The sequence below is a fragment of the Podarcis tiliguerta genome (assembly GCF_965153285.1).
Source record: "Podarcis tiliguerta genome assembly, chromosome: 13".
Classification (NCBI taxonomy): Eukaryota; Metazoa; Chordata; class Lepidosauria; order Squamata; family Lacertidae; genus Podarcis; species Podarcis tiliguerta.
Genome location: NC_139546.1, coordinates 52,935,149 through 53,004,318, shown reverse-complemented (window position 1 = coordinate 53,004,318; position 69,170 = coordinate 52,935,149). Strand labels below are relative to the sequence as shown.

Sequence of the window (69,170 nt, the reverse complement as noted above, 5' to 3'; positions counted from 1 at the left end):
CCCCAGAGTCGTCTGCGACTGGACCTAATGGTCAGGGGTCCCTTTACCTTTACCTAAGTTAGCAAAAATGTATAGAAGTTCAAATATCTGCTGGAAACGTAAAGAAAAAGAAGGTACCTTTTTATCTCATGTGGTGGAACTGTAACATAACAAAAGCTTTCTGGCAGATGATGTATAATTGTCAGGGCTGGCTCCGGGTCCCAGCTCACCAAGGACCAACGCTAGCCGATAGTACAGTATCAAAGTCTTTATTGAAGAATAGTCTCCATTTACAAGTATCAGCGTCCCAGCCCTACGTCTGGACTTTAGACCGGCGAAGCTCTGTCTGGATCTCCACCCCCCGTGCACCAGTTCAAGACTCTAATCTTACTCCACCTCTTCCTTCTTTCTCTCTTCCTCTGGGTCTTACTACCCCCCGGGGTCTCATTCCTCCTGGACTCTTCCGACGCGGAGCTAGACCCCTCTGACTCCTCCCCCTCTCTTCGGCGGGCTTTAGGACCTGGCTCCTTACCCGGGCTGCCCACCTTGCCGCCCTCCTGTACATTTGAACTTGGCGCGCGCGCGCGTTTTACTTTCCGGATGACCGTTTCCTCGCTCCCTGACGAGGGTGTGGCCACTCCTGCCTCACGTTCTCCCTCTGCCTGCGCGCTCCCTGATCCCGATGCCTTAGACTCCTCCCCCCTACTGCTCTCTGGGGGGGACGCTGGTCCGGATTTCCAGCTGCTACTCTCTGAGTCCCCTTCTTCCCGAGGTGTCCCCCTGGGCACTCCCCTTGCCCTGACCATGGGGGCCCCTTTCTGTGAATCCTCCGAGTCACTGGAGAGACTCAGAGATCTTGGACTACTGTCGCCGCTGACATTTCCTTCCGACTCCTCCCCCTCGCTCTCTGTTTCTTCCCTCTCCAGTGACTCTGCTCCTGAACCCCTGACAATAATGAAATGAAGAAAATGTTTAAAATAACTTTTGTTAAAAAACCAGAAGCTTTTCTATTAGAAATTGTAGGTACCGACACCCCAAAGGATCAGAAAAGACTTTTTATGTATGGAACAAGAGCAGCACGGATGCTACTAGCCCAGAGATGGAAAGAAGGTTAAGTCTCTACCAGAGAGTAATGGCAAATAAAGCTGTTGGACTATGCCAAAATGGCAAAACGGACCGGAAAGCTCAGGAACCAAGAATGGGGGGAAATTGTAATTTATTTAGGAGAGCACTGCAAGCCGATGAAAACATTAGCAGGGTTTTAATCTCACTTATAATGCAACAAACAATATGTCTAATATGGATGGATACAAAATATAGATTATGGAATAATATGCAGTTGTCAATGTTGACAATAGGACCTATGGAGGCGATGGGAAGTCTCGAGATTCAGAGTAATCTCTATATAAGGATATGCATTTGGATTGTTGGAAGTTTATATTTGTAAAACCAAATAGAAATGATTTCAATAGCAAAGAAATGAATGAGGTGGGGGGAGCCAGGCAAGGACGCCCCCTTGGACCCCACGGGGAGAAAAAGGTGGGGTGCAAATGGGATAAGAAGGAAGGGGGAGGCGGAACAGGCAGGAACCCGAGGGATAAGCTGGGGTTGGACTGGATGACCTCTGGAGGTATGAAGAGAGACAAGAGTCTTAAGATTGCTTGGGAAGGAATCAGGGAAGAAGGTGGGGACTGAGAGAGCTGGGGCAAGGCAGGTGACCTATAGGAAGAGTCGCTCGGCTTCCCAGGCCTGAGCTGTTCTGCTTCTTTCCATAAAGAGAATTTCACCAGCCTTCTGCGATTTATTGTTGGCAGCGGGGAGGTGGGTGTCTGGTGGGCTGATATAACAGTGGGAGGGCAGGGGAGGCCTGAGGGGGTCACCAGCCCCTGTGCAAACCTAGCTCTCCAAGAAGGGAAAGAGCAACCAGCCGCTTGGACTTTGGCGCCTTCTCTCCTCCGGCAAAACGAGACGCACCGGAAACCGACGGGGCAAAGTCCTGGCGAAGAGAGGTCTGTTTTGTGCCTGCCAAGCAGCCCTCTCCGAATCGGCTGCGGCAAGAAGCAAAACGCCTCTCCAAGGGCGGGAGAAGGGAGGCCGGCACTGGCCCCCACCACTGGCGGAGGAGCGAAGAACAGAAGTGAAATCCTGCAGGATCCGACCCAGCGTCTGGTTCCCACTGTGGCTGACCAGATGCCCCCAAGGGAAATCCAGAAGCAGGACCAGAGTGCAGGAGCAACCCTCTCCCCACCTGCCAGCGGACTGTCTGGCCAGAGTGGTGCATGCTCTGGTTATCTCCCACTTGGACTACTGCAATGCGCTCTACGTGGGGCTACCTTTGAATGTGACCCGGAAACTACAACTAATCCAGAATGCGGCAGCCAGACTAGTGACTGGGAGCGGCTGCCGAGACCATATAACACCGGTCTTGAAAGACCTACATTGGCTCCCAGTACGTTTCCGAGCACAATTCAAAGTGTTGGTGCTGACCTTGAAAGCCCTAAATGGCCTCGGTCTTGTATCCCTGAAGGAGCGTCTCCATCCCAGACACTGAGGTCCAGCTCCGAGGGCATTCTGGCGGTTCCCTCCCTGCAAGAAGCCAAGTAAATAGATCCCCAAGCCAAACGGAGGACATAGATGATGCCTTCCTGGAACAGATGGCCAAGCATGCAAAAGGAAGGGAGATAGTAGTAATGGGGGACTTCAATTACCCAGATATTTGTTGGATGTCAAACTCAGCCAAGAGCATAAGGTCAAACAGATTCCTCACTGGCCTTGCAGACAACTTCATTGTCCAGAAAGTGGGAGAAGCAACAAGAGGAACAGCCATTTTAGATCTGGTCCTAACCAATGTCGATGACCTGGTTAATGGGGTAGAAGTGGAAGGATCATTAGGCGCAAGTGATCATGCTCTTCTGAAGTTTACTATACAACGGAAAGGAGCAGCCAAGCATACTAGGACTCAATTTCTTGACTTTAAGAAAGCCGACTTCATAAAACTTAGGGAAGTGCTGGGTGAGATCCCATGGACAGTAATACTAAAAGGAAAGGGAGTTTGTGATGGCTGGGAGTTTGTTAAGAGGGAGATAGTAAAAGCACAACTTCAGGCAATACCAATGAGACGGAAACATGGAAGGTGCCTAAAGAAGCCAGGGTGGCTATCTAAAGAACTTTTAACTGAGTTAAGATTAAAAAAGGATGTGTACAAAAAATGGAAAAGGGGGGAAACCACCAAAGAGGAATTCAAACAAATAGCCAGCACGTGTAGACACAAAGTCAGAAAAGCTAAAGCACAGAATGAACTCAGGCTTGCTAGAGAGGTTAAAAGCAACAAAAAAGGCTTCTATGGGTATGTTCGTAGCAAAAGGAAGAACAAAGAAACAGTGGGGTCACTCAGAGGAGAAGATGGTGAAATGCAAACAGGGGACACAGAAAGGGCTGAACTCCTCAATACCTTCTTTGCCTCAGTCTTCTCCGATAAAGAAAACAATGCCCGACCTGAAGAATTTGGAGCAAAAGATTCAGCAGAGGAAACACAGCCCAGAATAACTAAGGAGATAGTACAAGAATACTTGGCTAGTTTAGATGTATTCAAGTCTCCAGGGCCAGATGAACTGCATCCAAGAGTATTAAAAGAACTGGCAGATGTGATCTCAGAACCACTGGCAGTCATCTTTGAGAATTCCTGGAGAACAGGCGAAGTCCCGGCGGACTGGAGGAGGGCAAATGTTGTCCCTATTTTCAAAAAGGGGAAAAGAGAGGACCCAAATAATTACCGCCCAGTCAGTCTAACATCAATACCAGGGAAGATTCTGGAGCAGATCATTAAGCAAACAATCTGTGAGCACCTAGAAAGGAATGCTGTGATCACCAATAGTCAGCATGGATTTCTGAAAAATAAGTCATGTCAGACTAACCTGATCTCATTTTTTGACAGAATTACAAGCCTGGTAGATGAAGGGAACGCAGTGGATGTAGTCTACCTTGATTTCAGCAAGGCATTTGACAAGGTGCCCCATGATATTCTTGTAAAGAAGCTGGTAAAATGCGGTCTTGACTATGCTACCACTCAGTGGATTTGTAACTGGCTGACTGACCGGACCCAAAGGGTGCTCATCAATGGTTCCTCTTCATCCTGGAGAAGAGTGACTAGTGGGGTGCCACAGGGTTCTGTCTTGGGCCCGGTCTTATTCAACATCTTTATCAACGACTTGGATGATGGACTCAAGGGCATCCTGATCAAATTTGCAGATGACACCAAACTGGGAGGGGTGGCTAACACCCCAGAAGACAGGATCACACTTCAAAACGACCTTGACAGATTAGAGAACTGGGCCAAAACAAACAAGATGAATTTTAACAGGGAGAAATGTAAAGTATTGCACTTGGGCAAAAAAAATGAGAGGCACAAATACAAGATGGGTGACACCTGGCTTGAGAGCAGTACATGTGAAAAGGATCTAGGAGTCTTGGTTGACCACAAACTTAACATGAGCCAACAGTGTGACGCGGCAGCTAAAAAAGCCAATGCAATTCTGGGCTGCATCAATAGGAGTATAGCATCTAGATCAAGGGAAGTTATAGTGCCACTGTATTCTGCTCTGGTCAGACCTCACCTGGAGTACTGTGTCCAGTTCTGGGCACCACAGTTCAAGAAGGACACTGACAAACTAGAACGTGTACAGAGGAGGGCAACCAAAATGGTCAAAGGCCTGGAAACAATGCCTTATGAGGATCGGCTAAGGGAGCTGGGCATGTTTAGCCTGGAGAAGAGGAGGTTAAGGGGTGATATGATAGCCATGTTCAAATATATAAAAGGATGTCACATAGAGGAGGGAGAAAGGTTGTTTTCTGCTGCTCCAGAGAAGCGGACACGGAGCAATGGATACAAACTACAAGAAAGAAGATTCCACCTAAACATTAGGAAGAACTTCCTGACAGTAAGAGCTGTTCGACAGTGGAATTTGCTGCCAAGGAGTGTGGTGGAGTCTCCTTCTTTGGAGGTCTTTAAGCAGAGGCTTGACAACCATATGTCAGGAGTGCTCTGATGGTGTTTCCTGCTTGGCAGGGGGTTGGACTCGATGACCCTTGTGGTCTCTTCCAACTCTATGATTCTATGATTCTATGATTCTATGATTCTAAGTTACAGGGAACCAGGCAGAGGGCCTTCTCGGTGGTGGCACCCGCCCTGTGGAAGGCCCTCCCACCAGATGTCAAGGAAATAAACACCTACCTGACATTTAGAAGACAGCTGAAGGCAGCCCAGTTTAGGGAAGCTTTTAATGTTTGATGTTTTATTGTGTGGCTGGGGAAACCTAGCCAGATGGGTGGGGTATGTATGTAAAGGTCAAGTGCCCAGCATGACCAAGCCGCTTCTGGCAAACCAGAGCAGCACACGGAAACGCCGTTTACCTTCCCGCCAGAGTGGTACCTGTTTATCTACTTGCACTGGTGTGCTTTCAAACTGCTAGGTTGGCAGGAGCAGGGACCGAGCAACGGGAGCTCACCCCGTCGCGGGGATTCGAACCGCCGACCTTCTAATCGGCAAGCCCTAGGCTCTGTGGTTTAACCCACAGCGCCACACACATCCCTTGGGTGGGTATGTATGTATGTATGTATGTATAAATAAATAATTATTATTTCCAGCAAATGGTGTTCGGAAACATTGCTGGCTCCAGCTGAGAATGGAGAGCAAGGGTTAGGAGCTCTCCGTGTTTTCCTACCCAGGGGCACAAGCGAGGGGGGGGGGTGGAGGACAGCTTCTCTTGCTCTGAATACCGTGGGCTCCGTGATCCGTCTCCAGAGCCCTTGGCTGGGAGGGCGAAGTCCTCCTCCGAAGGGAGAGGGGCCGGGGTCCAAAGTCTTCCACCCCCTTCCAGGAGAGAAGGAGCAGGAAGCAGCTTCCCCCTGCCAGCCAGAGAGAGAGGTGGCCCTTTGAACTGCAGGCCCTGGGCTTGGCTCTGGTGTGGGGCATGAGGCAAGCTGTGGGGAGAGGCAGGGGGGGTGGGAGTGTGAACCCAGTCTCCCCTCTTCCCCAACAACCGCAAGGCATCCTGAGCAGCCCACTTCAGTCAATTCCAGCTGCTGCTGCTAACTAATAATAATAATAATAATAATAATAATAATTTTATTTATACCCCACCCATCTGGCTGGGCTTCCCCAGGCAGTCTGGGCGGTTTCCAAAAAAATATTAAAATACTGTAATACTTCAAACATTAAAAACTTCTCTGAACAGGGCTGCCTTAAGATGTCTTCTGAATGTCAGGTAGTTGTTTATCTCTTTGACATCTGCTGGGAGGGCATTCCACAGGTGGGTGCCACTACCGAGAAGGCCCTGTGCCTGGTTCCCTGTAACTTGGCTTCTCGCAGCAAGGGAACCACCAGAAGACCCTCAGCGCTGGACCTCAGTGTCTGGGCAGAACAATGGAGGTGGAGACGCTCCTTCAGGTCTACTGGGCCTTTGAGGCCGTTTAGGGCTTTCAAGGTCAGCACCAACACTTTGAATTGTGCTCACAAATGTACTGGGAGCCAATGTAGGTCTTTCAAGACCAGTGTTATATGGTCTCGGCGGCCGCTCCCAGTCCCCAGTCTAGCTGCCGCATTCTGGATTAATTGTAGTTTCCGGGTCACCTTCAAAGGCAGCCCCACATAGAGCGCATGGCAGTAGTCCAAGCGGGAGATAACTAGAGCATGCACCACTCTGGCCAGACAGTCCGCGGGTCTCATCCTGTGTACCAGATGGAACTGGTAGACAGCCGCCCTGGACACAGAATTGACCTGCGCCTCCATGGACAGCGGTGAGTCCAGAACGACTCCCCGGCTGCGCACCTGGTCCTTCAGGGGCACAGTTACCCTATTCAGGACCAGGGAGTCCCCCACACCTGCCCACCCCCTGTCCCCCAAAAACAGTACTTCTGTCTTGCCAGGATTCAACCTCAATCTGTTAGCTGCCATCCATCCTCCAACCCCATGGTGGCTTCCGTGCTTCCCTGACTGGGGTGGGGAAGAGAGGAAGGATCCCCCCCCCCAAAAGAGCCCGGTCCACACTCACCAGCCCGTTCCGGTACTCCGGCTTTCCGTCAATCATCCGCATGTTCTGGATCCTGGAGGGGGAAATGCAAGAAAAAGGGGGGTGTAAAGATGTGCACCCTCTGCTGCTGAAGCCGCTTCCGGCCAGTGCGGCACAGTTGTGGGAGTGTTGGACTAGGAGCTGGGAGAGGCTAGGGTTTGAATCCTCCACTCAGGCATGGAGCTCGCTTGGGTAAGACCTTGGGGGCCAGCCACTGAGGTCTCTCAGCCTGGCCTACCTTACAAGGTCGTTGTGGGGATTAAACGAGGAATCAGCTTGAGCTCCTGGGAGGAAAAGGCGGTTTAAACACCCTAAATAAATCAGGAACAAATTGCCTGTTTGGCACCTGCCTCCTGCATTATTTCTCTTCTTGCCTTTTGTCTCCCTGCCCTGCACCTGATCGTGCTCAATTGTTCGTTTCTCTTGTTGAAATTTGGGGGTGTTCTGCTTGTGATGTATTTAAGAAGGTCCACATATGACAACATTTTGGAGGTCCTGAGTCGCAAGGTGGTTAGACTGATCTCAGCTAGGGCCGGGGCCTTTTCAGTACTGGCCCCGACTTGGTGGAACGCTCTGTCCCAAGAGACCAGGGCCCTGCGGGACTTGACATCTTTCCGCAGGGCCTGCAAGACAGAGCTGTTCCGCCTGGCCTTTGGTTTGGACTCAGTCTGACCCTTATGTTTCCCTCCCCATATGGTTTTGACTTTTAAAATGAGGCTGCATTTTAACCTATATTTTAAATTGGTGTGTTTTTTTCCTATTATGTTTTTACTGTAATTTTACTGGTGTTAGCCACCCTAAGCCAGGGTATAAATATAATTTATTATTATTATTAAATAGCATTATTTTTTTACAAAGAAGAGGGTCAATCCCAGGCTGCCCTCTCCCTCCCTGACCTCATTATCCACCCCCAAAGGCTGCTCTTCCTTCCTTCCACCCCCCAGCACCCCCCACTTCCTGACCTGGTCTTGGCAATATCCACCGGCATGGAGGCTGCAGTCGTCACCAAACCACTGATCATGCTGGCACAGAAGTGGCACAAGATGTTGTCCCGGAAGTAACCTGCGGACGAGGCGGAGGAAGTTTCGGCTCCTGCTGCTGCTGCCGCCATCGCCTCTGGGACCCCTGAACCCCCCTTCCCCTCTGGGAGCCCTCAGGCCCTACAGGAAAGAGGGCGGCAGAGCTTGCAGGGGCCTGGCTGGGCCGGCAGAGAGGACAGAGACCCCTCCGGGCCTTCCTCGCCCCTCTGCCCCCAACTGGGACGCCGCTTACCCGAATCAAGGAGGAACTGCTTGGACTGGGAGTAGGAGGCCAACTGGGCTGCGTTGACGACGACGGCTCTGGCCATGGTGGGGACGCAGCCCTGGGGGATGGAGGAGAAAAGCCATTAGGGGCTGGGGGGGCACCGGAAGCTCCCCTCAAGAAGGGGAGAGGGGCTCTCGCCTTGCGGCGAAGGAGCAGCTGCTCAGATCAGCAGCCACGAAGGGCAGACCAGCCAGACCACTGGGTCCGTCTAGATTAGTGCTGTCTACACTGACCAGCCGGGACGCGGGTGGCACTGTGGGTTAAACCACAGAGCCTAGGGCTTGCTGATCAGAAGGTCGGTGGTTCGAATCCCCGCGACGGGGTGAGCTCCCATTGCTCGGTCCCTGCTCCTGCCAACCTAGCAGTTTGAAAGCACACCAGTGCAAGTAGATAAATAGGTCCCACTCTGGCGGGAAGGTAGACGCGTTTCCGTGCGCTGCTCTGGTTCGCCAGAAGCGGCTTAGTCCTGCTGGCCACATGACCCGGAGGCTGTACCCCAGCTCCCTCGGCCAGTAAAGCGAGATGAGCGCTGCAACCCCAGAGTTGGTCACAAACTGGACCTAATGGTCAGGGGTCCCTTTATGTTTTTACAGCAGCAGCAGAGGCTCTCCAGGGTTTCAGGGAATAAACATCTCTGTCAGCAGGTGCCGTTAAGAGGTTGAACCCGGAGCCGGCTGAGCTGCGGCTCTTCCCCTCCTGGGTTGGCAGCCCCGAGAAGGGGCAAAAGGTGGAGGCTGGGTGGCTGAGGCCAGCCTTGTGTCCAGGGCCAGGCCAGAGGGTGGGAACCCAGAATGGAGTCTAAGGTGCCGCAGGACCCTCTTTGATGGTTTATCTTTTTGCAGAGAGACTATCCTGGCTGCAGAGACCTCAAACCCGCCCAGAGCTGCTCTCTTAAAATGGACGCTGGAGATCAGCAGGATGAAACCCCTTGCCCTGGCAGAGGCTGGGCTCTGTTTCATCCAGAGGCACAAAACACAGATCTGTGTTTTGGGGCGAGGAGAGCACTTAGCAGAGCCTAGAATTAAGGCGAGAGCAAGCTGTTTCTCCAGGCCCGACAGGGAGATCCTCCTTATTTTGCCCCCAAGTAAGTTTCGCTAAGGGAGAAAGACACTTGGAAAATGCAATGGCGCAGATGAGAGGCAGCAGGAACAGGCCCCTCGGAAGTCGAACTTAATCTGTTCCGGAAGGACGTTCGACTTCCGAAACATTCGAATTCCGAGGCTTCTTTGGCAGCTAGGCTTTTTGCAGAACAGAAGCCGTGTCGGACGTTCGGGTTCCGAGGGACGTTCGAAAACCGGAACATTTGCTTCCAGGTTTTCGATGTTCAGGAGCCAAAACGTTCGGGATCTGAGCAGTTCAAGAACAGAGGTCGCCCTGTACCTGCCCAAGGCAGGTGAGCAAGCAAGCGAATTCACATTTCAAGAGTGGTTTAATACAGAAAGCAGGAAGGGTTTTCTTTCCATTCCGTTGTCGGCATCAGATAGCCAGGCAAAAAGAGGAATTCTCAAGCTTGCCTCTGTGCGACCTCGCAAATGAACGACAGCCCATTTCCTCTGCTATAATAAACTCATTAAATGGCAGAAGAGGCCTGACCCTCCTTGTTGGGTGACACTTGAGCAATCGCGAGGGCAGAGTCAAAAATTCTCCCCTGAGCCCACCCCGCTTCCTAAAGGGCCGTACCCTCCAGAGCGTGGGAACCCCCTCCTCGCGGGTTATCCGCAGAAGCGCGTTGAAGACGTTTCTGTAGCCCCTCCTTTGGTCAGGAGGCAACCTGGAACAGAGGAAAGAAGAAGAAGGAAGACAGGAGACATGAGAAAGGGAGAAGGATCAGGCCCAGATCTTCCCAACCAGAACCAGCCTGCATTTTTGGCATTCCTTTATCACATGCACGGCGGAGGAGCCTTCGTTTCCAAGACGAGCCGGCCAAATCCAGGACCGGACTCGATCCTCAGATAACATTCTTTGCTTGGAAACAGCTGGACTGCTTCCAGCTTTCTTAGGGCAAACTCCTTGAAATCAGCACACAGACAATAACACTCTTCAAATGTCAAAAATGTTTTCTTCCTAATTGCTGGAGGGACTGCAGAAAACTCAGCACGTTAGTGGCAGGAAAGTAAGTCGCTGCAAGGTTTTGGGGATCCGGCTTCAAGAGAAACGATAAATATTACTAAAGGAGCTACCACTTGCTACCCAAAATTTAAATTACTGAGAATTTTCAGTGATACCGATGTGGATCTATTGTGCAAAGAATTGGTCTCCTGTATGATCTTGACATCACAAATAATAGTTTCAACTCAAAGGGAAACAACCCCAAATCTTAGACTGGAAGCTTGGTGCTATAAAGAAGAAATTTACACGTAAAGATACAAGGATCAAAACCTCCAGACACCTTCAATGTGATTTGGCATTCTTTTAGGACCTGAAGAGCGAAACCATCGTCAGAACCCTGGCACGTGTCTCTGGAGCAAGACTGGATCAGAGAATGCCGACAGTCTTTACTCAGACTCTGGTTATTTCAGCCCTGAACTCATTCTACCTGCCAGTCTTCCATGTTTGTTTCTTATCTTTCAATGTTCTAACCGATCTCTCTTGTTTTATGTACGAAATAAAAATTATCTGCCCAAACAGAAAAGAGAACCGGTCTGCATTTCGTCGCCAGCACAAGGCCAAGAACGATGGAGGCGGCACCCACCTCTGGCACAGGGGTGCCCCTGCCAATGCACTAATGGGTCTCCACCACCCACCTGCCGTCGGCCGTCATGCGGATGAGCGCCACCTCGGCAGGCGTGCCCACAAAGGCCCCAACGGCGCCCGCCGTCATCCCGATCACGGCCTTCATGAAGAAGTTGGGGGGCGTCCCGTCGGAGGAGGTGAGCTTCTCAAAGAGGATGGTGTAGATGCCCAGGCGGGTGGTGGTGTAGGTGGCCTGGCGAAGGAGGCCGGCGGACAGCCTGCCAAGAGAGAGGGGAGAACGGGGGGGGGGGTACACCCCCAGACTGAGAACCAGAGCCAGAGGAGCCCCTCCTGCCACCCAAAGCCACACACGCCTCTCGCTGGCACCGAAGGGGTTTGCGGCTGCAGCGCTTCCATTCTTCCGGGCTGCGCATTTTGAGCCGTGTTCACGCTCCGGGGTCAACTTGAACAAATAATAATGATGATGGCAATTTTAGTGTTTATATGCTGCTCATCTGAAGGGGTAGCCCCACTCTGGGCAGTTATTAAAAACGATATAAAACCTCAAACATTAAAAACTACCCTGTAAAGGGCTGCCTTCGGGTGTCTTCTAAAAGTCATAGTTTATCTGTTTGATGTCTGACAGGAGGGCGTTCCGCCGGGGGGTGCAGCTACTGAGGAGGTTGTGGGGCTACACACCACCCAAATAAACAGGGGAGTTGGCAGCTTAGCCCCCAAGTGGAAACCAGGCCCTCAATACGTCCTGCCAGGGACAGCCTACTAACGTCTCTTCCTTCTGCCGCCACAGAGGAGAGGGAGGGAGGAAGGAAGGAAGGTGAAAGGAAAGGAAAGGAAAGGAAAGGAGGAAGGAAGGAGAGGGGAGGGGAAGGGAGGGAGGGAGGGAGGGAGGGAGGGAGGGAGGGAAGGAAAGGAGGCAGGCAGGAAAGAAGGACGGAAGGAAGGAAAAGGAGGAAGGAAGGAAGGAAGGAAGGAAGGAAGGAAGGGGAAAGGAAAGGAAAGAAAAGGAAAGGAAAGGGGGAAGGAAGGAAGGAAGGAAGGAAGGAAGGAAGGAAGGAAGGAAGGAAGGGGAAAGGAAAGGAAAGGAGGAAGGAAGGGAAGGAAGGAAGGGGCTAGTGGTATATAAACTTAATAAACAATAATAAAAATCACCTGTTCTGCAGCCAAGTGCCCCTGCCATACTCTCCCTGCCCCCCTCACACACACACACCAGGCCCCCCAAGGCCCCTGCTCCCCTGGAGAAAACTTACCCGGTGTAGATGCCCCGCACGCCCTCCTTGCGGAGGATGCTCCCCACGGCGTGGAAGCTGGTCTTGTACTCCTTCGTCTTGGCGCCTTCGCCGCTCAGCTGCATCCGGTTCTTCACCAGGTCCAGGGGCTGCACAAAGACAGTGGCCGCCATGCTGGGGGGGGGGCGGAGAGAAGGGGCAAGAGGTCACTTGAGGGCTGGGGGAGAACAGGGAGAAGCGGCAGAATGGGCCGGAGAGGGAGGACCACCTCCTGCAACCCCCCCCCCCAGACATCTCCGATTAGGGTCCTATACATTTTGAGGATGGCCAGCGGAGTTTCCCCCTGGAATGAAGTTCCTCCTTTTCCCTTCCTCGCTTGCAAGACACCCTAACCTGCTCCTCCAAGCTGCTTCCTTCCTACACTCCAAGAAGCTGGACTCAGGAGGAGTCACCGGTCGCTCTCTCCACCTCCACGAACTTGTCTCATCCTCCTTTAAAGCCGCCCCTGCCTCCTGTAGCGGAGAGTTCCGCCGTTTCATGATCAGTTAGAAGGACTTTCTGTTCTCTGCCCTGAATCTCCCAAGGCTCAGTTTCGCTGGATGTCCCCCAGCTGCTGTGTTGCGAGAGAGGAAGAAAACCTCCAAGCCGTGTGTCATTTCTTGAACTCCCCTGGTGTAGCCTCTCGCTCGACTTTGCTGTAAGAATTCTAAGGTCTCAAATATAGAATAAATGTTCAAGGCAAGCACGTACGTAAGTATATAAACCAGGTGTCTGAAATAGTACAGGGGAGCAATCCTGAGGCCATTTTGACTCTCCCAAATTGACCTCAAATATTTCTCTGCAAGGAGGAAGGAAATGGGGAAAAGCTTTCCAATTGTCTTTGGACCGTAGGGTCTTACACCTCCCCTGTAAATACAGTCTGGCAAGTAAGTTAACTTAATCCGTTCTGGAAGTCCGTTCTTAAACCGAAACCATTCTTAAACCGAGTCGTCCTTTCCCTAACGAGGCCTCCCGCCGCTGGTGCCCTTCCACCATTCGGATTCCGTTTTTAGGCCAATGTAAAGTTCACAAACCGGGACACTGCTTCCGGTTTTGCGAAGTTCTTAAACCAAATAGTTCTTAAACACGGCTGTTCTTAAACCGAGGTACCACTGTATCTGTTAAGCTGAGCAAACTCTCAATATGTGTAATAGATTTACCATCTCAAAGGAATGGCCAGGCTACCCAGAAAATGCAATCAGGTAAGGCATAATCAGGGACGCGGGTGGCGCTGTGGGTTAAACCACAGAGCCTAGGGCTTGCTGATCAGAAGGTCGGCGGTTTGAATCCCTGCAATGACAGGGTGAGCTCCCGTTGCTCGGTCCCTGCCCCTGCCAACCTAGCAGTTCGAAAGCACGTCAAGGTGCAAGTAGATAAAGAGGTACCACTGCGGCAGGAAGGTAAATGGCATTTCCGTGCGCTGCTCTGGTTCACCAGAAGCGGCTTAGTCCTGCTGGCCACGTGACCCGGAAGCTGTACGCCGGCTCCCTTGGCCAATAAAGCGAGATGAGTGCCGCAACTCCAGAGTCGGTCACAACTGGACCTAATGGTCAGGGGTCCCTTTACCTAAAGTTCACAAACCAGGACACTACTCCCGGTTTTGCGGAGTTCTTAAACCAAATAGTTCTTAAACAGGGCTGTTCTTAAATCGAGGTACCGCTGTATCTGTTAAGGTGAGCAAACTCTCAATGTGTGTAAGATATTTGCCATCTCAAAGGAATGGCCAGGCTACCCAGAAAATGCAATCAGGTAAGGCATAGTCAGGTATCCTGGCAGACAGGAGACAAGCAACACTCTCAAATTTCTGCTGGAGACTGCCTCCTTCTGCAATGTATGTATGATGTTTTGAGTGCTCACTGGAAGGACAGATCCTGAAGCTGAGGCTCCAATACTTTGGCCACCTCATGAGAAGAGAAGACTCCCTGGAAAAGACCCTGATGTTGGGAAAGATGGAGGGCCCAAGGAGAAGGGGACGATGGAGGACGAGATGGTGGGACAGTGTTCTCGAAAAGACCAGCATGAGTTTGACCAAACTGCGGGAGGCAGTGGAAGACAGGAGAGCCTGGCGTGCTCTGGTCCAGGGGGTCACGATGAGTCGGACATGACTAAACAACAACTCAGGATTCAAATCCCGAAGCACTCCCCCTCTGTCCCACTTCAGATCCTTCCAGAAACCTAAGTAAGCCAGATTCCATCTGTGTCCCTCTCCGCAAGCAGCCTAAATCAGCTTCACACACCCCTCAGTTACATAAGAGGCTTTATTCAGGGAGGGTGGCAAGGAAAGCACCCCAGGAGCTAGAGGAGACCGCTCCCCCAAAAACCTTCCTCCCTAACCCTTTCCTTGCCACACCTCTTCTTCCTCTCCCCAGCTGCTCCCCCGTGAGACAGCCCAATATTTGACCGGAGGGGAGCCAGAGCAGTTGGCATTCCATCGCCCCTTCCCCTGATGCGGTTTAATCCCTCACTTAAGCGGATTAGCAGTTCTGGCAGCACAAAAAGCACCACTGCAATCACAGAGTGTAGCTCAGCCCCGGATCACTGAATCGTGGAATCCTCGTGAGATGATCGTGGAATCATCTAGTCCAGCAGTTCTCAACCTGGGGGGTCCCCAGATGCTGTTGGACTACAACTCCCATCATCCCTTGCTAGCTAGGGATGATGGGAGTCGTAGTCCAACAACATCTGGGGACCCACAGGTTGCGAACCATTCTCGTCCATGTCCCCCTGCAATGCACGAATCACAGCTAAAGGATCCCTGGCAGTGTAGAAGCTTAGCTCCATAGGCAGAGCGTGACACTTTTAATCTCAGGGTTGTGGGTTCGAGAGGCACGCTGGGCGAAAGGATTCCTGCACAGGGTTGGAGCACATGACCCTCGTGGCCCCTTCTGTAATTCTGTGAGCGGACGGCCTCTCTTTGAAAACAGCCAAGGAGCGTCCACCACCTTCCAAAGTCCATCCATTGCAGCGCTGAACAGCTCTTGCTGTCAGAAAGTTCTTCCTGGTGTTTTAGTCGGGGTCTCCTTTCTCGTAACTCGAAGCCGTGGGTTCGAGTCCTACCCTCCGGAGCAGGAGCTTGCTCCGTCTTCCATGGGACAGCCCTTGAGATGTCTGAAGATGGCTCTCATCTCTTCTCTTTCCTGTGTTAAACTTACCAAGCTCCTTCAACCACTCCTCACAAGGTTTGGTTTCCAGACCCTTGATCATTTTGGTCTCCCTCCTCTGCCCACCTGCCAGCTGGTCAACATCCTTCCTAAACTGTGGTGCCCAGAATTGGACACAGTATTCCAGGTGTGGTCTGAGCAAGTCGGAATAGAGTGGGACTATTTCTTCCCTCGATCTGGACTCTAGACTTCTGAGGATGCAGCTTAGAATTGCATTAGCCTTTTTTGCTGCTGCATCACGCTGACGGCTCAAGTTTAGCTGGTGGTCCACCAAACCCCCCCCCCGACCCTTTACACATGAGCTGCTGGCAAGTCAGGTGTCCCCCGTCTTAAAGGAGGTGATAGACCCCCCTCCCCAAGCCAGAGCAGCAACACCCAGCACCCAGAGCCAGCTTACACCCCCCCCCTGTAATTGTACATACAGTGGTGCCTCGCAAGACGAAAAGAATCCGTTCCAGGAGTCTTTTCGTCTTGCGGTTTTTTCGTCTTGCGAAGCAAGCCCATTGACGTAGTAGCGCTATTAGCGCTATTGGCTAAAAAAGGGCTAAAAACGGCTTTTTTAGGGGGGGGATTAGCGGTTTTGCTGCTAAAATGCTTTTAGCAGCTTAGCGATTCAGAATAAGGGGTTTTGGAGCAAAAAAAATAAATCGATTTTTTTCGTCATTTTTCGTCTTGCAAAGCAAGCCCATAGGGAAATTCGTCTTGCGAAGCGCCTCTGCAGACGGAAAACCCTTTTGTCTTGCGGGTTTTCCGTCTTGCGAGGCATTCGTCTTGCGGGGCACCACTGTATCTCACTCACGTTCCCTGTTTAAGCATTTAACCTCTCCCCATGGGGAGTTGCTGCACCAGAGAATTTGAGCTCCCCTTTTCTAGCAACCTCCTTCTGCAGCTTGGACGGCCGTCTTCTGGGGATTCTTCAGTTCTGATTCCAGCATTGCATGGGGATGACCCTCAGAGGATGCCTTCCAGCCCTATAGATTCTATAGGACTCCTCACTTAGCCAGCCTCATCCGCTCTTGCACCGTGACCCGAGTCCCTGCAACTTCCCTTGATCTGGACACTAGACTTCTTAGGACACCGCCTAGAACAGCGTTCGCCTTTTTTGCTGCCGCAGCACACAGTGGGCTCAGGTTCAGCTTGTGGTCCCTCTTGACTCTTTCCCCATGTGCTGTTGCTGCCATCCCATAGTTGTGCACCCGCTTCACCCTGCCTCAGTGCGGACCCCCAAGCAGATCCTATCCCTTCACTGCGGTGCCAGTCGCCTGGAGGGCCACAGGACGGGAGAAGGGGTGCCTTTGGGGCTGGGGGAGCCCCCCATTGCCCGTGAGCCATTGGGGCATCAACGCCCCCCCCCGTTTCCCCCACGTGCCTCGTACTACAACTCCCAGCAGGTGGGAACTGTAGTACGAGGTGCCTGCAGGGCCCCAGGGGGGCAGAGCCTGGGCCTTTGGGTCTGGGGTTAGGGGGGAGAGAAGAGACCCCCCCATTGCCCATGAGCCTTTGCAGCAGAGAAAAAAAAACCTGTTTCCCTCCCAGGTGCCACGTACTACAACTCCCATCAGGTGGGAACTGTAGTACGAGGTGCCTGCAGGGCCCCAGCGGGGCGGAGCCTGGGCCTTTGGGTCTGGGGTGGGGGGAGAAGAGACCCCCATTACCCATGAGCCTTTGCAGCAGATTAAAAAGAATACAGGTGCCTCGTACTACAACTCCCAGCAGGTGGGAACTGTAGTACGAGGTGCCTGCAGGCGGGCCTTTGGGTCTGGGGGGGGGGGAGAGAAGAGACCCCCCATTACCCGTGAGCCCTTGCGGCCGGAGGCGGGTGCGCGCGCAGCCGGGCCTTGGGGGGTGGTCTGGAGGCGGCTCTTACCCGGCGAGGCCCCCGAAGAGGAACTTGACGGACTTGGGCGACGTTTTGGGCTTGCCGGGTCCCGACGCCGCCATGACGGCTGCTCCGCTCGCGCCGGGACCAAGGTGACTCCGGCGGGCGAGAGCGAGGGGAGCGCGAAGGAGCCAATGGCTGCGCGCCCAGAGGGGCTTCCGGGGCGGGACTTCCGTCTGGGAAGAGGAGGAGGAGATGGGGAGAAGGAGGCGCCGGCGCAGTAGGTCTTGCGAAGCCGCCCGGAGGGTGGGCAAAAGGAGGGCGACGCGCTGGGCCAATCGGAGCTTTCCTTGGCTCCCCGGGCGAGGAGGCCCGTGCGGAACTACAACTCCCATCAGCCTCCGCGGCAAGCGCGCAGGCGCAGCTGAGCCGTGTGAATGAATTCACGCGGTATAGTCCGTGTCAAGAATTGCGAAGGCAGCGAGGGAATCGATTGACTCAGGCAGATAATGCGTTCATTCCTAGGACACACACACACACACACACACATATATATATATATATACATACATACATATATACATATATATATACATATACATATATATATATATATACAGTGGTACCTAGGATTACATACGCTTCAGGTTACAGACTCCGCTAACCCACAAATAGTACCTCGGGTTAAGAACTTTGCTTCAGGATGAGAACTCATGCTGGTAGCTTCGAGAACACTGTCCCACCATCTCGTCCTCTGTCGTCCCCTTCTCCTTGTGCCCTCCATCTTTCCCAACATCAGGGTCTTTTCCAGGGAGTCTTCTCTTCTCATGAGGTGGCCAAAGTCTTGGAGCCTCAGCTTCAGGATCTGTCCTTCCAGTGAGCACTCAGGGCTGATTTCCTTCAGAATGGAGAGGTTGGATCTTCTTGCAGTCCAGGGGACTCTCAAGAGTCTCCTCCAGCACCATAATTCAAAAGCATCCATTCTTTGGCGATCAGCCTTCTTGATGGTCCAGCTCTCACTTCCATACATCACTACTGGGAAAACCAGAGCTTTCACTGTACAGACCTTTGTTGGCAAGGTGATGTCTATGCTTTTTAAGATGCTGTCTAGGTTTGCCATCGCCTTTCTCCCAAGGAGCAGGCGTCTTTTAATTTCGTGACTGCTGTCACCATCTGCAGTGATCATGGAGCTCAAGAAAGTAAAATCTCTCACTGCCTCCATTTCTTCCCCTTCTATTTGCCAGGAGGTGATGGGACCAGTGGCCATGATCTTCGTTTTTTTGATGTTGAGCTGAGGCTCCAAGACTTTGGCCACCTCATGAGAAGAAACGACTCCCTGGAAAAGACCCTGATGTTGGGAAAGATGGAGGGCACAAGAAGAAGGGGACGACAGAGGACGAGATGGTGGGACAGTGTTCTCGAAGCTACCAGCATGAGTTTGACCAAACTGCGGGAGGCAGTGGAAGACAGGAGGGCCTGGCGTGCTCTGGTCCAGGGGGTCACGAAGAGGCGGACTCGACTAAACGACTAAACAACAACAAATCTGTAGTTTTAGTATGTATCCACACTGCCTCAGGCCTCTTCTGTTGTGCTCTGCTATGTATAGTGTGCTCAAGTCTGGGAGGCCTGAGTCACTGATTTATGTCGGAGCCAGAGATCGATGGATCTTCGCAGCCGCACGCCTGGAAGGACACGATCCAGTTGGGGGTTAGCCAGCTGGCCTTTTGACCCCAGGATGCGGACGGCTGAGGCCTCTGGAGGGCAGCTTCAAACTGGGCCAGTGCTGGGCGCCAGGGGGCAGCCTTGGCTCAGGGGAAAGGCGAGATCAGGGGCTGTTTTGGGGTGTTTGAAATTTGCACCCAAGTCTCTTGATGACCTGGCCACCCTGCTGGATTACCCAATGGGCAGACTCAGCAGGTGCTGAGCATCACCAGAAAAGTACCACCCCCCCCAACGAAAAAAATAAATTAAAAAATCAGGACAGATTTGATTTGGTTTCCCCGCAATACTGTGCTTTGAAGCAGAGGTAATTTCCCCATCAGGAAATCAAGGAAGTAGCTATTTTTAATTTTCTCATGCATATAAGTTTTGCATCATTCTGGGGGGAAATAGGATGTTAGCTTGTGGTTTTGTAATGTTTTTGTTTTGCATGACTTTATACTCCAATTATTATTAATTGCATTTATATTATGGTTGCCAGACATTCCCGTTTCGTGGGGACAATCCCCAGATTTTCAAATCAGTCCCCTGACAAAATCCTATCGTTCCTATTGAAGTTGAAAAGTGTCCCCGGATTCATTGAAAACAAATCTGGTAATTGCCTCCCTAAGCCTGAGCAGGTGTTGCAGGAATTTATGTATAGGTTGGGAGTGTTTGCCCCTCCAGCAGATATCGTGCACCTGCAGCCCACTACCAAAACCAGCACCATCCCTTTTGTGACTTTTGTGATTTGTCCCCACAAAACACTTCATCACAGTTTCTTCCTGCCTATTCAAAGGGCCTTTGCTGCACGATACTAAATGTAAGAATTCACTGATAAATGGATCTATATACTGGCTCACTGGGAAAACGTCAGAAATTCATCTAGACCTGTGAGCTCAGCTCCTCAGCAGCCCCTCTGCCTGAGGGATAATCCCTGGCATCCTGATACCTGAGAGCCAGACAGGTAGCCATTCCAGAAATAACAAACCCAGATGGAGACAAAAGGGTGGGATGAACTTGGCTGGGAAACAGGGAAATGTAAAGATCTTTTATGTTTCACTTGATGGGTGTTTGGGGGGTGTTTCCTGCTACATTGGTGGAGGGCAAGGGGAACCATGGGGCAGGGTCCAGGATGCTCAGATTACGGCCACCAGACCTCCCCTTTCATGATGTAACTGTGATGTAGTTTGGGGGGGTGTAACATGGGGATGAGCAGCTAATAAAAGTTTGGGGACTCTTTTGTTTGGGGCTTCCATCTTGTTCCACCTGGTGGCAGGTGGGAGTCTTCAATCAAGACCAAGCCTACTGGCTGCTGTTTTGCTCTGGTCTTCCTGGCTGGGGTCCTTGTTTTTTGTCCAAGGGAGCCCTCAGATTTCTCCGTTAACATAACCTTAATTTATATCCCACCTTTATCATCTGGGTCTTCCACCTCTGAACCTGCTCCACATTTGTCAATCTCCTTCTTAAACTGGGGTGCCCAGAACGCGACGTGGGACGATGAAGCAGGATGGGCTGGGTCAATCTGCTTCACCCCAGGGTACTTGCTCTCGAGTAAGTCTGCCACGACCCTCTCTAACGTCACCTTCCTTAAAGATTAAATTAAATTATGCCCACTAAACAGTGAGAATCATTCCCCACGGCCACCACGAAAAAACCTCACCCCATAATTGTTTGCGGTAAGAAAAGTGGCAAGGAGAGTGTGAGCGAACACTGGGGGTGGCTGAGTAATAACAACAACAACAACAACAACAATAATAACAATAATAATAATAATAATTTATTTATACCCCGCCCATCTGGCTGGTCTCCCCAGCTACCCTGGGCGGCTTCCAACAAAGTATTAAAATACAGTGGTCTGTTAAACATTAAAAGCTTCCCTAAAGAGGGCTGCCTTCAGATGTCTTCTAAAAATCTGGAATATAATAAGGCCATCTATCCTCTGCGCAAACATGTAAGAACAAACGCAGCCTCGTAAAATGCAAATTACATGCAAATAAAACAAGGATTAAAGGGACGCGGGTGGCGCTGTGGGTAAAAGCCTCAGTGCCTAGGGCTTGCCGATCGAAAGGTCGGCGGTTCGAATCCCCGCGGCGGGGTGCGCTCCCGTCGTTCGGTCCCAGCGCCTGCCAACCTAGCAGTTCAAAAGCACTCCCGGGTGCAAGTAGATAAATAGGGACCGCTTACTAGCGGGAAGGTAAACGGCGTTTCCGTGTGCAGCTCTGGCTCGCCAGAGCAGCGATGTCACGCTGGCCACGTGACCCGGAAGTGTCTCCGGACAGCGCTGGCCCCCGGCCTCTTGAGTGAGATGGGCGCACAACCCTAGAGTCTGTCAAGACTGGCCCGTACGGGCAGGGGTACCTTTACCTTTTTAAAACAAGGATTGTGAAGCTGAGGCTCCAGTACTTTGGCCACCTCATGAGAAGAGAAGACTCCCTGGAAAAGACCCTGATGCTGGGAAAGATGAAGGGCACAAGGAGAAGGAGACGACGGAGGACGAGATGGTGGGACAGTGTTCTCGCGGCTACCAGCATGAGTTTGACCCAACTGCGGGAGGCAGTGGAAGACAGGAGTGCCTGGCGTGCTCTGGTCCAAGGGGTCACAAAGAGTTGGACACGACTGAACGACTAAACAACAACAACAACAAAACAAGGATAAGGGGGAATGCACAAAGAAGGGATATTTTGGGGAGAGCCCCAAATGGAAAAAAACAAACCACGGAATAACTCAGCCATCCTGTATATAAAATAATCAGGCGGCAATTTGCCAAGCTATGGGTTTCAACCTGTTCCTCCTGTCTGACTGCTTGTCTCTTATCTCACCCCTACCGGGAACTTGTGGGCGAAAGAGCTACTTTGTGTTTGTTTGTTTGTTATTTATACTTTTCAAAATTTATACATTTCATTAGTTTTACAATCAATCAAACATCTCAAAACTTGACTTCCTTCCTCCTCTTTCTGCAGTTCCTTAAATTTATTTTTTAATATCTTCTGCATATCCGAATTCATTTAACTTGCTTTTTTCATTATCTACTGTAAATATATACTCTTCTGAAACTGCAGGTTATTACAGTAATTCCGCTAATGTTTTTATCTGTTTGCAATTTATCTGTTAGTAAAAGGTAAAGGTACCCCTGCCCGTACAGGCCAGTCGTGTCCGACTCTAGGGTTGTGCGCCCATCTCGCTTAAGAGGCCGGGGGCCAGTGCTGTCCTCAGACACTTCCGGGTCACGTGGCCAGCGTGACATCGCTGCTCTGGCGAGCCAGCACAGCACACCGAAATGCCGTTTACCTTCCCGCCAGTAAGCGGTCCCTATTTATCTACTTGTACTTAAGAGTGCTTTCGAACTGCTAGGTGGGCAGGAGCTGGGACCGAACGACGGGAGCTCACCCTGCCACGGGGATTCGAACCGCCGACTATACGATCGGCAAGTCCTAGGCACTGAGGTTTTACCTACAGCGCCACCCGTGTCCCTAATTTATCTGTTAATATTCTAGAAATCATTTCCAATCTGTTACAAAAAGTTCGTTATCTTGATTTCTTTTTCTTCCGGTAAGTTTCGCCATTTCTGCATATTCCATAAGTTTTTGTATCCATTCTTCTTTTGCTGGGACTTTTTCTTCATTCCATTTTTGGGCAAATAACATTCTTGCCTCTGTAGTCACAGACATAAATAAATTTCTATACAGTTTAGGTAGTTCTGTCCTTATAATTCCCACGAGAAAGGCTTCTGGGTTTGTTTTTACAAACTTCATTTTTAACATCTTTTCCGATATATCATTTCCCAGTAAGCTTTAACCTTACTACAAGACCACCACATATGATAAAAAGAACCTTCTTTCTCTTTACATTTCCAACATTTATTTGATTTAGATTTACACATTTTTGCCAGTTTGTTTGGTGTTAGATAATAAGTAGATTCCATCACCGATGGAAGAGGAGCCACTTTGAAAGGGAAACACTGGTGTGATCTGCGTTCACACATGCAGAAGACCAGCAACCTCTGGTGGAAGGGATGGAGAAGCCACAAACTACCCTCCATCTTTACCACACTCTATCAAACTTTGGGACTGTTGAAATATATACGCAAGAGCCTTCTCCTCCTCCGTGATTTTGCCCCATCCTCTTTTAAAGCCATCCAGGCTGGTAGCCATTGCTGCGTCTTGTGGCAGGGAGTTCCGCAGTTTGCACTGCTTTGAAACCAATGAAGCTGGAGCCTCAGGGCCCTTAATCCCAGAGGGGCCCCAGAAGCGATTTCAGTTCACACTGGCTTTTGTTTTTGTTTTAAATTGGGGTCTAGCAGAATCCAATTTGAGTTGCACAACTCCAACAGATTAATCTTCTGTTGCATATATTTCAACGATCCCACAGTCTGAGAGTCAGATGCTGTCAAGGGGGCGTGTTGTGGTAAGTTAGTCGTTCTTCGGCAAATGTACCGTATTTTTCACTCCATAAGACGTACTTTTTTCTTCCTAAAAAGTAAGGGGAAATGTCTGTGCTTTTTGTGGACTGAGCGCATGGTCCCTGGAGCCGAATTGCCCAGGGAGAAAAAGCAAACGATGCTCTTTTTTTTGAAAGAGGGAAGTGGGTGTTGAAACAAAGCCGCTGATCGTTTGCGATCAGGGAGAGAGATAAGGGACGCTAGAGATAAAGGAGGCTGCCTGGGAGGGGGGAGGTAAAAGCCCATGGATCCTCAGGATTTTAGCATTGGGTCACCCCAAATTCACCATCAGATCACATAGCATGTCCATGGCTGCAGCCTGCACCAAAAGAAACACGCATCCACTGTTGTGTGGGGCCGCAACGGCACAAAAACGTGGTTACAAAGCACGGATCCACATGGATCCTCAGGATTTTTGCATTGGGCTACCCCATATTCACCATCAGATCACATGAACCACAGCATGAACCACAAAAATCATACATCCACTGTTTCGTTCAGAATTTTTTTTTTCTTGTTTTCCTCCTCTAAAAACTAGGTGCGTCTTATGGTCAGGTGCGTCTTATGGAGCGAAAATACGGTGTTTCCCCACCGCCCAAACCACCACCACCACGCAGAGGTCAAGACCCTTGAGGAACAGCAAGGAGTTCACAAAAGTACTTAAGTGGAGTCCCAAAATCGTGGAAAAAATGGGGCGATCTGTCATGGAAGAAGCCTATTGAAGAAGATGGCTGTGGTTTCCCGGACATCGTCGGTTGCAAAGGGGGACCCATAACCGCTCAGGCTTCAGGACCCCCAAAATGTAGGTCGTTTTACCCAGTGGCGTAGCGTGGGTTGTCGGCACCCGGGGCAAGGCAAGTAATTTGCGCCCCCTAACCCGTGGATTTGCGCCCCCTAACCCTAACCCCCAGATGTTGCGCCCGGTGCGGCCGGCCCCCCCTGCACCCCCCACGCTACGCCACTGGTTTTACCTGTCCTAAATCCCCCAGCATCCAGCTTCCTGGGACGTCCACGACTTCGGCTGTGATGAGGGGCGGGGGGAGAAAAAAATATTATTGGTCCACTTTCCACGTTATTTTCATTAAATTTCTATCCTGTCTCCTGTTACTCTCCTTTTCCTTTAGCCAAAAAACCCCAAATGCCTCCCACTGCTAAGATATCCATTTTGAGGCGAGGCAACCAGAACCACACGGAGCATCCCAACCTGGTTGTGCCACAGGTTTGCACAGGTTTGCACAGTTCCTGCTTGTGCCACAGATTTGCACAGGTTTGCACAGTTCCTGCTTGTGCCACAGATTTGCACAGGTTTGCACAATCCCTGGATGTGCCAGAGATTTTTACAGGTTTGCACAGTTCCTGGTTGCGCCAGAGATTTGCACAGGATTGCAAAATTCCTCGTTGCACCACAGATTTGCACAGGTTTGCACAATTCCTGGTTGCGCCACAGATTTGCACAGATTTGCACAATTCCTGGTTGCGCCACAGATTTGCACAGGTTTGCACAATCCCTGGGTGTACCAGAGATTTGCACAGGTTTGCACAATTCCTGGTTGCGCCACAGATTTGCACAGGTTTGCACAATTCCTGGTTGCGCCACAGATTTGCACAGGTTTGCACAATCCCTGGGTGTACCAGAGATTTGCACAGGTTTGCACAATTCCTGGTTGCGACACAGATTTGCACAGGTTTGCACAATTCCTGGTTGTGCCACAGGTTTGCACAATCCCTGGTTGCGCCAGAGATTTGGACAGGTTTGCACAATTCCTGCTTGCGCCACAGATTTGCACAGGTTTGCACAATTCCTGGTTGCGACACAGTTTTGCACAGGTTTGCACAATCCCTGGTTGTGCCAGAGATTTGGACAGGTTCGCACAAATCCTGCTTGCACCAGAGATTTGCACAGGTTTGCACAATTCCTTTCCCGGCATGCAATGTGCCTTTTCACTGGGTTGATGTTCAATGTGCAAGCCACTCCTCCGCATAGGATCTGGGCCTGGAGACACCGTTGTTTTGGCCGGGGCCTTCATTCCAGGCGCAACCACATTCCTGCCTTGCAATTCCTCCGCCCAACGCCCTCAGCATTCCTTGGCAGAGGGATCGCCTGTGGCGAGAGGAGAGGAAAGGCAGGAGGACAACAGCCAGGGAGGTGGGGGGGGGGAGGCGGCTCCTTTGGGTCTGCCATCTCCAGGCTCTCCATCTCCCAAGTGAAGCCCCAAGCGTGAAACCCAGGCATCCTGGGACCCCATTTCATTATTTTTTTCCAAATTTTTTCATTAATTTTAACAAGTATAACATATAAAACATACAAAAGAAAACACATTACAGTACGAAAAGAAAAGAAAAGAAACAATAATATAAACATACCGTATTTTTTGCTCTATAAGACTCCCTTTTCCCCTCCTAAAAAGTAAGGGGAAATGTGTGTGCGTCTTATGGAGCGAATGCAGGCTGCGCAGCTATCCCAGAAGCCAGAACAGCAAGAGGGATTGCTGCTTTCACTGCGCAGCGATCCCTCTTGCTGTTCTGGCTTCTGAGATTCAGAATATTTTTTTCTTGTTTTCCTCCTCCAAAAACTAGGTGCGTCTTGTGGTCCGGTGTGTCTTATAGAGCGAAAAATACAGTATCTTCGTTCTAAAATTCATTTTAATTTCCATTGTTTACTGACTTCCTCCAATCCCCCCTAACTGAATTTCATTGTATCACCTTGTAACAGCTCTTCAATATCCTCTTTCTGAAAATAAAATTAACTCTCTCAATTTACTATCTTCTAGTCTTTTCTTGGTGGTCAAAATCCACAATGCTTAACAATTCATTCTTATTCTATTCCTGAGCCTATTTGATATTTTCAAGGGACTTCTAATTTTCTTATATTTACAATATTTGGCTAAATAGTCTTTAAATTTCTTCCAATCTTCTCGATATTCCTCTTCTTCCAGTCAGTCCGGCCAGCTCCAAAATGTCCAACATCTTCATCTGCCATTCTTCTACTGTTAGTACCTGGGCTCCTATTTCAAATGGCTGATCATAGAATCATAGGGCTGGGACCCTCAGAGGTCATCCAGCCCAACCCCCTGCGATGCAGGAATCTCAGCTAAAGCATCCCTGACAGGTGCTCTGCTTGAAAACCCCCCCTCTGCATTTATGGCATCTCTGCCCCCCCTTTTCTCCCCAAGGAGCTCAGGGCAGTCCGCATGCCCCCCCTCTGAATTTAACCCCCATAACAACAGCCCTGTGAGGTAGGTCTGGTTGAGAGGCAGCAACTGGGGGCCACCCCAGGTAAGTCCCTGAGGAATGAGGGTTTGAATCCGCCCCCCAACTTGGCCATGAAGCTCCCTGGGGGGTGACCTTGGGGGAAAAGACACACTGGATCTCTGGGTCCAGCCTACCTCGCAGGGTTGTCGTTGGTGGGCGCCCGCCCTGTGGAACTCCCTCCCCCCAGATGTCAAAGAGAACCACAACTACCAGACTTTTAGAAGACATCTGAAGGCAGCCCTGTTTAGGGAAGCTTTTAATGTTTAATAGGTTATTGTATTTTAGTGTTTTGTTGGAAGCCGCCCAGAGTAGCTGGGGGGACCCAGCCAGATGGGCGGGTATTAATAATAAATTATTATTATTATTATTATTATTATTATTATTATTATTATTATTAAATGGGGGCAGGGAGAGAAGGGAGCACAAGGCACCGTGGAGAGAAAAATGATTGAATATAAATGCAATAATAATAATAATAATGCAGTAATAAATAAAAAGGGGGTGATTCTCAAAGCCCACCCCCCTCCAGTTGCTTGCAATTTCACTGCGTGGAGGCAAATAGTTGTTTTTTTTATTTTAATAATAATAATAATAATAATAATAATAATAATAATAATAATAATAATAATAAACTTTTATTCATATCCCGCCCTCCCCAGCCGAAGCCGGGCTCAGGGCGGCTGACAACAATAAAATAATGGCCGTGTTGCTACTGTGAATATATAGCAAAATACGGTAGAAGAATAAAAACAACAACCCAGCAATAATAACACAAGGAAACTGACTTCAAAAAAGGTTTTTAATGTAAATACGTAGCAAAGCGCACTAGAACAATTACACAAAACCACTAATAAGAACACAACAAGGAAATTTGACTTTTTCTGCAGGTCCCTTCTGATTCTCCCTGCTGCTTTGCAAAGAGAGGAAGGGCGCGCGCGCGCTCCTGAGCGCGCTCCTCTCCCTCCCTCCGTCTGGAGAACCCAGGCGTCCGAGGAGGAGGAGGAGGAGGAGCTGCTCCCTCCCTCCCTCCCTCCCGCCCTCCTCTCGCGAGATCTCCCAGCCATGTTGCAGCGGAGGGGCTTGTAAACAGAAGGCAGCCCAGGGGAGACCACCCGGCGCGCGACCCCCCGCGAGCCCCGCCACCCGGGGAAGGTCAGTGACCTGCGAGGGGGGAGGAGCCTCCCCCTCCCTCCTCTCCCGGACGCCTGGGTCCCCTGCAAGGAGGTGGGCGAGAGGCAGGCGCCTCCTGCCCGGACTCCTGGGTCCCCAAGGCGGGGGGGGAGGGTCGCGTCTGCGCCCCCAGGGTCGAGGGTTGGGGTGGAGCAGCCGTGGGTGGGTGGGGGCAGCCCTCTTGGCACCCTGGGGCGCCCTTCCTGGTGGGGGTGGGGGAGCGCCCTGTTTCTAGGGGTGTGCCCTGCGCCCCACGGTCCAGGATTGGGGGGCACCCCTTTGGGCTGGGTGGGGGCGCCCTAGGGCGCTTTTCCTGGCGCTGGGAGGGCGCAGGGGGCAGGGAGGAGTCTCCTTTGATGGTGGGTGTGCCGGGCAGAGATGGGGGGCAGCTTGGGGTCTCCCTCCCCCCCAAAATGGGGAAACTGGGCAGGATCCGGGGTGAATATTTTGCTCCCCTCGTTTGACTTCGCTCCCTCCTCCAGATTTGGGGTGCCCTGCCCCCGTGAGGGTGTACCCCCCAGTCTGAAAAGTCCAGGGCATAAATGGGGGGCATTTGCCCCCTGGCACAACCTATCTTGGCCAGAGCCTCTTTCTTGTACCCGGTGCTCAAAATCTTGTTCCCCCCACTTTGGGCGCTGCTGTGCAGCCTGAGGGTCAGCATCAGAGCGTTGGAAGGGACCCCCAGTGGTCATCTACTCCAACCCCCTGCAATGCCGGAATCTCAGCTGTGGGTTGTGGAGTCGTGGAGTTGGAAGGGACCCCCAGTGGTCATCCAGTCCAACCCGCTGCCGTGCGGCGACCCCCGGTTGGGTGAGCCGGGGGCCTGACCCTGCCAACTCCATCTCTTCCTCTCTGGGATTGGAGTTTGGCAAAGTAGGGCAGGTCTCTGCCCCGAGCCGTTTGCAATTCAACAGCAGGAAACAGACAGGAAAATAATGTGTTTGTTTTGGTTCTCCGGGATCCAAGCCCCAGAGGAAGGCAGGGAGGGGCAGAGGAAAGGTTTTCTCCCCCTCCTGTAACACTCCATCCAATGCTGGAAGGTTCAGGGTGGATAAAACCGGGTTCAAAAGCTCCCAGCCGCATTTTGCTACTGGTTTGGCTCCGGTTGTGTCAATGTGGAGATTTCTGGGCACCAGGTTGGCGACCCCAGTTCAAAAAGCTCCGCCTTAGTCCAGAGTTAATAGCAAGTCCATTTCCGCCCTGTGCCTTTCTCCTCCTTGCAAACTGGCACAAGGGAATTGTTGTGAGAGCGAGCAATGGAGTTGAGATCGTAGGGTCCTGGAAGGGTCTAGTCCAACCCCGCGCCAAAGAGGCATTCTGTTTTTGGGGGACGGGGCAGGCAAATGTGGAGGACTCCCTGGTCCTGAATGGGGCAACTGTGCCCCTGAAGGACCTGTTGCGCAGCCTGGGAGTCATTCTGGACTCACAGCTGTCCATGGAGGCACAGGTCAGTTCTGTGTCCAGGGCAGCTGTCTCCCAGCTCCATCTGGTACACAGGATGAGACCCTCCCTGCCCACAGACTCTCTAGCCAGAGTGGTGCATGCTCTGGTTATGTCCCGCTTGGACTACTGCAATGCGCTCCATGTGGGGCTACCTTTGAAGGTGACCCGGAAACTGCAATTAATCCAGAATGCGGCAGCTAGACTGGTGACTGGGAGTGGCCACCGGGACCACATAACACCGGTCCTGAGAGATCTGCATTGGCTCCCAGTACGTTTCCGAGCACAATTCAAAGTGTTGGTGCTGACCTTGAAAGCCCTAAACGGCCTCAAAGGCCCAGTAGACCTGAAGGAGCATCTTCACTTCCATCATTCTGCCCAGACACTGAGGTCCAGCTCCGAGAGCCTTCTGGCGGTTCCCTCTCTGCAAGAAGCCAAGTTACAGGGAACTGGGTAGAGGGCCTTCTCGGTGGTGGCTCCCACCCTGTGGAACACCCTCCCTCCAGATGTCAAAGAGAACAACAACTACCAGACTTTTAGAAGACATCTGAAGGCAGCCCTCTTTAGGGAAGCTTTTAATGTTTAATAGGTTATTGTATTTTAGTGTTTTGTTGGAAGCCGCCCAGAGTGGCCTGGGAAACCTAGGAAATAATAATAATAATTATTATTATTCCATTGTGGCAAACGCAGTGTTAGAAACTAGCCAGGGGCCAGGCGCGTTTTGCAACTGGCAAGGGTCCAATGGCAAACACACGGAGATCTCTGGATGCTGGGGAAAGCAAAATGTGACTTTGAGCAGGAAATATATTTCTTGCAGCTTGAACCGATTTAATTGTGCAGCGTTTGATGTTTTATTGTGTTGCCAACTGCTTTGAGGTTTGGCTCTTTAAAATATACTCCCAGGCGTCCGGCGCCTTCCCCAGGTCGTCCCTAGAAAGACCTTGCGAGATAGGCCAAGAGGCTGACTCCAAGGTCACCCGACGGAGCGGGGATTCGAACCCAGATCTCCCAGGTCCCAGCCCGACACTCTAACCACTACACCCCACTGCCATCCTAGATTCCTCCTGCTATGGGGCAGCTCTATAAAAATTCGGTAACTAAATACGGGGAAAGCAAAATGTCCCTTCGAGCAGGATCCAAAATATTTTTTTCTGGAAACTTGAATTGGTTTTATTCCGGTTTGATGTGTCGTAAACGGCTTTGAGGTGAGATATAAAACAGTATAGAAATGAAACGATTGATGAGGACGGTAAATCTCACGGCCAGAAAAAGGCACTTTCCTTATTATTGGATTTATTTTCTCCCTGACTCAGGGAACCTTGCAGCTAAAACAGAAACAGCTGAAAACATTGGGGGGGGGAGCAATCATTAAAGAAGAATTATACATGATCTGCTTATTATAGAATTATACTAGATCTGCTAAGAACAGACAGGCTATTGTTATGTTATCGGCCTTTTCTGAAAGCAGTCGGCTCCCCAAAGTCTTCTCGGTGGCGGAATCTCCTTCCGTGGAGGCTTCTTAATCAGGAATTCCTTGGCTGCAATTTCTGCATGGCAGGGTCTGGGGTTGGGCTAGATGACCCACAGGTGTCCCTTTCTGTGCTCGTAATTCTACAAGAACCTAGGTTTCTCTTTGGAGAATAATTTTTCTGGTTCTTCCCCTGCCGGCGGAAGGACAGCCAGGAGGGAGCCGGTCTGGCTTCTCTAGGCAGGGAGTTCCAAAGTTCTCTGGAGAAGCCACCACCGAGAAGGCCATGCCTTGTGCCCAACCAACCAACCAGGTCTTCGAGGGAGGCAGGACCTCCAGCCCAAAAGTATCCAAACCCAAGGAGGGAATATGGCCTTTCAGACAACCTGGACCTAAGCCGTGTCAAGCTTTATAGGGGTGAAAGATTCCGGTTTGGCACGGGGTTGGTCTGGATGACCCTGAGGGTCCCTTCGAACGATGATTCTGTCCAGAAACAGAACAGCAGCCAGCGGCTCTCTTCTGGCAAGGGGGTGGCATATGTGCCCTATAGCCAGCCCCAGTCAGCAGTCTGCCTGCGGCAACTTGGGTCAGCTGAGGTTTCCAAGCACTTTTCAGAGGCAGCCCCAGGAGCGGCGCATTGCAGTAGCCTAGGCTTTGCGCAACTAAGGTGTTCCTTGCTGTGGACAGCTCTGCCGACGTGCCGAATGGGTGTAAATGCACCCCCGCGCCTCCAATCTCCCCGACTCGACCGCCGTGGCAGCACATGGAGACTTGTGGGTTGTGCCAAAGGTGACTTTTGACGGTGGGTGGAGTGAATTGCGCATTGCGCATGGAGACGGACCCCGAAGCAAGGGAGAAAAGGCAGCGTTGCGCCTCGGGGAAGCAGGGTGCACTCGAGGGTGGTGCCTCCCGGCTGCTGCGTGCGCTGACCCCCTTATCGCCCCAGGCGCACTGATGCGCAGTGCGCAAAGGAGACATGGCGGCAGAGAAGAGCTGTCTTGGCGCCGCTTGAGGAGCTGGGATGTCGAGGTTAATGGGAGCTGGGCTTCCTAGGTAGGCTGAGTCTCCTCGCTGGCAAAAGCCGCTTCCACTGCACGTTCCTTGCGCTGCGCATTCTGAAATCCTTCCAGGAATCATGTGCCACTTGCCAGACTCTCCCCAAGAAGGAGTTTCAGCATTTGGGCTCCCACAGTGATCATGATTTAGCTGCATTTATATCCTCAAGGATAAGGACACGGGTGGCGCTGAGGGTTAAACCACAGAGCCTAGGACTTCCCGATCAGAAGGTCGGCGGTTCGAATCCCCACGACGGGGTGAGCTCCCGTTGCTCGGTCCCTGCTCCTGCCAACCTAGCAGTTCGAAGGCACCTCAAAGTGCAAGTAGATAAATAGGTACCGCTCCTGTGGGAAGGTAAACGGCATTTCCGTGCGCTGCTCTGGTTCACCAGAAGCGGCTTAGTCCTGCTGGCCACATGACCCGGAAGCTGTACACTGGTTCCCTTGGCCAGTAAAGCAAGATGAGCGCCGCAACCCCAGGGTCGGTCACGACTGGACCTAATGGTCAGGGGTCCCTTTTCCTTTACTTATATCCTCAAGGATATAAGTGCGTTGTTCTCTCCACAACCACCTTGCGAGGGAGGCTCGTCTGAGAGGCAGCGGCTGGCCTCCCGGGTCACACTCAGGGAGCATCATGGCGTACCAGGGGGTAGGATTTGAACCCAGGTCTCAACTGAGTTGTAGCCTGACACCCTCACCACTGCTCCACGCTGCCTCTCAAGGACTTTGCTGTGTGGTGAGAAGGTGAACTTGGGCTGAAGAGCATGGATAGGCAACCTAAGGCCAGAGGGCCGGATCCAGCCCAATCGCCTTCTCAATCTGGCCCTCAGACGGTCCAGGAATCAGCGTGTTTTTACATGAGTAGAACGTGCACTTTTATTTAAAATAATAATAATACCAATAATAATAATTTATTATTTATACCCCACCCATCTGGCTGGGCTTCCCCAGCCACTCTGGGCGGCTTCCAACCACATATTAAAATACAGTGATACATCAGACATTAAAAGCTTCCCTAAACATACATATCTGGGTTATTTATGGGGCATAGGAATTCGTTCACCCCCCCCCCCGAAAAATAATATAGTCTGGCCCCCCACAGAGTCTCAGGGACAGTGGACCGGACCCTTGCTGAAAAAGTTTGCTGACCCCTGATGAAGAGGGACGTATTGGGCAGGTTCCTTCCAGAGGGCACAGGGTTCAGAGAAGTGTAGCGCGGAAAGGGACCCCCAGGAGTCATCCATCCCAACCCCCTGGCATGCAGGAACAGCGACGAAGGCCCCCCTGCGACGAAGGAGAGCCCAGCACCTTTCCAGGGAGCTCTTACCCTCGGGAAGTTGTTGTTGTTGTTGTTGTTGTTGTTGTTTTTGTTGTTGTGCCCCCCACATGACTTAGCTGGAATCTCCTCTCTTTCCATTTGAAGTCCTGGGTTCGGGTCCTGCCCTCCGGACCAGCAGTGGGTGCCAAGCTTGCTCCCTCTTCCCTGTGGCCTCCAATCCCGACTCCTTTGCCCTTGGGGGGTTTGGCTCTGGCGGATCCGTCCCAGAAGTGGCCACACGGACTTTGCTCTGTGGGGTGGGAGGGACAAACTGGGTGGACCAGCCCCCTGCTGAAAAAGTTTGCTGACCCCTGAACTAAAGGATCCTGGAAAGACGGCCACCCAAACTCTGCTTAAAAATTTCCAAGGGAGGTTCCAGGGTCATAGGATGGAAGAGTGGTCAGGGATCCCTGGCGGTCATCTAGCCCAACCCCCTAGCTCTGCTTGGAAAGGAGAGTCTGCCATCTTTGGAGAGGGTCCTTTTGACTGTCTCCACCAGAGACTTCCTAAAGCGAATGGTTCTCCTCCCCTGCAAGAATCCTGTAGCCTCGGGCTGGCGCCTGGTTGTTCCCATTTTACAGAAGGGGAACACTGAGGTTGGGATGCTGATCCCACGCCTGTTCCACATCCAGGACCTGCTCATGGTCTCCCCACAGCGCTGCAGCCCCTCCAGCTACCAGACCCTCCGCTCTAACCCACCAAGGCAGTGCCGCCTAGTGGTTAGAGAGCCAGGCTGGGGGTTCAAATCTGCCCCATTTTGGCCCTGAAGCTCCCTGAGGGTGACCTTGGGGCCCAAGTCCCTGCCTCTCAGCCTCGCTCACCTTGCAGGCCCCCATTTCAGATCCTTAATTGATACTGCTGCCCCATAGCAGGAGAACTCTAGGAAGGCAATGTGGTGCAGTGGTTAGAGCAGAGTTTCCCAAACTTTGGGTCTGTTTTTGGACTACAGTTCCCATCATCCCTCACTGCCGGTCCTGCCAGCTAGGGGAGGATGGGAGTTGCCGTCCAAAAACAGACCCAACTTTGGGAAACACTGGGTTGGAGTGTCAGACTAGGACCTGGGAGTTCAGGGTTCGAATCCTGATCCAGCCTGTTCTCCACATCCTCTTCCAGATGGTGGGGGGCGGCAGGCACTCTGGACATGGTCAGAGGCCATGTCCAGAGGCTGCCTGGGCCTGCTCCTTCCTTTTTTTAAAAAAAAATAAATCTTAAAATTCATTTTTAGGTTTAACAAGTAGCGTCCCAAATAAGTCATCATAGGATTCTCTGAATCCCTGGACCCAATTTTTTAGAATCCTGCCCATGTTTTTAATTGTTTGCCGTGTTCTTTTAGGTAACTTACAAATTCCCCCCCTTCTTTATCTAATTTATTATACATTTGATCTCTGATCTTCCCGGTCGTTTTCGCCACAGCCCATCATCTTTGTCCGCCATTCTGTTCTCGTAAAGTCCTTTTATCTACTTCCGCTTACTATGTCAGCGAACGTAAAAACAGCCGTTTCTGCTCCCTTTGGGATATCCGGACCCAGAATTCCTAATAAAAAACGCTTCTGGTTTTCTCACAAAAGTTCTTTTAAACTTTCCCTGCTCCTTCCCTTGACTCTCCTGCGATGCTGCTTCTGTTTGCCCTAGGAGTCGCTGGTCTGCCCGCCTGCCTGCCAGGCGCCATGATTCGAACCCAGAACCCGCTCCCGGCGGCGTTCCTGGTCCTACCGGTTTTCCTTCTCCTGGAGCTGCCGGCTGCCCAGGGCTACATTCACGCGGTGAGTCTCCCCTTCCCCACGGAAAGCCCTAGGGGGGTCCCGCTCCAAATTCCCCAAAAGTGTGTTTCCCCAGACTTACCCAACTCTTTTTTTTCTTTCCGTCTCCCCGGAAAACAGATGTCAGATCACAATTCCAGCATGGAGTTCAACGACCTGCCGGCCCTCTTTGGGGAGCCCCTGCCGCACGAGGGGCTCGTGGTGAGTCTCCCCGAAAAACGGGTGCCCCACAACCCGCCAGAAATCAATATTTTCTGCGCGGTCCTGTGGAACTCCCTGCCTCATGACAGCCCTGAACTCTTTTCAGGAGACTCTTCCCAGATTTATAATAATAATAATAATAATAATAATAATAATAATAATAATAATTATTTATACCCTGCCCTCCCCAGCTAAAGCCAGGCTCAGGGCGGCTAACAAGCAATAATAAAAACAAGTTGTTGTTTTGTTATTATTATTATTATTATTATTATTAGGATTTATATACCGCCCTATACACAGGGGTCTCTGAACGCTGTGTTTCTTAGTTCATAGCTGGTTTTAATTTCCCGGGTGTTTTGAACATTTGGGGTCTTTTACCTATAGTTTAATTGTTTTTTTAAATAATATTTTGAGGGACTTTTTTGGGGGGGGGCAGTCAAGCGACAGATGAAAATGTCAAGGAAATCAGAAGAAGTACCAACATTGAAATATAATTTTTTTTGAAACGATTAGCAAAAATGACGGCAATGCAATCTGATCGAAATCTCCAACAGGGATTGAAATGTGTAGAAGAATACATGCCCGAAAGATGCTCAGAACGAGAATTTATTGATACGTATAGACTGATTTCACAAAGTTAAGCTAAGCAGATACATAAGATCGAACGTTTAATTATTAAGATACAAAACGACAATCTCAGTAATAAAGTGACAAAATAATAACAAGGAAGTCAGGAAGAAATAAGAAATGGATAAACGTCGGTACATAACGAAATGTGAAAATTTACAAATATAATGTATATGTATCGATATGTAAAGATTTCATGTATGTATTGCAACATTAATAATAATTTAGTGCCAAAAAAAAAAAAGGTTAAGGAAATAATGAAATAACCAAATTTGGAGGAGCTGTTAAATGAATAACCTTTTTTTTTAAAAAAAAGGGGGTGGGGAAAAAATGTTAAGGAAAGAATTAAATAACCGAATTTTTGAGGAGCAGTTAAATGTATTATTATTATTATTATTATTATTATTATTATTATTATTATTATTATTATTTAATGGGGTGGTTAAGTAAATAGAGAGATGCCTTTTGTGAAATGATTCAATAAGACAGCAGGAATAACCGGATTTGCAGGAGCTGTTAAATGAATAACCTTTTTTTTAAAAAAGGGGGTGGGAAAAAATAAAATAAAAAATGTTAAGGAAATAATTAAGTAACCGAATTTTTGAGGAGCCGTTAAATGTATTATTATTATTATTATTATTATTATTATTATTATTATTATGTAATGGGGTGGTTAAGTAAATAGAGAGATGCCTTTTGTGAAATGATTAAATAAGACAGCAGGGGAAGGGGCTGTAATTCTGGTCGGATCCTGCCAGCCTCTGGCGCCTTTGTCCCTGACACTCTGGGGCAGAACTTGTGCCCGGTCCTTGAGGTCAGGGGGGGCACCAGGCTGACCCTTCTCTCCCCCCCCCCATATATCTCATTTCCAGGGCTTTCTGGTGGAAGCCAAGCCGGCCAACGCCTGCCAGGCCATCGAAGACGCCCCGGTTCTCTCCAACGGCACTGTCTTCATCGCCCTCATCCGGAGGAACGACTGCAGCTTCGACCTCAAGGTGACCAAGGGGGGGGGGTTCAGGATGAGCCCCCTTTTTGCTCCGGAAGATTCGGGGCTGATGGAAGCGCTTTCTCGCGCAGTTAGACAGTGGAACTCCCTGCCACAAGAGGGGACCAACCTTGTCCAAATAGCCTTTTCCTCTACGGTTTCCCCTGCTTAGGGAAGTTTTTAATGTTTTAATTCTGTTTTTAGTGTCTTCTTTGGGAGCCGCCCAGAGCGGCTGGGGAAACCCAACCAGAGGGGTGGGGTAGAAATCATAAAGTTATTAATATTATGATTATTATTGAAATAAACAACGATCTGATTGTTAGAGGACATCTGAAGGCAGCCCTATTTAGGGAAGTTTTTTTATGTTTGATGTTTTATGCTGTTTTTAGTGTTCTGTTGGAAGCCGCCCAGAGGGGTGGGGTATAAATAATAAAATTATTATTATTATTATTGAACTAAACAACAATCTGACTTTTAGAAGACATCTGAAGGCAGCCCTGTTTAGGGAAGTTTTTGATGTTTGATTGTATTTTTAATATTCTGTTGGAAGCCATCCAGAGTGGCTGGGGAAACCCAGCCAGAGGGGTGGGGTATAAACAATATAATAATAATAATAATAATAATAATAATAATAATAATAATAATTGCAACGAGCAATTTTTGTGGAGGTGAATCAGGACGGCCGCACAGAGGCAGCCAGTGCTTTTGAGTATGTGCTCACCGAAAACCGCAGGAGGGGGGATTTGGTCTTGGGTTCGAATCCTGGGTTTCCTTTCCTGGGCGCCTCGTTGGCCCCTGTGAGAACCGGAGGCTGGACCCTGATGTTCCCTCGGTCCGGAGGGCTCTTTGGGCCCCTGGAATAGACGGGCCCCTTTTGCCCGATCCGCCAGATCCTCCTGGCGATGAGCTCAGCCTCTTCTGCCCCTCTTTGCCCCTTCCCCGGGACGTGTGTTGTGGGCCGGCTGGGAAAACAGCACCCTCTGAGCATGCGCAGAGTGCTTTTCAGACTTTGACGTCCTCCTCTTCCTCCCGCAGGTATTCCACGCCCAGAAGGCCGGCTTCCTGGCCGCCATCGTCCACAATGTGGGTTCGGACAAACTCCTCAACATGGTCTGGGACAGCGGTGAGCTCTTTCTGGGGGGCAGATAACGCACCCCCTTTTCCGGCACCCCTTTCCCAGGGGCTCCCGGTTGACTCCCCCCTTTCTCTTCCGCCCCCCAGAGGAACTACGCAAGCTGGTCACCATCCCCTCCGTCTTCATCGGGGAGACGGCCGCTAGACTCCTTCGCGACTCCTTCACCTACGAGAAAGGGTAGGAGCTATGGGGCAGCGGCTGAGGGGCGGGGGGGGGACCTCATTTATCGGCGCACCGAAATTCACGGCACTGGGCGGGGGGGGGTCAAAGAGGGTGCCTGAACTGCCCCCCAAGCGCCCCCACTGCCCCCCAGTTTAGGGCTTGTGGTCAAAGGATTGTGGAGTTACAAGGGAACCCCAAAGGTCATCCATCTCAACCCCCCAAAAATATTTTATTTTAAAATAATTCAACATTAATACAAACATATTACGAATATACAAACATACATTTTATACAATCCTTAAAAATATTCATACATACCCACACTCAATCCCTTTATCTACTCAATTGCAATTTCTTTCCACTTCTATTACTTTCTTTCACACACTTTCAAACCAATTTTCTGCTTCTTTTTCTGTTACACATTGTTACCCATCTTATTTAGTATTTCACTATTTATAACGGAACTTGTTTATTCTAATAGGAGTTCTGATTTTTCAATATGGTTTTGCAAGTATCCTTTAAACACCTTGTCTACCTTCTCTTTTGAGATCCTTCCAATTTCTCCCATTATTTTGGATATATTGTAATACTCCAATAATTTGGCAAGCCACTCTGTTTTTATCAGTATAATACCACTTTTCCAATTTTTCGCAATCAGTAGCCTTGTGGCTCCTGTTGCGTATAAATATAATGTCTTTAGGCTTCCTGGTGTTATTCCCAATAGAAAACCTTCTGGTGTTTTCCTAAATGAATATCTGAACATTTTTTTCATTTCATTGTACATTGTTTCCCAAAATTGATGTTTAAACAGTTCCACCATATATGCATCATAGTACCTTTTCCAGTGTTGCGATGCAATGCCAATTCGGGTATCAATGCAGGAAAAGAGACGGAAGGGAAAGGGAAGTTTTAAAATCGTGACTCTGTAAGACGCCAGGGATGAAAATACGTCTATAACCCCGTATACCGTATTTACACAAATCGAACACACCCTCGAATCGAATGCGCGACTCGGTTTTCAAAACCTTGAACCCCAAAAAGCAGGGTGGATTTGATTTAAATCAAACCGATTTAAATCACGATTTAAATCACTAGTCAGTAAGACTTGATTTATTTTTATTTTTTTTACAGGAAGATTCATTCTTGCTGGTATAATCTTAATGTTTACAAACCAGATCAAGGTTTCATTTTTGGAATAATGAATTTTCAGTGTCGTTTTTACAGTTATATAAAAAAATGACTGATTTGGTTGTACTATTGGAAATACATAGACAGAGAATTATGAAATTATGGTGAGGCTTAGTAAGTTAACTAGGTTTGGACAACTTTTCTGCTGTTCTTTATTGGAAGGAGAAAAATAATCGTTTCCTTAATAGCAATTTTTAAAAATTATTTAACTAAAACAATAATAATATAGCACATGTTTGTTAACTGATGTGGTTAAACTATTTTATTTTTTTTAAGTTTAGACTGAGTTTCAGCACACATGAAGAACTCAAATCCTTATTTCCTCATCAATAGCCCTTGAACTATAATGTAACTTAAATAGAAAACTGCCGTTAGAAAGATTTTTCCTCCAAAAGTATTTTATTTTTTGAACCCCCAAAAGTGTTTGCTGGTGAATGTAAACGTGCCCTCAAATTTTATTGTGCACCCTAATATTCACAACATAACTCAGCCCCAAAAGGTGTGCGTTACATTTCAGTAAATACAGTAAATGGATCACGTTGCTCAGTTTGCTGTGCGACTGCGTTTGGGCTGCTGTGTCTAATAATAATAATAATAATAATAATAATAATAATAATAATAATAATAATATATTATTTATACCCTGCCCATCTGGCTGAGCTTCCCTAGCCACTCTGGGCAGATTCCAAGATTCCAAGAAAATATTAAAATACCATAATAAGAAGGTAAAGGGACCCCTGACCATTAGGTCCAGTCGTGGCCGACTCTGGGGTTGCAGCGCTCATCTCGCTTTACTGGCCGAGGGAGCCGGCGTACAGCTTCCGGGTCATGTGGCCAGCAGGACTAAGCCGCTTCTGGCGAACCAGAGCAGCGCACGGAAACGCCGTTTACCTTCCCGCCGGAGTGGTACCGATTTATCTACTTGCACTTTGAGGTGCTTTCGAACTGCTAGGTTGGCAGGAGCAGGGACTGAGCAACGGGAGCTCACCCCGTCATTGCGGGGATTTGAACCGCCGACCTTCTGATCGGCAAGCCCAAGGCTCTGTGGTTTAACCCACAGCGCCACCCGCGTCCCTCAAAATACCGTAATGCATCAAACATTAAAAGCTTCCCTAAATAGGGCTGCCTTCAGATGTCTTCTAAAAGTCTGGCAGTTCTTGTTCTCTTTGACATCTGGAGGGAGGGCGTTCCACAGGGCGGCTGCCACCACCAAGAAGGCCCTCCGCCTGGTTCCCTGTAACTTCACTTCTCGCACGGAGGGAACCGCCAGAAGGCCCTTGGGAGAGGGACCCCGGTGTCCGGGGTGGAGATGCTCCTTCAGGTCTACTGGTCCTTTGAGGCTGTTTAGGGCTTTCAAGGTCAGCACCAACACTCTGAATTGTGCTCGGAAACGTCCTGGGAGCCAATGTAGGTCTTTCAAGACTGGTGTTATGTGGTCTCGGCTGCCGCTCCCAGTCCCCAGTCTGGCTGCCGCATTCTGGATTAGTTGTAGTTTCCGGGTTACCTTCAAAGGTAGACCCACATAGAGTCCAGGTGGGAGATAACCAGAGCATGCACCACTCTGGAGAGACAGTCCGCAGGCAGGGAGGGTCTCATCCTGCGTACCAGATGGAGCTGCCCTGGACACAGAATTGACCTGCGCCTCCATGGACAGCGGTGAGTCCAAAATGACTCCCAGGCTGCGCACCTGGTCCTTCAGGGGCACAGTTGCCCCATTCAGGACCAGGGAGTCCTCCACACCTGCCCACCCCGTCCCCCAAAACAGACCTTCTGTCTTGTCAGGATTCAACCTCAATCCATTAACCGTCATACATCCTCCATCTGCCTCCAGACACTCACACAGGACCTTCACTGGTTCCGATTTGAAAGAGAGGTAGAGCTGGGTATCATCCACAGAGAGGTTGAGAAAAGGACCCCCAAAAGTATTGAGGGGCTAGAAAGACTCCCCTGGGCTTGAGGCTTTTAGTTTGGAGAAAAGGACAGACATGATGGGAATTTTATTTCTAGTCGTGGGCAGAAATTGTGGACATCTCAGGAAGCTGAATTTTGGGGAGATTCAGGACGGATAAGATAAACCCCTTCTTTAGGCAGTTAATCTGTGGAACTCCCTGCCACTGGGGCCAGCGATGGGCCACCAAGCAGTGGCTGGGGAAACTCAGCCAGATGGGTGGGGTATAATTTGTTTTTAAATTTATTGGAAGTTTTATTTACAACATAACACCCCCAATACAGAAATCCACCCTCATTAAACATGAATATAACAGACAATAAGCAAACAACCAAATAAAAGACTTCCTTTATCCTGTACCCGGCCTCCTTATTTACTTCTTATAAGCTTTTTTTCTTTATGAATAATTATTAAGATTTTTCTAATTATAACTTAAATATCCGCAAAGTCTGCTGCAGACATTAATCGAAACAAGTCCAGGTGTGTATTTTAGGCTGCTGTTTTGTGAAGTATTCTCTGCATTTCCCCCATGCTTTTTGAAACTCTGATTGCGCTAATTGCAATTAGTGGTCTCTAATTGCCTCTGTTAATCTAGCCAATTCAATATACTCTAACCGTTTGTCTGGGTGGGGTATAAATAATAAATTATTATTATTATTATTATTATTATTATCATCATCATCATCATCATCATCATCATTATCATTATTACCTGGATGGCTTTAAAAGAGGATTAGAAAAATTCACGGCGGAGGAGAGGGCAAGCGATGGCTACTAGCCCAGGGTGGCTGTGTTTTGCCGCCGCAGCCAGATGCTACCAAATCCCAGTTGCTGAAAAATGTTGGTCTTGTGTTCGAATCCTGATTTGGGGCTTCCCTTTAGGGCAGGCACCCCCAAACTCGGCCCTCCAGGTTTTTTGGGACTACAACTCCCATCATCCCTAGCTAACAGGACCAGTGGTCAGGGATGATGGGAGTTGTAGTCCCACAACATCTGGAGGGCCGGAGTTTGCCTATGCCTGGGTTAGGGGCACCTGATTGGCTGCTGTGGGAACAGGAGGCTGGACTAGGTGGGCCTGATCCTGCAGATACTCTTTATGTTTTTTACGTTCTTCCTAACTGCAAACTGTCCAGCAGGTGGCATTTTACAACCATAAAAGGGCCAAGTTTCCCTTTATTTATTTATTTTTTTGAATATATCGTTGTTGATTTAAAATACTATCATAAAAATGCATTACAAATAGTTACAAGAAAATTTCCCACGGAAATGAAAAGGGAATAACAAGAATAAAAGTAAAAAGCCAAGAAGAATCAACATTAAAATAAAAGAATATCGGTTGTATTCTCATAATCTTGACTGATTAAGTCTTCTAGAACAAAAACGTCCAATCATTCTCGTTGTACTTTTTTCTAATATCTTGAGTTTATCGCACAGTTTATTTTATAGCTTTTTCTGCCTATTTAATTTGGGGCAATTAAGATGTTAAATGTGAAATAAACCTTGTGAAGGGAGGAGTGTTAAGGAATATAGAAGCATACATATGGTTGATGTGAATACGTTATTATGGAATATTATTGAATATGTATACTATTGAATATTCTATATTATTGAATATTGTATACCCAATGTATCAAATGCCTGGGGGGGGGGCGTTCACTGTTTGTGTTTTGGTGGTTGGTAAAAAATAAAATATATTTTAAAAAGAACAAAAGGGGAAAAAATTCAATTTTATCTTCCGCACCTTCCTTGGCGCTCGAAGTGCCCAAGGGGGTGAAACAGATGTCTGATGGCATTTCCCCTTCTTATTGACTCTGAATTGATTTCAGAATGAATTGATTTCTGAATGTATTTCAATGAATTGATTGCGATTTTATGTAAACCGTGTTATTTTTACTGTTGTTAGCCGCTCTGAGCCCGGCTTTGGCTGGGGAGGGCGGGATATAAATAAATAAATATTATTATTATTATTTTATTTTGCACCCCAGATTCTGAGCCAAGGCTGAGATCTTTGGGGTTTCTGATTCCGCTCTCTCTTCTCCTCCTCCTCCTCCGCAGAGGCCAAGTGGTCCTGATCCCAGAATACATTTTCCCCCTGGGCTATTACCTGATCCCTTTCACGGGCGTCGTGGGAATTGTCATGGCCGTGATGTGCACCATTTTGGTGAGTGAGTGTGCGAGGAAACGGGGGGGGCGGGAATGGATGGACGGACATGGAAATGGCGGAAATGACCGGCAGAATCCGAGACCAGGGAGAAGAGTCGATGGAAGAAGATTGGAAAAAATTTAAAGTATATTTACAGAAATACTGCAAAATTAATGAATGTTAGAAGTATATTGGAATGAAGTTATATGGTTTTAGCAGAAGGGTTATTAAGAATCATATGAACATTAAGTGTTCATGTGTTAAATTGGGAAATTGAAAGTTAAATTATGATAAATTACAGACTAAATTGAAGAAGAGGGAAAGGATTTGTTGAACCAGATAATTTGAACCAGAATACAAAAAAGGGAGGTGTGAGGAAGTCGAGGAAATAAGCTAATGAAAGATCTGGATACAAAAATTTGGATTTGTGTTTTTGTATTTTTTTTCTTATGTTACATTGTTGTATTGTATTTTTTCTTTTCTTTATTCTTTTTGTTGTTGATGTATTGTTTGTTGAATTTGTGTATTGTTTTTCTTTTACTGTTTTTCTTTTATAAGTATAAAATATTTAATAATTTATTTTTTTTAAAAAAAAGGACACCTCAATAGTTTTGGCTCCCGGGGTTCCTCTTCCTGAAAGATTCTGGGAGTCAGATCCCTCCCCCAGGTGCTCCCTTGGTCGAGCTAGGATTATAATACTTCAGAATTTTTGGGAGTTCTACCCCCTTTTTAAAAACATTTGGTCATTTAAGCTTTATGATTTTTCTAATTCCTTCTGAGGAAACCGAATAGTTCAGTGAAACGAGGTTTTAGCCGGCATCCCATTAAGGCTTTGTTTAATTTCTTCCTTAAGCTTTTTGATTCTTATTATTTAGTTTATTTCCATACGATAATATTTCTAGCCGATTACTTCTCGTTTCAGGGATTTTCACGGCATTTCCTTTTTGTGCAATTTCTTGGTTCCGTCACTGTCTTTTTTTCTTTTGGTCAGCCCCCCGGCTTGAGGGCCGGAGTTCTGGGCACCCCAGTTTGGGAAGGAGATTGGCAAGCCGGAAGGTGGGCTGAGAGATTGACAGATGTCTGGGAAATGAGCCTGATGAGGAACGGTTGAAGGAGCCAGGGATGTTCAGCCTGGAAACGAGGAGACTATAGGGTAGCCACCTTCCAAGATCTCAGTGACAATGGAAGAGGGAGCAAGCTTGTTTTTCCTCCTGCTCTGGAGGGTAGGACTCGAACCCGTGGCTTCGAGTGCCCAGAAAGGAGATTCTGATTAAACTGTCGGAAAAACTTTTCTGACAGTCAGAGCTGTTCAGCAGTGGAGTTGTGAACTCTCCTCCCTTGGAGGTTTTTAAGCAGAGCTTAGATGCCTTGGATGCTTGAGTTGAGATTCCTGCATTGGATGCAGCGGGTTGGGCTGGATGACCACTGGGGGTCCCCTTCAGACTCCACGATTCTGTGATTCTAGAGATTCTTTTCCACGAATGTATTGGGATAAAAAAAAGGAGTTTTGTGCCTAAAATGAGGGGTGTGCAATATCAGTACCCCCCCCCCGCTAAGGACTCCTTGAAGCACAGAATCGTAGATTGGGAAGGGACCCCCAGAGGTCATCCAGCCCAACCTCGTGCCGTGCAAGAAGAGCTGATCACAAATCCCATTTCTCCCTGCGGAGCAGATTGTGCGCTGCATCCAGCACCGGAAGAGGATGCGGAGGAACCGGCTGTCGAAGGAGCAGCTGAAGAAAGTCCCCGTCCACAAGTACAAGAAAGGTAAGGTGGGGGGGTCCCTGGGGGAGGGTGGGCTGCCGCCTGGGAGGGGGCTGCTGGACGGATCCGGGCGAGGAGGAAGCTTCCTGGAGTAGCAGCCTTTCCCCCCCAAGCTGGGGCCGGCTGGCGGGAGGTGTAGTCGAAAACGTCCTGATCGGCATACAAAGAGTTGGAAGGGACACCGGGGGGTCATCTATCCCAACCCCCTTCAATGCAGGAATTGAATCACAGCTGGGGTGATGGAGGGAGAGGGCAGGTGTCCCCAGGCAGGTGGGGAGCAGACTCTGGCAATGGCACCTCTGCACACCCAGAAGCAGCAGCGAAATTCGTTTTCCAGTTCACCTGCGGAACTCCCTGCCACAGGAGGGGCCACTGAACTGAATGGCTTTGAAAGAGGATTGGGCCAATGCATGAAAAGGCTATCGGTGGCCATGGGGCTACTCTCTGCCACAGCAGCGAACGCTTCTGAAGGCCAGTTGCTGGAAGCAGAGAGGAGAGGGCTTGTCTTGTGTTCGAATCCTGATCGCCGCCTTGCCTTGGATCTCAGACAGCTCCCTAGAGGGGGTGGCGCTGACCCAGCTGGATGGAGGGAGGAGCAGGAGAAAGGGATATGTGGGGGGAAAGGGGCTTGGAAAAGTCTAGGTCACAGGCATGGCCAACCTTGGCCCTCCAGCTATTTGGGGACTACAATTCCCATCATCTCTGACCACTGTATGCTAGGGATGATGGGAGTTGTAGTCCCAAAACAGGTGGAGGGCCAAGGTTGGCCATGCCTGGTCTAGGACATGGGTAGGCAACCTAAGTCCCGGGGGTCGGATCCGGCCCAATCGCCTTCTCAATCCGGTCCGCGGACGGTCCGAGAATCAGGGTGTTTTTACACGAGTAGAAGGTGCCCTTTTATTTAAAATGCATCTCTGGGTTATTTGTGGGGCATAGGAATTAGTTCATTTATTTTATTCTTCAAAATCTAGTCCGGCCCCCCATAAGGTCTGAGGGCCTGTGGACCGGCCCCCTGCTGAAGTTTGCTGACCCCTGGAGTAGGAGGAGCAGGGATTTGTCCACAGGAATGTGTGTGTGTGTGTGTGTGTGTGTGTGTGTGTGTCTTTGTGTGTGTGTGTGTGTGTGTGTGTGTCTTTGTGTCTTGTTTTTTTTTTGTGTGTGTGTGTGTGTGTGTGTCTTTGTGTCTGTGTTTGTGTGTGTGTGTGTGTCTGGGTTTTTTGTGCGTGTGTCTCCGTGTGTGTGTGTGTGTGTGCGTCTTTGTGTCTGTGTCTGTCTGTGTTTGTGTGTGTCTTCGTGTCTGGTTGTTTTTGTGTGTGTGTGTGTCTCTTTGTGTCTGTTTTTGTGTGTGTGTGTCTCTTTGTGTCTGTTTTTGTGTGTCTGTGTTTTGTGTGTGTGTATGTGTCTTTGTGTCCACGTGTGTGTCTGTGTGTGTGTGTCTTCGTGTCTGTGTTTTGTGTGTGTGTGTTTGTGTCTGTGTTTGGTTTTTTGTGTGTGTGTGCTTGTGTGTGTTTTTCTGTGCTTGTGTGTGTGTGTGTGTGTGTGTGTGTGTGTCCCTGCAGTGCCCCCTTTCCCCGCCAGAGGGCGCCCTGTCACCCCTCCTCTCCCCCCTCTTCCCGCCAAAGATCTGTATCTTCCTTCCCCTTTCAGGGCCAAAGGGGAGGGGGGGCGGGGAGGGGCCGCGCTGCAACAGCCTTGACTGCGCTGCAACCCACACCTTGGGGTTTTTTCCGTTCTCTCTCTCTGCTTTTCTTGCGAAAGGGGAAAGGAAGGCCTTTGCCTTTTCACCTCCTTTCCAGCCCAGAATCCTAAGGACTGGAAGCGGACCCCCAGGGGTCATCCAGCCCAACCCCGGGCACTGCAGCCGTCCAACCCGATTCTCCTCTTTAACATCTTGCCTTTCAGGCAGCAGAAAAGCAGCAATTAATTTTGACAGGGAGAATGTTTGACTCCTCCAGCATTTTGAACACACAAATGTGTGTGTGTGGACCCCGGAGAGCGGCTGCCGGCCATTGGCAGCGTTGCTGAGTGGGTAGGAGGCCGCTTCTTGGGTTCCTATGCCGAGCCGTCCCGCCTGGCCTGGGGGGCGCGGGGTTTTCAGCCTCAGCCTCCTTTTGGGCGCAGGGGCAGGGGTGCGAATCGCGCTCTTCTGGCACTTGCAAGGAAATGGTCAGGAGAGGAACCCAGGCGTCCGGGTAGCCAGAGAGCCCCCGACATGAACCCTGGGAAGGGGGCAACTGTAGAGACTTGCCCCCAAATGGGGATGACTTCCCCCTTTGTATGCAGGGGGTTGGGCTGAGGGTCCCTGGCTTAGCTCCGCACTTCTGCGCTTCTGTCCTCATTAGGGACTAGCTGCTTGCAAGGTCCCAATCGGCTCCAGAGAAGGAGAGTCTCCCTCATTCTCCTTCCTTTCTAAGCAGAGGTTGGGTGAGAGAATCCGAGAACCGTCGAGTCGGAAGGGACCCCGGGGGTCATCCAGACCAACCCCAGGGATTTTGCAGCTGGGATTCCTGCATTGCAGGAGCCGGGGTTGGGCTGGATGACCTTTGGGGGCAAATTCACGGAAGGAAAATCAGGCGATTGGAGGCAATTGTGAGAAGCAAGCCGTGTATCCGCGTCAGTCCTGCATTCAAATCCTGCCTTTGCGGTTGGAGCCTGTGAGAACGGGATGTGAGATCCCTGCATTGCAAGGGTCTGGGGTTGGGCTGGATGACCTTTGGGGGCAAATCCACAGAGGGAAAATCAAGCTATTGGAGGCGATTGTGAGAAGCAAGCCGTGCTTCCGCGCCTGTCCTGCGTTCGAATCCCGCCTTCGCAGTCGGCGCCTGTGAGAACGGGATGCTAGCGAGGCCGGGGCCCTGATCCGGCGGGCCTCTTGCAGCCTCCCCGCCCCTTTCCTCTCCTCGGTCTCCCGCCCGGCTTTGGCCAAGGCTGAGTCAGAGCGGGAGGGAGAGGCCGTCGGCCGACCGGCTGCCGTTTGCCTTATAAGGCCCGGCAGAGACTTTTGCAGGCTTCAGCTGAGCAGCGGCAGCAGCCGGGCTCTGACCGCTTCCCTTCCCTGACGCCGCTGCTGCGAGGGAGGCTGCTTCCTGTTTTCACAGGGTTGTTGCAGGGGAAAGAGAGAGAGGCCCATGCACAACTTGAGGGGGGGGGGTAGAGGAGCCCCCCACCCGCCCCAGAGCAAGCTGCAAGGAATCCAGGGTGGAATAGGAAGGGACCCCAAAAGGTCATCCATCCCAACCCGCCTGCAATGCGCAAGGAATCCATGGTGGAATAGGAAGGGACCCCAAAGGTCATCCATCCCAACCCGCCTGCAATGCGCAAGGAATCCCTGGTGGAATAGGAAAGTACCCCCAAAGGTCATCCATCCCAACCCGTAAGGAAGCCATGGTGGAATAGGAAGGGACCCCCAAAGGCCATCCATCCCAACCCGCCTGCAATGCGCAAGGAATCTGTGGTGGAATAGGGAGGGACCCCCAAAGGTCATCCATCCCAACCCGCCTGAAACGCTCAAAGAATCCGTGGTGGAATAGGGAGGGACCCCAGAAGGCCATCCATCCCAACCCGCCTGCAATGCGCAAGGAATCTGTGGTGGAATAGGAAGGGACCCCCAAAGGCCATCCATCCCAACCCACCTGCAACACGCAAGGAATCCGTGGTGGAATAGGGAGGGATCCCCAAAGGTCATCCATCCCAACCCGCCTGCAATGCGGGAATTGCAGCTCCAGAATCCCAGGCATGTGGAAATTCAGTACTTCCTTTTGAGATTAATAACCCCCCCCCCCACTTTTTTCTGACCCCCCCCCACTCCACCCTTCGCTGTCTCACATAGATGGTGCTGGGAGCCTCCTGCCTCTTCTGCGCTTCCTTCACCTATAGAGCTATGGATGGGACCCCCAGTGGTCATCCAGCCGAGCCCGCCAGCAATGCAGCAATTTCTGTGCCTCTAGCTTTTCCTTTCAATGGACGTCACCCACCCCACGACCTTAACAGTGGAAGGCAAGCAATTAATAATTATAACGACTAATAAGAGTAGTAATAAACAACCACAGCAGACGTTAATAAGAATTACAGCAGCGATAAATGATGATTGGTGACCAACCCCCGCAGCTAATGATTAATAAGCGAGACGACAATTAACGATGAATAATAGCATCCTGAGAATTGAGGGCTGGCGTCTTGACTGAAGTGGGGGGGCAGCAGCCTGAGCCGGACTCCCGGACGGAGGGAGCGGGTTCGAATCCCTGCGCAGGCAGAATAGCCTTGCCTGCACCCAGATAACAGATCCTGCCTTGGGTGTTTCTGAGCACGTGGAGATGGATAAGAGAGGCTGTTCGCTTTTATGGCCGGCCAGCGGTCAGGGAGGAGGGGGGGCAGGCTCCTTCGTCGGCCACGGATTTCTTCAGCATTTCCTGGGGTTGGTCTGGATGACCTCTGGGGGTCCCCTTGCAACTCCACAACCCCATGTTTCTTTGAGGATGATGAAGCTCCTCCTGATGATGTCTCCCCCCCGCCTCCTTCCCGCAGGGGACGAGTACGACGTCTGCGCCATCTGCCTGGAGGAGTACGAAGACGGGGAGCGGCTGCGAATCCTGCCCTGCTCTCACGGTAGGAGAACCCAACGACTCCAAAGGGCTCCCTTGCCAGGATGCGTCCCGTTCTGGGCGCCACGATTTGAGAAGGATAGTTTGCAAAACGGGGGGGCGATCCTTTAGCTGGAATCGGGGTTGGGCTGGATGACCTTTGGGGGTCCCTCTCAAGTCTACAACTCCTGTGACCCCGGACGGTGGAGGATTTTCCTTCCTTGGAGGCTTTTGACCGGCCTTCTTCTGGGGATTCTTGAGTTTGGCCGGCCATCTTCTGGGGATTCTTGAGTTTGGCCGGCCATCTTCTGGGGATTCTTGAATTTGGCCGGCCATCTTCTGGGGATTCTTGAGTTTGGCCGGCCTTCTTCTGGGGATTCTTGAGTTTGGCCGGCCATCTTCTGGGGATTCTTGAGTTTGGCCGGCCATCTTCTGGGGATTCTTGAATTTGGCCGGCCATCTTCTGGGGATTCTTGAGTTTGGCCGGCCTTCTTCTGGGAATTCTTGAGTTTGGCCAGCCTTCTTCTGGGGATTCTTGAGTTTGGCCAGCCTTCTTCTGGGGATTCTTGAGTTTGGCCGGCCATCTTCTGGGGATTCTTGAGTTTGGCCAGCCGTCTTATAGGGAATCCTTGAGTTTTGCACCCTTTGCGTTGCCTGCGGGTTGGTCTGGATGACCTTCGGAGTGTCCCACCCGGCGGATCCCTCAATCTCTTCTCTCTTCCCAGCCTACCACTGCAAGTGTGTGGACCCCTGGCTGACGCAAACCAAGAAGACCTGCCCCGTCTGCAAGCAGAGGGTGCTGCGCTCCCCGGACGACTCGGACTCGGAGGGCGAAGAGGGTCTCCGCGCCCCCCAGGACGAGGAAGAGGCGGGGGGCCAGGGGGGCCTTGGGGAAGAGGAGGACGAGGAGGAGGAGGAAGGAGAGGAAGGGGGAGACTCGGAGCGCACCCCCCTCCTGCGCCCCTCACCCAGCGCCGCCCTGGGGGGGCCCTCCTTCGGCAGCATGGGGCAGTCGCCCCCCTCCGCCGCCCCCCAGGACCAGACAGAAGAGTTGGGGGGCCATGGGGACCAGGATTGGGACCAGACGAAGGGCCTTCTCCCCAGGGGCCCCCTCCCAGTCTAGCGCCGTGCTGGGCATGGGGGGCGCAAGAGGGGCACCCCCCGGGTCAGGCACCCCACCCCAAAGGGAAGCCGGAAGTGGGGGGCGGCGGCTGAAAAGACCCCCCCCCACTTCGTCCCTCTTGCTTTTGACCACTGAGCTTCCACTATATATGTTAACTTTTCAGGGAGTCTGGGGGTCTTTGCAGCATTGGGGGGGGGGGCGCAGGGCAGGAGTGGGGTGGAAGGTCCGGTCCAAGACCCCTTTGGGTGTCTTTTTTTTGGGGGGGGGGACAGGATGCAAAAGCCAAGAGGGAGGCGGCAGGTATCTCCTGCCTGGTTCCTTTGCAGGGTGGGGGGCACACATCTCCCCCCCCCCCCCCCAGAGCACAAGCCCCCTTTTTCCTGTGTGTGTGTGGGGGGGGAGAGAGACCCCATAGCGGCTGAAGCAGAGCCTCCCCCTCCCCGAACTTGATGCGGGGGGGGAGTGTCCAAATTAAACACAGTATTTTTTTGTGGGGAGGGGGCCAGAAAGTCCTGTATCGTTTGGGGGGGGGCACGAGGAGCTCATGATAATGGACAGTATATAAATTTAACACATGGATGGGGAGCCCCCCCTTGCAAAGCATGCCAACCCCCCCCCCAGCACACTACAATTCCCAGAGTGAATTGGGGGTGTCCTTTGGGTATAGACCCCCCCCTCGGGATCTCCCCTGCATTGCAGCCCCCCCCCACTCCTCCCTCTTGCGATTTTGCACTTTTCTCCCCATTGTGTGCCAAGGAATTGGGGGGGGGCTTTTTGTTCTCTCTGCCCCCCTCCAAAATTAAAAAAACCCTCCTCTTGGGACTGCTGACCTTCCTAATTTTCCACACTAACTTCCAAATTTAGCATCCTATAATAATGATTATTGCAGGGGGGGGGCCTCTACCTTTTAACCCCCTTCTTCCTTCCACACCCCCCCTGGAAATTTCTGCCAGGGGGTCCGTTCCTTTGCCCCCCCCCCTTGCAATGGACAGGATACTGACCCTCTTTCTGCGTAGGAACTAACAAGCAACGGGCCTTGGGGGGCTGGGTTTTTGGGGGTGGGGGTGCTGTGGGGGGGCCATTTCTCCTCTTCCTCGCCCCCCCCCCAGCTGCTGCCTGCCAGAGTCGCTGCTGCCTAGCCTTCTCTCGATCGCCTTGAATAATTTTTACTGTAAAGGACTTTTTATTTTTCACTGTACAGTTTTATGGTGGGACGCGAAGGGGCTGCTGCTGGGGCTTTTGGCGGGGGGGGGGCAGAGTGGGGAAGGACCCCCCCCCCAGCAAAGGGCTCAGACATGCCCTGGATGCAGGGGAAAAAGGAAATCAAGACTTCCATATAATAATATTAAAAAAAGAGAGATTTAAGTCGGAATAAACGGAAGATGGTTTAAAATAAAAGTCTGCTGGGCTATTTGTGTTTGCAAAGTGGGGGGAGCGAACGGTTTTCTGCTGCCTAAGTAGGGCAAAAGAGGAACAGGCTCCCAGCGCCACCCCCTTCCTAGCCAGGCCCCATAAAAGAGCAGAGGAAGAGGTTTTGACGCACAGCCCAGAAGAGGCAATGTTTATTAAAACGATGTGCGCACACACGGAGGGAGAAGTTTTTCCTCCCTCTTTCCTAACACTGAACTTTTGGAACAGGGGAAAAAAAAGCCCTCCTAGCCTATGGAACTCCCTGCCACAGGAGGCTGGGGCAGTTGCAGACCCGGATGGCTTAAAAGAGTATTAAACCAATTCTGCGGAGGGCTGCATGGAGAAGAGGGCTTTTGCAGAAGGGGCACGTGGGGTCATCCAGCTCAACCCCCTGCGAAGCAACCTTGGCATGATCGGGACCACAGACCCAAATTTAGTGGAAGTTGGGGGGGAAGAGTGTGGCTCTTGCACCCGGGTCCTGCTTGCTGGTTCCTTATGGGGACTAAAGGGGCCCCTCTGGGCCCGATCCGGCAGGCTCTTCCATTCCATCGGAAGGCGGCGGCCTCTCCTTCCTTGGAGGTCAATCTCTGCCTCCCGGGGGGGTTGGGATGGATGACCCCCCGGGGTCCCAACTCTGCACATTCAGTGGGAAAAGGGGGCTTTCACCAGGAACTGCCTCTGAAGAGCATCACTTGCAGGGAAGAGCCTGGCTCTCCCGTTTGGGGGCTGATTTGGGGTCATCCGGATGGCCAATTTGGGGACAGGGACACAGGACCCCCCCCATGCTTTGGCCTGATTCATTTAGGACTCTTAAACACCCCCCCCCCCAACGCAGAGAGAAAGAGGCAGTTTGGGGAGCGGCTGCGGTGAAAGGCTGCGAGCGCGACTCGCCGGAAGATGTGGGTGACGGAGGAGGTTTTTTCGAGAAATAAAAGGTTTCCTGGGGTGGAGAGAAGCCAGCTCAGGTTTTTGCAGGGCCCCCAGCGGCTCAGGGAGGAGGAAGGTTCACAAAAGGGCTGCCAAAACGAGGCAGCGTGGGGGAGCTTTTAAGCTTGGAGAAAAGGCAAAAAACGTAGTTGGGACACTTGGGGGTCATCTAGCCCAACCCCTGCAATGCAGGAACGGGCAGCTAATCCCTATGGAGAATTGAACCTGCAACCTTGGCTCTTATCAGCATCATGCTCTAAAAGAAGCTTTTCTCTTTAGATCTTGCTGAATATTGCAGGATTCAGGACAGATATGTCCACTGTTAACCTGTGGAACTCCCTGCCACAACGGCAAACAACTTTATTTCCCATAGAGACACCCCATTAGGTCTGGAAGCTGGAATAGATGTGCGCCCCCCTCCAGTTCTAGCCAGGGCGCCCTTCTGACGCTCTCATGCCACGTTCTTCAACTTGGCATGTATTGGACTACAACTCCCATCAGCCACAGCTGGCTTGGCCCAGGATAATGGGAGTTGTAGTACCATTCGCACCTGGGAAGCAAGGTTTCAGATGGAGTCTCCCTCTGCTGGAGGTTTTTCAGCAGGGCTCAAATGGATTTTCTGTGCATTTTAGGAGCGGGTTGGGCTGGATGGCCTTTGGGGGTCCCTCACCAACTCCACGATTTGGGATCTAGAACAGCTTCGAGATGCAGAAACCGGGCTCTGGCCAGGCGCCCTCCGATGCCAGGACAACGGCACACGCCCAAAGCAGCGCCCGGCAACGGCTCCCAAACAATGAGTCACCGGCCGCATCCAGTGTTGACAAGGAGGGTTAGGCCAGGCCAGGCCCAGCGGGTGGACTTTGCGCTACAACTCCCAGGCGGGGAAGGCGCGCTCCGCCCTTCCTAAACAAAGCAGGGGCCGGCTGCAAGGGAGGGCAGGTGGCTTTTGGGCAGAGGGGTCCAGTGCAATGCCCACTGCCGCCACCTCTTGGGAAACATAGCCCCCCTTTCCCTGCAGGAGAAGCTGGGAGTTGTAGCACAGCACCCGCCTGGCTGCTTTGCTCCTAAAACGGCATCGCATGGCGCATCTGGACCTGCTAGGGCCGGCGTCCCACAGGCTGGCACCCTCCAGACAATCCGCACCACAACTCCCTTCACGGCCCCCAATGTGCTGGCGGGAGTTATAGTTCTATAGGGCGCCAAGATGTCTTGCGCATCCTTTTCTGCCAGAAACCCTCGGTCCAGCCGCCTTTTCTTCCTTCCCCGCCCCGAGGCGCCCGGCGCAACCAGCACTTGTGGCCGCAAGGAGGACAAAGGCACCTCGGTTGGCGGCTCCCATTGTTTGCCAAACAGGCGCCTTCTGTGCTGGGCCTGCGGCTGAAGCATTGTTTCCCGCAGCCTAAGGGAGACGGGCCCTTGTCCTCGGCGTCAGGGACCCAGGAGTCCTGCCCCCAAGACCGGCTCGTCCCCCAACTCTTTGTCCATTGACAACTTCCGAGGCAGCGGTGGTCTAGTGGTTAGAGCGCTGGACCCGGGAAGGAGCAAATCCTCCGCCCAGCGGCCCTGAGGCTCAGTGGGCAGAGCTTTGGTTGCTGGCTGCTGCTGCTGCCTCCCTTGCAGTGTCGCCGTGGCGATTAAATGAGGACTAGCCCCTTGCGTTGACCAGGGTCCAAATTATTGCTTGGCTTTGACGCTCTCCCTTCAAACTGGGCTCCCAGTTACCCCAGTACCTTTTGCGCTGGGCGCCAGCCCTCAATGACCCCCCACCGCCCCCCCCACGGCACCACCAACCACGACCACGTTCAGAATTCAATTTCTCTTTTATTTCGTTCGTCTTGTTCCAATATAGTTTTCTTTTTTCTTAACCCCAAAAAAAGCTACACCTTGTAACCATCAGAAAATTTGGCAGCGATAAGGATTTCTCGTGATAGAAAAAAATGGCCCGAAGGGGGGAAGAGGAGAAGAGACACGGGAGGAGGGGGTGCGGTTTTTTGGGGGGGTGGGGGGTAGAAAAAAAAAACAACTGTTGAGAAAGCAGGAAAAGTGGGGGGGGGGAGAGGAGGAAGAGAGTGGCGGTCCGGCGCCGGGGGGTGGGTGTCCCACGCTGGTCAGGCCGGGGCTGGGCTGGGGGTCCCGGGCGGTGGCAGCCCCCGTGGGCATGGTGGCCCCCCGGTCCCTCAGTAGTACCGCAGGCGGGGGCAAGGGGGGGGCCTCAATATTGCGACCTCCGCAAGTGGTTGGCCATCTCGAAGCACTTCTTGTTCACGCAGCCGCCGTGGACGCCTTCCTTGCCCATCACCAGGACTATCGCTGGGGGGAGAAACGAGAGGGGGGGGGTCAGCGCAAAAGGAAATTAAGACCCCCCCCCAAGGCACCAACCACCCAAGGAGGAGGAGGAGGGAGGGTCCTTTTGCACCCAGGCACTGCCTGGTTCCTCCAGCTCAAGGTCTGCCAATTGCAGTTTTCTCCCACTGGAGCAGAGGGACTACAAAACCCATCGTCCACAGCAAGCGGGATGGGTGGGTCGGTGGTCGTGGCAGATGTAGCCCCCGGCAGCAAGGCTGAGGGGCAATGATAAGTTTCTGCCTTCTGTAGGGGGTTCCCAGCTGGGGTCAGACTACAACTCCCATCGTCCTCCGCGAGGACTACAACTCCCATGCTAGGGATGATGGGAGATGTAATCTAATAAACGGGGGGGGGGGGGGGAGAGATCAAGAAGCGCCAAATTGGTGCCGCCATCAATGGAGGGGGTTCCCTGCGGGTGTCAGACCACAAGTCCCATCGTCCACAGCAAGGAGGATTGGTGGTAATGGGAGTTGTAGTCCAACCGCAGCTGGGGACCAAACTTGAGAAGCACCAAATCTGCACTGCTTTCCATGGGGGTCCCTCAGCTGGCGTTGGACTACAAGTCCTATCAGCCCTAGCGAGCAGGACCAGCAGTCAGGGACGATGGGAGTTGTAGTCCAACCACAGTAAGGGAACTAAAGCCATTCTGGGCAGCTTCCGACAGAGATAAAGACATAATAAACAGACTTTTTTATGGGTCCTGCAAAATCACCCTTCAGGGGAATTTCGGGAGAAGCCTTGGAAAGTGGAAAACCCCTCTGCAATTGCGGGCCAAAGGTGCACCACTGCGGAACTCCCTGCCACAAGAGGCAGGAAGTGCAGACAGATCAGGCAGGGAAAATTCACAGAGGAGATCGAGGCTTTTAGATTTTGCGCAAAGCTGCCCAGAGCGGCTGGGGCAACATGGACTAAATTAAATAATAATAGTAATAATAATTTTGGGGGCTTCTAGAGAACCTCCAGGTCCCAAGGAAGTCTATCTCAATTCTTAGTGTAACTGAAGGGTGGCTTTTTTTGGAGGGGGGAACCCAAGGCAGGGCTCCTCTAGCCAGAACCGGGGGCCACCTTCAAGTTGAGCAGCCGACACCCCGCTAGCCAGCAGCCGTGCCACGCAAAGGATGCCAAATTTGACTTGGGCAGGACTTCTGGAGGTCATCCATCCCAACCCCCTGCAATGCTACACCATCCCTGACCCGACAGCCATTACCTTGGCAGGGGGTTGAGCTGCATGACCCCGGGGGTCCCTATCTACCCTACAATGCGCCCCAACCTCAGGAGCCAGACTCTTCTCCACTGCCTTGCAGCGGGTTGGGCTGGATGACCCCCAGGGGTCCCATCCCTCCAGCTAAAAACCTGGCTCCCATTAAGCAAGATTTACGACCCCTTGCAGCTGCCACGGCAAGACAGAGGCCGCCTTCTCCGCCCAGCCGGGGGCTGGATTAGCAACAGCTGTCCACCCCCCCCCCATTTGAAGCACCCCCCCAAAAAAAAACCCCACAGCTGTTGGGGAAAAGAATGCAAGTCGTCCCTTCTGCAAGCGGGGAAGAGGTGGACAGCTGCAAGGAGATTTTTGGGGAGGGGAGAGGAAGGGGTGTGTCCCCCCCCCAGGTTAACTCACTCTTGGCCGTCATGGCGGCTGTGATGTTGAAGGTGGGCGCCCCGCCGGTGCTTTTGGTTCTGAGGTCCATGGTGCACTCGCCGTCCGTGTGGAGGCTGTCCCGGATGACGGAGCACTTCTGCCCGCCCAGAGTCAGGCCGTTGACAAACAGGTTGCTCCGGTCCTTGCCCACCAGGATATTCACTTCCGCCGGCTGCCAAGGGGGGGGGGGCGAAATAAAAAGAAGAGGGGGGAAAGTGAGGACCCGCAGCCTGGCAGCCCCCCCAAAAAAGACCCACTGAGCATCTCAAGGAACCCCAAAGCCCCCCAGTACTGAGTCACGCCCCCCAAAACTAAACCACAGGTTCCCAAATGATGCAAATGGATGTGCCTCAGTCAGTAGAACCTCACGGTCCTGGGTTCGAGACCCACACCAAGCCAAAGATTCCTGCCTCGCAGCGGGTTGGGCTAGATGACCGCTGGAACCCCAACCTTACAATTCCATGATTCTCGGGGGTTATTTTTGAGCTGCAATTCCGGGGTTGGGATGGATGACCCCCCAGGGCCCCCTTTCAAGTCCAGGATTCTAGCAAAGTTTGGATCAAGTTGGTCAGTTTTGGTGGGCTGGGAAAGCCAGCCAGATTTTTTTTTGGGTAGTGGGGAGAGAATAAATAGTAAAATTATTTACGAACTTCGGTCAATGCAAAAAGTTAAGAAAAGATTTATGGGGAATAAGTAAATAATATGTACAACACAATTTAGGAGAATGTACAACAGGATGTAATCTTTGAAAAAAAATAAAACATGAAAATTGTAAAACTATTATTATTCCTCAATTACACTAAATAGCTTATTTTTTATTTAATTGGACAATTAAATTGTTGCCTTTGGAAAAAAAATGCAAGCTTCTCACCTGAGCAGTGCTTTTGTGAAAAACGGGGGCACTGGGTGTGCGTTTTCTGGGCCCCCCCCAAAAAAGTTTGGGAACCACTGGACTTCAGTGCCAAACCAGAGAATGAAGATGGGGGTTCGGGGGGGGGGCATAGAGCAGCAGACCCGAAAGGGGCTCCCTTAAGTCATCTAGCCCAACCCCCTCCAATGCAGGGGGGGGCAGATCTTTTTTGGGGGGGCAAGGGGGCAGCGCAAGCCATGGGGCAGACCTTTGCATCTGAGGACACCCAAAAAGCAGCTGCAGGGAGCAACTGTTCCTTGTGGGGCGAAGGGGGTCTGGATGGAGGGCGGAGGGACAGAAGGAACCCCCCCCCCCAAAAATTAAGCCCCTTCTCTCCTGCCCCCTTGGAAGCTGGAATGGAGCCCCAGCACCTGTTGCCCCGCAAACAAACCGCCCTCTGTCTCCTGGCCATTAAGACCCAAAGGAAAACAGGGGAAATCCAGGGGTGTTGGTTTTTTGCTTGGGGGGGGGGAGAAGAGGAAGTCTTTTCCAGGCTCTCCCCCCCCCCAACTTGGACACGGCTAAGTCCAGTCTGTGGGTCAATTTCCTCCCCCCAAAGCGTGCTTACGTACGGGGAGGTCATTCTCCACCCAGGACTAAGCTCCCCCCCTTGCTGCCATGGCCTCTGGAAGCCCCCCATTATTTGGGCGTGCAGTTCCACCCCCCTACAAGGAAGGGAATTTAGTCAGCACACCCCATAGCTCAAGGGATGGCTGGGTCTTTTTTTTTGGGGGGGGGGGACAACAACTGCAGACCCCCTGCCTCCTTTTTAGCTGCTCAAAAGATGTATGTCTCCATTTGGAATTTTGGGACCCCCCCAGGTCATCCAGCCCAACCCGCTGTGAGGCGGAAGAATTTGCTGGTACTTTCTCTGTCAAGGCAGCCTACTGCCCCCAAGATATGTAGGACGTCAGGGGTTTTTTTTGGGGGGGGGGATCTGAAGTGGACCCTGCCCTGCAAATACTTTCTCTGGGCTTACTGCCACCCCCCCCCAGCTGCACTCTAATAGTGCCCCTGCTTTGGGGGGGAGGCAGAGAGGAGACCTTTCTATACACACAGCAAAAAGTTCACAGCTCAGAATTGTCCCGTTGAATAAGGGACCCCCAGTGGTCATCCAGCCCAACCCGCTGCGATGCAGGTCTTTAACACCCCCCCCAATGCTCTCTCCTCTGCCCCCAATTCCCCAGGAGGAGGAGCAGGGCTGAGTGCACACACAGCAAGCTTTATTTTATCCCCCCCCCAACAGTGCCAGTTTAGGGCTGGGCTGGCAGCGACTCCGATTCCCAGGTTGCACATTAACTGCGGGAACACACAGAATAGCCTCCCTGAGTGGATAGAAGAATGGAAGAGGCAGCGGGGGGGGGGGGAGGCAGGCCTAGCCGCCTCCGCCCATTGCGCCGCACTCCCCTCCGAGGAACAGAGGAGGAGGGGACAGGAGGGAACGGAGGAAGCCTGGGCTGCTGCTTCCAGTTCCCCTCAGTGGGAAGAAATGGGGTCCCTCCAGCAGACCCCCCCCCCAGGATTCAGTCAGTTAAGGGGGGGGTCTCTGGGTTGGGGGGGTTAGGCTAGCCCAAGTGGCCCCTTTTGTAAAAGGCAGGCCCCATCTCTGCCCCCCAACTCACATAATCCCCCCCAAAAAAATCAGGAGGGATGAAGCTCAATTGCCAAATTTGGAGAAAAGTGAGGAACTGCGGAAGAAGTCAGAAACACCCCCTCCAAAAAAAAAATGCACACACAAATTGCACTTCCGCTAAGGTTGGGGAATTGGGAAGTTTGAAGCAAAGGCCTTCTTTTGGGGGGGGGTTAGGAATTCTGTGGGGCATCCCTTCTTCCCCTCCCCATCATGGGGCGATGCTGGGGCTCAAGGGATAATGCGGGGGTCTCTCCCCCCCAGCACTGAGCAAAGGGGGCACAGATCCTCTGCATCAAGGGGGGGGGACAGAAAAGACATTTTTAAAGTCCTCTGATCCTCTCCTCCACAGGGAGAACAGTGGATCCTTAATAATAATAATAATAATAATAATAATAATAATAATAATAATAATAATAATTTATACCCCGCCCTCCCCAGCCAAGACCAGGCTCAGGGCGGCTAACAACCAATACTAGAAACAAGTTGATTAAAATACAACTTAAAACACAATATTAAAATACAACATTAAAACATTAAGATGCAACCTAAAGGTCGATCAGTGGATCAACAAGGGATCAACAGTGGATCCCTTGCAGGGGGCGCCCCCAGGCCAGCTGTTTTGGGCCCCACCCCAAAAGGAGCTCCAACAAAGCCTCCCTCCAGATTCTTCCAGGGCTGGGGGGGAGAGAAAAAGGGATCCTTTGCTCAGGATCTGGAAAGCAGGAACTGAGGAATTAATCTGGAATTTTTTTTTGGGTGGGGGCTATTTTTATTATTTGCACAGGTCCCCACATTTTGGAAATGGAGGGTGGGGAGACACGCACACCCCCCCTCTCCCCCCGCAGGAAAGTTGCAAGGAAAATGCAAAAAAATGTACCCAGGCCTCGCAGCAAAATCTCTCGCGCCCCCCCCCAAATATTCCTGCCAGAGGCCCAGAGCCGGGATTGCTCGGAGATTAGCCGCAGCTGAAAGGAATCCAGGTCTGGAGACGTGGCACTTTGGGGGGGGGAGGGAAGAAGAAGAAAGGAGAGGGGGGGCACCCAAAAACCCAGCAAGGCGATGGATGCCCCGACGGGGCGGTTTGGGGTTTTTTTTTTTGCAAAAGTTCCCTCCGGGCTCCACTCTGCGCGCCGGAAGCGCCCCAGAGAAAGGGGGGGGGGGGAGAGAAAAAGAGTTTCTAGAACTTTGCAACTTCTTTTCCGCCCGGCCTTTGCGCAAGGGGGGGAGGGAAGAGAAGTGCGCGGGGGGGGGCGCGCATGTTTGCTTGCGCTCTTGAAAGTCTCTCGAAGGCCTGCAAGCGACGCTTCTTGCGGCGCAAAAGCCCCACCTGTATCCTGTTTTGCAAAGAGAAAGAGAGAGGGAGGCGCGCTTGCCCCACATCCGGGGGGGGGGGTGTGAAGAAGCCAGCCCTACGGTGCAGAGGGAGGTCGTGCCCCCCCCCCCCAAGACTCAGCTCAGAAAGTCTTGTCTTTTTTTTGCCGGGACTGGGGAGCCGCTTTTGTGCCGGATCCGAACAAGGAAAGCGGGAGAGGATTTTGGCCGGGATCTCCAGACCCCTTTGCCAAAGTGGGGGGGCCGGGGTGGGGCGCGGCGGGTCAGGCCACGAGTCAGCCCCGGCTAGACGCCCTTGCGCAATCGCGGAGTGGTTTGGGGGGGGGACAGAGAGAGAGAGAGAGAGGACAAGAGAGGTGCCGGGGCTCAGCCTCCGCCCCGCGCACAAAGGCACGTGGCGGCCGTGGCCCCCGGGCGCCTGGGTGTGGCCCGCGGGGATCGGGAAGCGGCTTGGAAGCCATGCAAACTTGGCGGGGGGGGGGGGAGTGGAAAAGTTGGCCCCGCTCCCGCCGAAGTTTCCACGACGCCGAGGGAGCCGGGAGTGAAATCCCCCCCCCCACCCCACAAATCTGGGCCTTGGATGAGAGATCCCATTACGCACGGAGAGGTTTAGGGGTACCCGCTCGGAGGGTGATTTTTTTGGGGGGTGTTGCCCCCTCCCTCGCCAGCTGCTTCCCCCCCCAGGGGGGAGGGGCGGCCTGCCTCCTTCTCCTCCCCCCCCCCCCGGCTTTTGAGTCATTTCCTCTCCCGGACTGGGCGCGGGCAGGGCGCGGTGGCGGTCGCCAAAGCAGGAACCGCGGCCGCCTGGCGCGCTTCTCCCCACCCCACCCCCCAAAAAACCGGGGAGAGGGCAAGATGCAAAAGAGGGGGGGGAGATGAAAGAAGAGAGGGGGATGCCCGCGATTGCGGGGGCCGAGCAGCGCGCGCCTCTCCCCTCCCCCACGCCCCCCCTTTCCCGGGCCTGCAGGCTGACTTTGCAAGAGGAAGTGGCGGAGGCGCTTTGCACAAAGGCGCACGGGGGGAGGGGGAGCAGGAAGAGCCCCTCCCTCCCTCTCTCTCCCCCCCCCCACAACCCCGCCGTCGGGGGAGGGTCGCCCAGGTAGCGCCTCGTTGCAGCGGCTTTGTCGAGGCCCCGCGCGCCCCCCGCAACTTCGCCCGGGAGGAAGCAACCGGGAGGAACCGAAGCGCCCCGGGGCGCGCCTTCGAAGGAGGGGACCCCTTCCCTTCCTCCTCTTTCCCGCCCCCGGTGCAAATCCCGAGGCGGCCGAGCCGGGCCCCCCCCCACGCCCCCTGGCTCCCCGCAACCCCGGGGCGCACCGTGATGTTGGCGAAGGTCTTCCCCGGGGCGGCGGCCCAAACGGACGGCACGTCCTTGTAGCCCACGATGGCCGCGTCCTGGCAGGTGTCGTCCGCCATCAGGTTGTCGATGTAGCTATTCCAGCCGCTCATGGCCGCGGAGGGCGATGCGGAGGGATGCAGGCGCGCACGGAGGAGGAGGCGGCGGCGAGGCTGCTGCTGCTGCTGGGCCCGGATGCAAAAGCCTGGACGGGGCGGGCGGCGGCGGCGGCGGCTGCTTGCTTCTGTTTGCAGGGGACCCCGGGGGAAGAAGGGGACGCGCGATCCGGATGTGGCGCGGGCGGCGGCGCGAGCGGATCTGGCGCTGCTCCGGAGCGGCGAGCGAGCACAAGGCGGCGAGGGCGCCGGGCGCGGAGGAAGGGGCCGGCCCAGGGCGGGGAGCGGGGCGGGGAGGCCGGGCGCGCACACGCCCCTGCGCGCGCGCGCCCGCCCGCCTCTCCCTCCGCCCCCCAAGTGCAGCTCCCTCCTTGCGAGCCAGGGGGCGCCCCGTCCGGCGGCGGCGATATTCGGGGGATGCTCTGCCCGCGTTGCATTATGCAAGGGAAGTTTGGCAGCGGGAGCTGCGCAGACTTGGCCCCGCGATCCTCTGATGCTGCGCGGGAGCCTGGCTGGTTTTCGTCACCCCCCCCAGCAGCGCCCCGTTTCTGCAGCCCTCCGTGCGCCCCCTGCATCTCTCCGTTGCGCAAACCCCCTCCCCATAGTTCCTTGTAGATCCAGATTCCCTCTGGTTTGCCAGCTGGGCTCGTAAGGAGAGCTTTGATGGTGGATCAGGCCCACCTAGGTCAGCACGGTCTGCTTTACGGTGGCCCCCAAGTTGGGCTGGAGCTCATCAGCAGCAAATCTCCCCCGCACCCAGGCACCCTTGGGTGGGTGCTCCCGAGGCAACCCATGGGCCACGCTTTGGGGGATAAAGCGGGACAGGTCAGTCGGTAGAGCAAGAGACTCTGAATCACAGGGTTGTGGGTTCGAATCCAACGTTTGGGCAAGGAGATCCCTGCATTGCAGGGGGTTGGGCTAGATGACTCCTTGGGGTCCCTTTTCCACCTCTACAAGATTCCACCCCAACCAGAGCCTCTTCCCTCAGTTTCTCTGCCTCCATTTCCCCAGGAAAACCTGCCTTTTTGTGGAAGCTGGCTCTCAATTTATTAAAAATTTAAAAAGGACCTCGTTTGCTTGGGCTAGAATTGCAAGCTAGCCGGTTCTTGCAACAGGGGAGAGGAGGGAAGTGTGCGGGAATCGCACTTGGAGCATGCATGGGCATTGCAACAGTGTGTGTGTGGTTGCGGGGGGGGGGTGTCAGGAAGAGGTCCCACAGCGCACGTGCTTATCCATTCCTTTTCTTAACCTGCTGCATTTATATCCCACCTGTTTGCCTCTTGGGGATGCGCTCTGTACGCCCTCAGAGGAAGCACAGCGCTTCAGGGTGTCAGCTAGTGCATATGAGAGGCCTGGGTCCGAATCTTCCTCCACACTCGTCCCTGAAGCGTGTGACCTTGGCGGCCAGTCTGCCTGGGTGGTTGTGAGGACTGAATGAGAACCGTGTCTATGCCACCTGGCGATGTCAGTGGTAGAGCTTCAGAGTTGGAAGGGACCCTGAGGCCATCCAGTCCAACCCCCTAGAATGCAGGAATCTTTTGCCCAACCAGGAACTCGAACCCATGACCCTGGAGATTTAAGAGTCTCATTCTCTAACAACTGAGCTCTCCAAACAGTGCAGTAAATGAATAGGTAAAAAAAGATAAAAGTAAAAGACTCCTGGACGGTTAAGTCCAGTCAAAGGTGACTAATTATTATTATTATTATTATTATTATTATTGGGTTGTGGCGCTCATCTCGCTTTCAGGCCGAGGAAGCCGGTATTTGTCCACAGCTAGCTTTCCAGGTCACGTGGCAGCAGGACTAAACCGCTTCTGGCGCAATGGGACACCGTGATGAGTGCCAGAGCGCGTGGAAATGCCATTTACCTTCCTGCCACAGTGGTACCTCTTTGTCTGCTTGCACTGGTGTGCTTTCGACCCTGCGAGGTTGGCAGTAAATAAATAATCCTGCCTTGCAAGGGGTTGGCATAGGTGACCCTTGCAACTCTACAATTCTATGATTTTACGTGAGAAGCTGAACGTTGCAGGACTCGGGGCAGGTTAAAGAAGCCCCTTTTCGCACAGCGCAGAGTTAAACTGCAGAACTCCCTGCCACTGGCTTTCAAAAAGAATGGGGCCAATCCCTGGTGGAGGAGGAGAGGGCTCTTGAGGGCTGCTTTCTGCCCTCCCCAGTCGGAGGCAGTGATGCTTCTGGGTCCCAGTTGCCAGAGACCAAGGCGGGGAGAGCTGCTCTCGCACTCGGAGCCGGCTTTTGAGAACCGGATGCTGGGCTAGAGAGGCTCTTGTGGCCTCCAGGAGACTCTCTCTTCTCCATACATGGGCAGGCGAAGGGAGACAACGGCGGCTTCCTCTGCTGGCCAAACTGAGCCGGTGCAGCAGGAAGAAAATTGGAAGTGGAGGGAGAGAAACAGCTGAATTTTGCATCTCTCTTGTGTGCCTGTAATAATGCAAAACCAGGCAGGGAGATTTGTCTCATCCCTACAATTGCACACCTGAGTAGGCCCTGCTTTGGGGCTTGCACAAAGCAGAGTCTGCAGGATCGAGCCCGGCGTCCTGTTCCCACAAGGGCCAAGCGGATGCCAGGATTCGAACCCAAAAGCTGCTCAGCCCTCCCGCGGTTCCCAGCAACAGGTATTCGGAAGCCAAGCCCTTTTGTGTTTCTGTCTCGACCTCTTTCAAAGCCCATTCAGGCTGGTGGCCGCGGCCGCCTCTTGTGGCAGGGAGTTCCACAGGTTAAAACGAGGGTCACGAGAGAGGGAGGAGAATTTTTCTCTCTCCGCTTGGGACCATTTTCCTGGATTTATTCCTCCACCGCTGAGGCATCGATTGCAGGCAGTTAAGAGCAGCGCCCAGAGGCTGCAGTTTCGCCAGCCCTGCTCAAGCCAGGAGGGGAAAGCAGAGCAGACTCAAATATTTCCCTTTTTCATATTTAAAAAATGCAAACGCAGCATCGGCAAACGAAGCTGCTGCGTCTCGGCGGAAGCGGTGGCAGCCCAGAGCGGTGCCTCTGGGGAGCCGGGTGCAAACCCTGCAGGAAGAGATGGGGGGCCCCTGTGTCTGGCTGCCCGTCTTTGGACACGAAGGGGGGGCTGCATCTTTAATTTGGGGGACAGTTTGGATCATCATTTCATTTCAAAATGTGTGAGCTGTGATCAGAGCAGGTGGAGATTGAAAGAGAAGAGAAGCTGTAAAATGGGTATTCAGAATTCCATGGTTAAAATAACTGTAGAAATCTTATTACTGCAGAGTCAGAAGGGAACCCCCACGGTCATCTAACCCAACCCGCTGCTAGGCAGGAATTGCAGCTGAATTATCCCTGGGGGAAATCAGTCCGGACACAGCCCCACATGCACCCACTTCCGGGGCCCGTGTGTGTCTTCTGCCCCAGGAACTGATTCCCAAAGGGTGCCAGCCTTTCAGAAATGATTGCCATGGTTTCCGTCCCGGCAGAACGGTTTGCTTCCCTGTCGGCTGCTTGTCTGAACCCTGGGAGAGCTCAGTGGGTAGAGCGTGGGCCTCTGAGTCTCAGGGCCCTGGGTTCAAGCACCGCTTTCCGCGGTGGCCTGGATGACCTTTGGGGGTCCCAACTATATCGAATAGCTCAGTCGGTAGAGCATAAGACTGCTCATCTTGGGGTCATGGGTTCAAGCCCCAGGTCGTGGGGGAAACTAGGGGATGTTGTGCCAAAGAAAGTGTTATCTGTTTTCCTTCCACTTCCCTTTCTGCAAATAGTCAGGTCTTTTGGGGAAGCGTATTTATTATGCAAAACCTTCCAGTAATTTCACACCCTCAATTTGACAGCGTGTGTAAATTATTTAAATAATGGCGTAAATAATAATAATATTACATCTGAAGGCAACCCTGTATAGGCAAGCTTTTTAAGGTTTCCCTGTGTTTTTATATATGCTGGAAGCTGCCCAGAGGGGCTGGGGCAACGCAGTCAGATGGGTGGGGTATTAGTAATAAAATTATAATTATAATAACTGCATTTCATTGGGCTAGATGCCCCTTGTGGGTCCCTTCTGACTACGATTCGGAGAGAGAGAGAAACCAGGGTGTCATCCACACAGACACATCTGGTCTCACCTGCAAGGTGTGGCAGGCAGACAGGTGTCCTGGGTTCAACCCTCTGCCTGAATCCCTGGAGAGATGCTAATGCCAGACAAAGCTGAGCTTGGTAGATCCCAATGCGTGGACTGGAGCTCTGTACTGGGAATTTTGTTGTAGGAATTTATGTATAGGTTGGGGGGGGGTTGCCCCTCCAGCAGATATCATGCACATGCAGCCCACTACCAAAATCAGCACAATCGCTTTTGTGACTTTTGTGACTTGTCCCCACAAAACACTTCATCACAGTTTCTTTCTGTCTATTCAAAGGGCCTTTGCTGCACGATACCAAATGTAGGAATTCACTGATAAACGTATCTCTGTACTGGCTCACTGGGAAAACTTCAGAAATCCATCTAGACATGTGAGCTCAGCTCCTCAGCAGCCCCTCTGCCTGAGGGATAATCCCTGGCCTCCTAATACCTGAGTGCCAGACAGGTAGCCATTCCAGAAATAACAAACCCAGATGAAGACAAAAGGGTGGGATGAACTTGGCTGGGAAACAGGGAAATGTAAAGATCTCTTTTCTTCCACTTGATGGGTGTTTGGTGGAGGGCAAGGGGAACCATGGGGCAGGGTCCAGGATGCTCGGATTACGGCCACCAGACCTCCCCTTTCATGATGTAACCGTGATGTAGTTTGGGGGTGTAACATGGGGATTAGCAGCTAATAAAAGTTTGGGTTCTCTTTTGTTTGGGGCTTCCATCTTGTTCCACCTGGTGGCAGGTGGGAGTCCTGTCATGACACTCTTCAATCAAGACCAAGCCTACTGGCTGCTTTTTTGCTCTGGTATTCCTGGCTGGCGTCCTTGCTTTTTGTCCTAGGGAGCACTCAGATTTCTCCGTTAACAATTTCTACTGGAAGTTGTGGCGGCATATTTGCCCCTGCAAGGGCCTCTGTTAAACTGCAGAACTCCCTCCCACAAGAGACAGCGATGGCTTTCTAAGAGGATCCAGCAGATTCTCCTCTCCGCCTCCCCAGCTGGCGACAGCGATGGGTCGCAGGGGGTTCGACTAGATGACTCTGGCGTTCCCTTCCGACTCTGCGCTTCTACAGAGACCACGGGATGGGACAGAGTTGCTCTTGCGTTCGAATCCCGCTTGTACATTCCCCACCTCGAGTGTCTGGTCAGCCCCTGTGACAACAGGACGTGGTGTCCTTCCTGTCCCGGGTGCGAATCCTGCCTTGCTTGGGGTTGGGCTGGATGACCTTTGGGGATCCCTTGCAACTGTCCCATTCTAGGGTTCTGCTTTCTCGCGCAGCAGCGGCCAAACCCGGCAGAGAGAGGAGATGGAGCGTCACGAAGGCAGCGGTGCAACGTGCCGGGCCTCAACCTCCAGAACCGCAAAACCGTTTTGCAACCCGGAGCCCCTGCTTGCTGCCTGGAAGCCGCCCCTCGGAAAAAAACCCCTGCCCCACTTCCTGTCTGGGCAAAAGGAGCTTGCGGCTTCCCTTCTCCCACTGGCCCTTTGATGTGGGGCAGCTGCTGGCCCCGGAGGGATCTGCCTTTGTTTCAACTGGGCCATGGCCCGTCTTCTGCTTTTGGCAACCCTAAAAGATTGCAGCTTTGCTAGCTAAGTTGCATGGCTCTCTGTTTGCAGCCTGAGCCACTTAGCCAACCTGGAACCGGTTGATGAGATTACCGGGTTTGGACACCTCTGAGGTTAAGTCCCATCCTTGCTAATCAACTTAAACCCCTGGGATAAGACGCCGGACTTGTTTCTTATTTCCTTTGAAAGCTTGTTTTAGCCTTCATTGTACAAATAATTCCATATTAGCAGAAACTGAGTGATGTTTGTAAAGAAAACAGTTAGAGGAATACAAAGTAGAAAGAAATGATATACAATACAAATCTGTGTTTAAAAAGAATGTTTATATTACAGTATAATGAGAAGGATGGGAAGGATTGTGTCGATGAACACTTTTGTTGTGTAAATAATGTTATCTTTTCTTTTCCTCTTTTGATTTTTTTTTTTTTACTTCGTACCTTTGTTATTTCTTTATTTTTTTCCTTTTACTCTTTTTGGTTCCTTTAAATTTTTTCTATTCTCTACGTCATTTTCTTTTTCTTCATATGTAAAGAGATAGCATATAATGCTTGTATAGATAGGGAAATTTTTAATCAATAAAGAATTAAGAAAGAAAGCTTGTTTTAGCATTTCGTTTTATCGTGCGTGGAAAAGAGACGGAACTACGACAGCGACGGACGAGAAGGAAGAGAGGGAAAAGAAAGCTAGAGGAGTCCAGTTGCAAATGGGTTGAAATAACCGAGTCCAAGGTCAGAAAAAGCAGTCTGATTTGATGGGAAAGTCCCATTCCAGATTTGCTAGGACTGTCCTGAAAGAAATGGTGGCTCTGTTGTCCTAAAAGAGTGCCAAATCCTATAAGAAGTCACGTTTAGGATCCAGTCCGGGGTTGTCTTTGGACTACAGCTCCCATCACCCCTGACCACTGGGCCTGCTGGCTACGGATGATGGGATCTGTTTCCCGTTGAGTTGCAACAATTTCATTTTGTTTGTTCCGTGGATGGTAAGGGGGAAAAATCCTAGAATCCTAGAATCATAGAGTTGGAGGAGACCACAAGGGCCATCGCGTCCAACCCCCTGCCAAGCAGGAAACACCATCAGAGCACTCCTGACATATGGTTGTCAAGCCTCTGCTTAAA

At 51.7% G+C, this 69,170-nt stretch overlaps 3 protein-coding genes across 3 annotated transcripts in view; 1 reads left to right on the top strand and 2 right to left on the bottom strand.

Moving 5' to 3' along the window:
- SLC25A11 (solute carrier family 25 member 11) overlaps positions 1–17,512 on the bottom strand; it is an 18,645-nt gene extending 1,133 nt beyond the window's left edge. The window contains exons 1-7 of the mRNA XM_083410732.1: positions 17,339–17,512; positions 12,293–12,445; positions 11,096–11,302; positions 10,032–10,122; positions 8,319–8,409; positions 8,009–8,108; positions 7,029–7,080 (exon numbers count right to left, since the gene is read on the bottom strand). Of these exons, the coding sequence (XP_083266858.1) occupies positions 7,029–7,080; positions 8,009–8,108; positions 8,319–8,409; positions 10,032–10,122; positions 11,096–11,302; positions 12,293–12,445; positions 17,339–17,412 (768 nt within the window). The 5' untranslated portion in view covers positions 17,413–17,512. The remainder of the gene's footprint in view (positions 1–7,028; positions 7,081–8,008; positions 8,109–8,318; positions 8,410–10,031; positions 10,123–11,095; positions 11,303–12,292; positions 12,446–17,338) is intronic.
- A 10,189-nt stretch (positions 17,513–27,701) lies between these two features.
- On the top strand, positions 27,702–52,145 carry RNF167 (ring finger protein 167). Its single transcript, XM_083410582.1, has 10 exons — positions 27,702–27,833; positions 34,765–34,895; positions 35,013–35,093; positions 36,593–36,715; positions 37,741–37,828; positions 37,927–38,017; positions 43,194–43,299; positions 44,954–45,047; positions 49,569–49,649; positions 50,350–52,145. Exons 2-10 carry the CDS (start codon positions 34,800–34,802, stop codon positions 50,745–50,747), a joined length of 1,158 nt encoding a protein of 385 aa, XP_083266708.1. The 5' UTR covers positions 27,702–27,833; positions 34,765–34,799; the 3' UTR covers positions 50,748–52,145.
- Positions 52,146–54,885: 2,740 nt separating this feature from the next.
- On the bottom strand, positions 54,886–62,677 carry PFN1 (profilin 1). The gene is made up of 3 exons (XM_083410870.1): positions 62,262–62,677; positions 57,049–57,241; positions 54,886–55,394 (listed from the first exon to the last, which is right to left on the bottom strand). Exons 1-3 carry the CDS (start codon positions 62,391–62,393, stop codon positions 55,297–55,299), a joined length of 423 nt encoding a protein of 140 aa, XP_083266996.1. The 5' UTR covers positions 62,394–62,677; the 3' UTR covers positions 54,886–55,296.
- Between the last annotated feature and the right edge of the window lie 6,493 nt (positions 62,678–69,170).

Excerpts from the sequence above, each read along its gene's own strand:
- RNF167 (XM_083410582.1), top strand. The coding sequence starts at position 34,800 with ATGATTCGAACCCAGAACCCGCTCCCGGCGGCGTTCCTGGTCCTACCG. Across the intron at positions 34,896-35,012 it reads CCCAGGGCTACATTCACGCG|ATGTCAGATCACAATTCCAG; the intron begins GTGAGTCTCCCC and ends CCCGGAAAACAG. Across the intron at positions 36,716-37,740 it reads ACTGCAGCTTCGACCTCAAG|GTATTCCACGCCCAGAAGGC; the intron begins GTGACCAAGGGG and ends TTCCTCCCGCAG.
- PFN1 (XM_083410870.1), bottom strand. The coding sequence starts at position 62,393 with ATGAGCGGCTGGAATAGCTACATCGACAACCTGATGGCGGACGACACC. Across the intron at positions 57,242-62,261 it reads AGACCTTCGCCAACATCACG|CCGGCGGAAGTGAATATCCT; the intron begins GTGCGCCCCGGG and ends CCCCCTTGGCAG. Across the intron at positions 55,395-57,048 it reads AGCCGCCATGACGGCCAAGA|CGATAGTCCTGGTGATGGGC; the intron begins GTGAGTTAACCT and ends TTCTCCCCCCAG.